This window comes from Danio aesculapii, chromosome 21 (assembly GCF_903798145.1).
Source record: "Danio aesculapii chromosome 21, fDanAes4.1, whole genome shotgun sequence".
Lineage (NCBI taxonomy): Eukaryota > Metazoa > Chordata > Actinopteri > Cypriniformes > Danionidae > Danio > Danio aesculapii.
The window spans coordinates 28,272,036-28,324,792 of NC_079455.1; the positions used below are offsets into that span (position 1 = coordinate 28,272,036).

At 35.2% G+C, this 52,757-nt stretch overlaps 5 protein-coding genes across 5 annotated transcripts; 2 read left to right on the forward strand and 3 right to left on the reverse strand.

Moving 5' to 3' along the window:
• The first annotated feature begins 5,512 nt into the window (after positions 1-5,512).
• On the forward strand, positions 5,513-13,039 carry ube2g1b (ubiquitin-conjugating enzyme E2G 1b (UBC7 homolog, yeast)). Its single transcript, XM_056446132.1, has 5 exons — positions 5,513-5,684; positions 8,600-8,702; positions 8,846-8,943; positions 9,025-9,203; positions 11,984-13,039. The coding sequence occupies exons 1-5, from the start codon at positions 5,642-5,644 to the stop codon at positions 12,068-12,070; spliced, it is 510 nt and encodes a 169-aa protein (XP_056302107.1). The 5' UTR covers positions 5,513-5,641; the 3' UTR covers positions 12,071-13,039.
• Positions 13,040-14,349: 1,310 nt separating this feature from the next.
• Positions 14,350-18,310, reverse strand: arpc3 (actin related protein 2/3 complex, subunit 3). Its single transcript, XM_056446131.1, has 7 exons — positions 18,206-18,310; positions 17,676-17,775; positions 17,469-17,545; positions 16,117-16,185; positions 15,905-16,031; positions 15,727-15,821; positions 14,350-14,612 (listed from the first exon to the last, which is right to left on the reverse strand). Exons 1-7 carry the CDS (start codon positions 18,209-18,211, stop codon positions 14,550-14,552), a joined length of 537 nt encoding a protein of 178 aa, XP_056302106.1. The 5' UTR covers positions 18,212-18,310; the 3' UTR covers positions 14,350-14,549.
• A 1,588-nt stretch (positions 18,311-19,898) lies between these two features.
• Positions 19,899-26,662, reverse strand: gpn3 (GPN-loop GTPase 3). Its single transcript, XM_056446172.1, has 8 exons — positions 26,461-26,662; positions 26,141-26,249; positions 24,107-24,274; positions 23,900-24,024; positions 22,551-22,666; positions 22,370-22,466; positions 20,442-20,570; positions 19,899-20,121 (listed from the first exon to the last, which is right to left on the reverse strand). The coding sequence occupies exons 1-8, from the start codon at positions 26,506-26,508 to the stop codon at positions 20,056-20,058; spliced, it is 858 nt and encodes a 285-aa protein (XP_056302147.1). The 5' UTR covers positions 26,509-26,662; the 3' UTR covers positions 19,899-20,055.
• LOC130214463 (uncharacterized) lies at positions 26,568-31,108 on the forward strand. The gene is made up of 7 exons (XM_056446175.1): positions 26,568-26,850; positions 26,958-26,983; positions 27,638-27,762; positions 27,868-27,994; positions 29,350-29,518; positions 29,588-29,670; positions 30,882-31,108. The coding sequence occupies exons 1-7, from the start codon at positions 26,771-26,773 to the stop codon at positions 31,004-31,006; spliced, it is 735 nt and encodes a 244-aa protein (XP_056302150.1). The 5' UTR covers positions 26,568-26,770; the 3' UTR covers positions 31,007-31,108.
• A 47-nt stretch (positions 31,109-31,155) lies between these two features.
• On the reverse strand, positions 31,156-38,538 carry vps29 (VPS29 retromer complex component). Its single transcript, XM_056446173.1, has 4 exons — positions 38,452-38,538; positions 34,539-34,730; positions 34,218-34,453; positions 31,156-31,571 (listed from the first exon to the last, which is right to left on the reverse strand). The coding sequence occupies exons 1-4, from the start codon at positions 38,452-38,454 to the stop codon at positions 31,454-31,456; spliced, it is 549 nt and encodes a 182-aa protein (XP_056302148.1). The 5' UTR covers positions 38,455-38,538; the 3' UTR covers positions 31,156-31,453.
• Between the last annotated feature and the right edge of the window lie 14,219 nt (positions 38,539-52,757).

Consider the following 52,757-nt stretch of genomic DNA (forward strand, 5'->3'; position numbering starts at 1 on the left):
GACCGTGCTCAGTCAATGTACTCCATCTTCTCTCTTGCTGTAATACAGCGAAGTGACAATTGCATATTAACAAAAGATAAGGCACATGACCAATATCTGGCAACCATGGAGCAAAATGACTGATTAAAGGGGTCATGAGATGGATTTTTGTTCTTTTAGGTTTACTTATAATGTTAATTAAATTAGTTTTTTACGCTAAAAAAGAAATAAAGCAATTATTTTCAATCCTTTTTTCTCACCGTCTTGGTGAAAAGGCCCGATTTTAAGGGCTAGAGCTTTTAAAGTCCGTCAGTAAATTGCCAATGTTTTGATTCGCTGATTTCATTGCATAGGAAACAGCATCAGTTTTGTATTACTGTAAGGGTTTTGACAACATTTTCCATTAATCAGCATTTACAGACAAAGCATTATAAAATTACATACATATCCAATGCTGCTGCTGTCAGATCCAGTACATCTGACTGCTTTGTCATCTAACAAAAAATTCTTCATTATATCTTGAGCCACAGAGAGAAAGAGAGAATTGTTACAACTCCATTGACTACAATGGAGTGTTTAATCAATAGCAATGGCGGCTCATGGAGCCTCTCACTAGTTCCTGGAAGTTAACGCTTACAGCGCCATTCATGCTAAAGACAGCTGGTTTTGCACTTTTAAAGGTACAAAGTTTATAAAAATAAGATTGTGTATGTTGTGTATGTAATGTTATCTAACATTATTTGAATTAACCACAAAGCACTTCCTGGAACCATTTGAGTCTACATGAATCGAGAGAGGTCTGGATGCAGACTTGGTGCAGTTGCAATCTGAGCTGCATGCAATGCTTTTTAATGCTCACACCTAACCCCACCCCTCATAGTGACATCACTAGCTCCATTGAGTGCATGTCTGATATTGCATCTCTGGAAATTTATGTTTTTATTATAACTCTTAGATTGGTTATTAACAAGGAAAGTGATAGATTCTTTGATTATTATGATAATTATTTTGGAAATATCACGTATACATAAGTCTTTCTTTCCTCTTACTGCATTTGTGTTATTTATGTATCTCTGTTTAATTTTTTATATTTTCTTTCTTTTGTTTCTCTTTTTTACTCTTTTATTTGTGTTTATAATATTATTTAACCTGATCTGTTAAGTTATTATTATTGTTACTATTATTGTCTTTCTTGTGTAAGACCGAATTTTGTATGTTGGTTATTGAAGTCAATAAAAAAAAAAGATATTGCATCTCTGAGATATGCAGTCTCAGCTTGCAAATCCAAGTCTGCATCCAGTTGCTATTGCATGAATCACATGACGATAGCATTTTGGACTTTAGTTGACACAACTCTTAAAAAGAAACCATTCATTTGTTACTGATAGATTATTTTAAAGTTGTACAGAGACAGTCGTGTAAGACGTGTTGAGAGTTTATTTCAGTATGTTGATGTACCTCCAACTGAAAAAGGATATTGAGTAGGAGGTGTGGCTAATGGTAAGAGGGGTGTGGTTAAGACTATTGTGGCTGAAGCCATCAAACGGACAGTAACACAACAGAGTAGAACCGCCACTCCAAATATGAAGGCAAATGGTCAGACTTTGAAGATTACCAAAACAAAAACAAAAATTCAGTGTATTAACTTGCACAGATTAACTGTTCACATAAAGAATAACAATGCGCACTAGCAATATAAATATTGTACATTTTGATTTCACTCTGTCGTTTCACAGGGATTTTCACACTGGAAAAATTCTAGAACTACTAGAATGGCTATATTGGTCATTCTGACAAGACCGAATGGTCCTGCATGGGCAGCCTACACTGGGCCTGGATGAGCAGGCCCCAGTTTAAGAACTGAAAATGTAAGATTTCTTTTTAAAAAAATTCACATGGCTATGTCCTTAGTACTTAAGAGTATTTTCTGAAAATACTCATTTTGTAAGCCATCAACATTATGGAGAATAACATTTCCTTTACTTGAGCACTTTGACTTTTTTTTTTCTTTTCTTTTGCTAGTTTAGAAATAACAAAATTTGAATTAAATATACACACATTTAAGAAAAATTTATCAAAGGAGTTAACTTTTGACAATTTTTTTTAATCACAAAACACAAAAACTGTCATAATTGCTGCCTTGGTAGTTCTAGTGTAAAACCAGAGGTGTCAAAGTGAAAGTTATTTTAGTGACAACACATCTATTCAGTATCCACTGAGAACTGCAATGATTATAATCACTTCATGAAGCAAAGCTACATGATGCTTGCATTGATTCATTCATTCATTCATTTTCCTTCAGCTTTGTCCCTTATTACCGGCATATGTTTTACGCAGCGGATGCCCTTCCAGCAGCAACCCAGTATGAAGAAACACCCAAACACTATGTCCAATTCAGCTGTACTAAATGTCCTTGGACTGTGAGGAAACTGGACCTGGAGAAAACCCACACAAACACGGGGAGGACATGCAAACTCCTCACAGAAATGCCGGGACTTGAACCAGCTACCTTCTTGCTGTGAGGCGACAAAGCTAACCACTGAGCCACCAAGCCACCTGCTTGCATTCCATGTTGTCTAGAACGTTAATGACAAACTGAATGCTGGTGGGCGTGGCCTCTGAAGGTGGTGTATCAATTTGACGTCACATGCCACCTTGTTGGCAAATAAGTGTTTTTTTTTTACAGCTACATTAGATTGAATAAAGACATGTTAAGAATTTTAACTCGCAAAGATGTTTCATGGTAATAAAACCTCTTATTATTTGTCAAAAGATCAATTCAACTTTGGTTTCTCGTCATGACCCCTTTAGGGTACTATGTTCCTCGCTTGTTTGCTCCTTTTGTCACCTGAGGGCTGCTGTTTATTCAGAAAACCATCCCCTTGTTTGAGTTTCACGGATGTGGAATGTAGTTGCTAACAACTCTTTCCCATATTCAGTCTATGTTTGGTATCAGTCTCTAGGCTGCGAGCCAGATGTGTGCCTTTTATGGCTCTGTAAAAAAGCAAATGTAAGATTCTGGCATGTCAGGCGGACTGTAAAGCTCTCAAGATAAAGAACAGCTAAGCACAGCCAGGCTTTATGAATCCAACCAGATTCACGGATTTAGGCTGATCTGAAGGCACGGTTAAACCTCATGTTTTGTCATTTTATCATATTTGATCAAATGAATGAGCATAATATGATTTTGTTGTACTTATTTATTAGTAAGTCTAAAAACTAACGAAAGGAAGTGTTTTTCTAAGTGCTACTTGCCTATGGAAGCAGACAAGTAAGCAGTGACTGCCATCTAGTGTACTCTATTTCTTACTGCTTTAAACGTACTCATAGCTAGTGTAAAAAAACATTTATATATGTACATATTCAACATCTATATAATACAAAATATAATATAATATAATATAATATAATATAATATAATATAATATAATATAATATAATATAATATAATATAATATAATATAGGGCTGCACGGTGGCGCAGTGGGTAGCACGTTTGCCTCACAGCAAGAAGGTCACTGGTTGGATCAGTTGGCGTTTCTGTGTGGAGTTTGCATGTTCTCCCTGTGTTCGCGTGGGTTTCCTCCGGGTGCTCCGATTTCCCCCACAAGTCCAAAGACATGTGGTACAGGTGAATTGGGTAGACTAAATTGCCCGTAGGTTATGTGTGTTTGTGTATGTGTATGAATGTTTCCCAGTGATGGGTTGCAGATGGAAGGGCATCCACTGCTTAAAACATATATTGGATAAGTTGGCGATTCATTCTGCTGTGGAGACACCAGATTAATAAAGGGACTAAGCCAAAAAGAAAAAGAATGAATAATATAATATAATATAATATAATATAATATAATATAATATAATATAATATAATATAATATAATATAATATAATATAATGTAATATAATATAATATAATATAAAATAATATAATATAATATAAAATAATATAATATAGGCTGCACGGGTGTGCAGTGGGTAGCACAGTGTCTTTATACTCTTGTGTCTTTGTTATTTTAGCATTTATATAATATTAAACTATTACTACATTATATTTTATTCTATGTTTTAGTAACTTTATTATCTGTTTTTGTAATTTAAATGGGGGTTTTCAAATATTTTTATATCCATAAAAACATACCTTGGGGAAACATGGAAAAAAATGAAAACACAAAGGATACATAACAATATAGCAAACAAAATAATGCCAAGGTGGTAGAAGGTAAATAATAATAACAGCAAAAAAAGGAATAAAAAAAAAACACAAAAAAACAAACGGCCTTTCTATTAGTACTATGCTGAATAGTACAAAAGTAATTTTTCAGTTCCCTATAAAACAAAGTAAAATAAAGGTTTTTTTGTTGGAAACTACACGTATGAATATGAAACTTAATCAACAAAATAAATAGATTAATAACTAAACTTTGTTATTCATATTATCATAATTAAAATATCCAAAAATTACGTTTTTAAAATGCAAATTAAAATTAAAGAGTACTTTTTTTTGTAAAGACAGCGGCATCATACCAAAGCTTTTTAACATAACCACAGTGCCAAAAGATGTGGGGTAGAGTTACCAGATGCAAAGAACAAAAAGTGCAGTAAATATCAGTATCCTTTTTAAATTTACTGAGAAAATGTTTAACTGGATTGATGAATTAGTTTAGAAAATATTTCCTTTATCTTGTAACAAAAATTTTATGAGGTAATGACCAAATACTTAGAAATTTAGAAATTCCCAACAAATTCTTTCCAATAGGTCAGGGGTCACCAATCTCGTTCCTGGAGGTCTGGTGCCTGCATGGTTTAGCTCCAACTTGCCTCAACACACCTGTCTGGGTGATTCAAGTATACCAAGTAAGACCTTGATTAGCTTGTTTAGGTGTGTTTGATTAGGGTTGGAGCTAAAATCTGCATGACACCGGACTTCCAGGAACAAGTTTGGTGATCCCTGCAATAGGAAATAAAACTAGGCTTGGAAACAACTTGGTTTTAAAAAAGAGAGCAAATAGATCTGTTATTTTTAGACTGTGAAAAAAAAACTATTTTACAACACATTGTATCACTAGACTGATAATGGGCTTATGAATCCAAGTTACATCTCTACGTAAGGAAACAATATTAGATTTTATTGCAAAGAAAACAAGAGAAAATTCCTTGGGAGTCACAGGAAAACACTAAGGATATTTACTTCATGTAGGCTACTGCTAATACGACAAAAAATTCATAATTTACCAAAAAAATCTATATTTTATTATTGAAAATAAAACGTGACATAAGTAACTGAACGTATATTATACATTTTCAGCAGAATTATCAACAAAAGTGTAGCTGTCTGTTCTTGGCTGTGCTTCAAAACCTAATGAGCGACCTACATAGACAGCAGTGTTCAGCGTCATAACCGGGAATGCGCCCAATAAGAAGTCCAAAACTGCTGTAGTAGGTATCTCTACCTAGTGACACACAGCCTTGAGGTCAGTGCCAGTATCACATGTATATCCGTTCTCGGCGCATGTGAAGTAGATCTCAAACACACACACACACACACACACACTGTCCAAATCTGCGTGCCCAACAACTCTGACTTCCCAGCATTTAATTCTGTGACTTCATCTAGTAATTAATAAGATATTATTTATTTAGTTAACATTAGTTGAAATAAAATGACTGAGCAATCGGCCCTGCTTCTGCGAAAACAGCTAGCAGGTAAGTGGCTAACTGTTAGCGTGAATAGCACGATTTATTTTTATTATGTCTTACAAATTATGTTTATCGGTTCTGTTTGTACTTTTTAACAAGATAACATTGTGTGTAATGAAACTTACAGGGTTAGTGTTTGTGTAACAGCCTACAGGCTTCGTATTTCCACTTGTCAAGGAATAAGGTCAGAAGGCTTTGCTAGCATGCTATAGTTGAATAAGTTGGTTAGGTATAAACATGTTGATCATTAGACTTAGAAAATTTATGTAAGATAGTAATAAAAAATTAAAACACATTTTTTATGTATTTAAACAGTGGTGATGAATGATGAAAGCTAATCTGGTTTTAGCTTTAGTTGACACGTGTTAGTATGTAATGGAGACATCATTAACCTTATGAAAAAAATAAGGATATTTACTATAATTTTATGTATATTAGTACATATCTCATATAAAAGTTGTATAATTTTTTGTTTATGCACGTGATCACTAAAATTTTCAGATTTACTGAATTATGTTTTTAAGTGAGATGCTAATAGTTGTTTTATTCTATGAAGGGCTGATAACATCTCTAATAAATATATTGCCATTTAGAGGTTTTGTTTTTAGAGAAATTGACAATTGGTCAAAATGACAAATTACTGTGATTGGAAATAAGGGATAATCCACCAAATATCTCATAAGTAAAGCCAATGAGATTTTGTCTAAAAATGAATATAAACGGCAGTTTATTTGTTATATTATGAAAAAAAAATAATCCAGAGAAACTGAGATTTAAGTGATCTATTTTTTTAATATTTATTTCATCACAGTTCTTTAAACCACTAAATTTGACCTAATTATCAGTGAGTCGTTTTTTTATTCATGTCAATTAAAAAAGAAAAACAATTACATATTTGTACACGTCAAAATGTTGTTTAATTCAATTAAATATGTTACAAGTAATATTAATTATTCACCTTCAAAATCATGTTCAACCCCTGTCTCTATCCTATTATATAATTAGTAATTTTCAGTGTTTTAATGCCAGTGGCCAGTCCACTGGATCACAGGGCCTATTGACCACCTCTGTACACTCTGCTCTCTGGTTTAGGAAAGGCTTTCCTCTCCACACCAGCCATCTCAGTCCCCAGTGAAAGAGTTTTCTCATCAGCAGGGACCATTGTAAATGTGCAAAGACCTCAGCTTATGCCAGAAAACATAGATATGCTGATATTTCGTTTTAAAAATGTAAAATCCCAGCACAGTCACAGTTTTAGTTTATTTATTTAATTGAGTCTTCTTTAGTTTGTATTATTGATTTTTTTTTTATTTGTTTTAAAATAACAATTTAACAATATATTATTTAGCTAAAAAAGTAAAGGGCTCTTCACCTTAAATTTGTTTCAAATAATTTTGTTAAAAAATCGTGACTAAGTCTTATCATGAGTTAGTGTGGTGACTTGTGAATCATTACATCCCTGTTACATTGATGAAAACAGAACACTGTTTCATCCATTTAACAATTAATTTTTTTTAAAGTCCTCAAAAGTTTGAAGTAGGCAGTTTATTTGCATTTAATGTTTTTTTTTATTTAGTAAATTATCTATGGAAAGCAACTTTATTTTCATGCAGACATACTCTGACCCACGAACATGTTTTTTTATTTAAAAACTGGGCTGGGTGATATTGCAAAAAAATTATCACAATATCATGTTTCATATCATTCAATATCAATAATTGTTGATTATTTTTTAACAATACATTTAGGAATATTAGGATTTTTTTTTTTTTATAAAACCACTTTAATTTACCAACATTAACAAGGCAAATTGTTTTAATAGTCAACAAAATATCTAATCTCTTTATAATAAAATAAAATTACGTGTAAAAGAGACTCTTAAACTTGATAAATAAAATGTTACAAAGTGTGTGCAATGATGAGGCGTAAATACCGAACATTCAAAGCAAACTTTAAGGTAGATCAACATCTGTAAGGTGTGAATAATAATGATACAATAAACAAAATTATAATCAAATTTGAGCTTATAAGTAAAGGAACCAGCCATCTTTATTCTAATACATACTGCAACATTACAAATTGTAAAGTTGCATGACCAAATTTCCCACTATGCTAAAAAAATCTTTCATATGGGGAGCTAGTGGCTGGGATGCACAAGAAAAGAAACCAAAAAGCCACTCGGGCGACATCCTTAAATCCTTTTTAATTTACAATCTCCTCACTGCTGTTAGCCACCGCACTCATTTTCGCTTGTGTTGTTATTCTGACCTGAAGTGACAACTACGTGCGCTCGGATTCCTTCACCATTTACAATGGACTTTGTGTTCGCGTTCCCCTGGCATCTCTCGTAATTAGGCAACCATCAAGCGTTTCAAGTTTATGGAGAAGTTCTCCGAAACGAGTTTATGTAGAAATGTAAAAAGCGCTGCAGTGTTTGGATGCACTGTGTTTGTCTGAGGTAATTAGTCTGCCGTTATTACTGAAATGGGTATATTCCATACAAAGTGTGAAGCAGATTGTTTAGTCTACTTGCATGAATCGCAGTGCGCTTGTGGCATACGGAAAAGTTCAGATGTTTTCAAGTGGGAGTGACTGGAAAATGCACGTGATTCATGTGCGCGCCGCTTGCACATGTGTGCGTCGCTCCCATATGTGCATCGTGCAAGTCGTGCCTCTCCATTGTAGATCATACATACACCTTAAGGTTATTGGCATTGCTTCCAAGGTCTGCGCTCAGAAGCCACATTTTAATAAAACTATAGCCTTCATACCGAAACTACATACAGATTGTTTTTTTTTTTTATCGTTATTGACAATGGTGTTCGGTCAAAAAATATCAATACCTTTTACCGCCCAGCCCTGTTTATTTATTAGTCATAATGCTATAAAATAATACTAAATGTTTTATTTACATCTTTCAGAGCTCAACAAAAACCCAGTGGAAGGATTTTCTGCTGGTCTGATTGATGACGACGATATCTATCAGTGGGAGGTTGTAGTAATCGGCCCTCAAGACACATTGTTGTGAGTAACCAATCCTGTTAGCGTCCATGTGTTGTTTGGGTTGAGCTATTCGAGTGGCTTGTTGACTAATCTAGTCTTCTGCAAAGCTCAAAATCTCCGCCAACAAAAGCTTTGACTTAAGTTTTTCTGCTTTCGATTTATAGTGAAGGTGGATTTTTTAAGGCACATCTCATTTTCCCTCATGATTATCCACTCCGGCCTCCCAAGATGAAGTTCATTACAGAGATTTGGCATCCTAATGGTGAGTGCATGTCAGTTTATGGTGACAACATGGACTTCTCTTAAGACTGCCACTGATATTGTTCTTCATCTTGATAAACAGTGGCGAAGAACGGAGATGTGTGCATTTCCATCCTACATGAGCCAGGAGAGGACAAATTTGGCTACGAGAAACCTGAGGAGCGTTGGCTGCCCATCCACACTGTAGAGACCATCATGATTAGTGTGATCTCCATGTTAGCCGATCCCAACGGCGACTCGCCAGCCAACGTGGACGCAGCTGTAAGTTCAGTCAGTTCTCACATTGTTTAATTGCAGTTAAGTCAAATTGGACTTTAAGTTTACCAAAAAATTTACTTTTACACACTATTTACTCTCCCTCATTTCAAAACCTTTATCAGTTTCTTTTTTCTGTCGAACACAAAAGCACATCTATTTAAAGCGCACCTTTGATGAAAATAGAACTGTGTAGTGTATTGTGTGTCCACTGTCATATTGGAGTGATATAAACCCAACAAGTCTTTTTTTTTAAATTTACTGACATAAAATAATAAAATGTCCCAAATCCCAGTGATTTTGAGGCCCACCGCAACGTGACGTAAGAGTGCAGTTTTCGATTTCTTTTTGCAAATAAACTGGGATTAAAATATTTGTTACAACTCTGTGATTTTTATTTTTTATAAGTTTAAAAAGTTTTTAAAAGGGCATGTTTGTAATTAAGAATGTAAAATCTCTATGTAATTCTTAACCACTACAATCACCATGGCTGCATGGTGTCAGTAAATGCTAATATGTGTGTGTTTGTGTTTGTGTGTGTGTACTGCAAACAGCATTTGTGTGTGACTCATCATTTCAGAAAGGCTTATATAAACTCCACCACAAATACATCAAATAAACTTACTTGGTATTTTTGACTAATGAGATGTATTTCAGCTTCATCTGTGTCTGTCTCTGCTGTTTATCTGACATAATGCATGACGAAAAGCTAACACACAGATGGGAACGGTGGGCGAGGAGAAGAAGCTAATTTGCATTTAAAGCCACGAAAACAGCTACAATGTATTCAGACACAAAAAAGGGCAGATTCTGGAGGCTATAATCAATTATCTGATTGGTATTTTGTACTACAACTTCACAGACACATTCTGGAGACACCAAAGTCTTACATCTTGTAAAAGGGGTAAAATAGGTGCCCTTTAAAGAATGTTAGAATCCAGTAACCATTGACTTCCATAGTAGGAAAAACAAATGGTACGAAATCAATGGTTACAGTCAACCAGCTTTCTTCAATATATCTTGTATTTTTGTTTAACAGAAGAAAGAAACTCATTAAGCTTTGAAACAAGTTGTGAAAGTGAGTTTTTGGGGAAACTATCCTTTGAATTATTGGGAAATATTTTTTTTTTTTGAGAATTTAATATTTGTGTCTGTGATTACAAGGCTGCATGAATTTGGGGAAACGATATATATATACACACTGCAATTTTCCAAAAAATAATGAAATGAAATGGTGCTTTAATGCAAATTAATAATGGAGTAATTGTGTTCTGGCATTAATAAAAAAATAATCATGAATTTTATGAAGAAGAAGCATTACCACTCCACATCCCCATTCAGTTGTTTCAGGAGCAAGAAAGTAATCATGTCTCCAACATTGAGTGAAAGGAAGCAATAGGGTATATGCTGAAGCATGCTAAAAAGGCTTTTAATTTGCCAGTAAACTGGGTTAAGCGCTTCCGGTGAACTGTATGCCATTGCAAATTGGGCACGTTTAAGGTCTGTTTTCTTAAAAAATCTGCGATTGATAGCTTGGCATATACCCTATTAAGCTGGCTTACTGAAATTTAAAGGCCCTTGTACATATACCCCATATGTGCTCTGCTTCTTGAAACCATAAATGCCGCCTACTTTAATCTGATTGGTCAGTGGTCGTCTAAATCTTTTTGACATTAATGAACGCTGACAGACATATGAATCAAACCAGCATAAAAATGTGACCTTTTAATCACTTTTTTGACATTTAACAGTGCACCCTTTATTGCTTTAGCGGTTATAGACCTTCTCAGAAAGTGAAATTAGATTATCATGGATGCAATTTCTAATTAAATCATGATACACTCAGTATAGTTCCCCACTCTTCCACTTGATTTAAAGTGTTGTTTCATCCAAAAATTAAAATAGTTATTAATTACTCAGTCATGCCCTTATAAACCTTTGAGACATTGTTTTGTCTTCAATGCACAAATTAAGACATTTTAAGCAAAATCTGAGAGCTCCCTCATCTTCCATACTCAGCAAGGTTCCTGACTCATTCAACATCCAGAAAAATGGCAGAAACACCCATAACCCTTGTGTACTGTTTAAATTTAGTACCTCTTTGTGATGTTAGTGGCTGTTTTATACATGTTTTATACATGTTATGTGGATGTTAGTGACTTCCATTATAATTACATTTCTTTTATTCCCAAGACACCATATAATTATGCATTGTTGATTGTTAGTGGTTTTCCCTGTTGAGATGAGTTAAAATGTCATTTTTTACTGTTAATCATTGTGCAAAAAAATGGCCAATTTAAGACTCAATCTCCCCAGAGTGGATGACAACATCCCTAACAGCACACAAGGCGTAAAACACACCACATTGCTTCTGTGGTTCAATCAGAATATCATGAAAGCTACAAGAACACTTTTGTGTGCGCATAAAACAAAGACTTTTTATTTGTTTTTTCCAGAACAGTTTCTTCTCAGTGTCAGTATAAGGCAAGTGAGTGTGTCTGATGTAGTCTGATTAGATGTGCATTGCTTTAAACAATGGGCATAGGCATCCGGGGTATACATCAGTGCACAGCACACCTTTTGAAAGTGAGCTCTATACTGACACTGAAGAGAAGAAACTGGTAAACAAAGTCATTTTTTAAAAGTTTTATGTTATTTATAGTAATTAATAACTTCATTTTCATTTTTGAATAAACTATCCCTTTAAGTAAAATGGAATCCCAATTCATATTTTAGTCCAATTAAACTAATGACTAAAATTCTCTCTTTTGTGTTTGGGTTTGCAGAAGGAATGGAGAGAAGACCCCAATGGCGAGTTCAAGAGGAAAGTCGCCCGCTGTGTGAGGAAAAGCCAGGAGATGGCATTCGACTAGTGTTACATTTGGTACCGCATACACAATCAGTTCCCATCTCCATATCTTGAGGTCAAAGACAGATTTCAGTTTCAGGATTTATTTCTGTATTCATTTGAAAACCCATTAGAGGTTCATATCAATCTTACTGATGGTCGATCGCAGCGTGGCTATGCTTGATCATGTAAAAATCCAATCCAAACTCTTAGCAGCCCTGGTCTCCTAGATAAATCAAATGTTAATAGGGTTTCACCTTTGTTTTCTTCACCGGTTATTTGGAGTTGCACCAGAGCAAAGCCACCATAGGATGATTATTATTATCATTTGTTTTCTATCTGAATGCTTGAGTTCCAGCACGTTTTCTTTAATGTCGGTTTCTCCCCACCCTCTAGTGTGTCTGAATTATTTATTATCTTAATTATGATGAAATGTACTGCATGACTCGCTTTTTTTATCTGCCACTGAGCCATCGATTTTGAACAAAGTCTTTTATGCAATTCTGGTGTGTTTTCGTGCGTTTCTGGTACTAGTAGAGGCTGACGGTCAAAATCTATGCTGATTTCCCTCATGCTCCCTTATTAAACAAAACCATATTACAGATGAGCCAATCAAAAGGCCATCTATTTCTCTGCTGCCTTAAGTTGTTCTCCTATCTGAAAGGAAAATTGTATTCAGTGATGTCAAGTCCGTCTCGATGTCTGTTCAGTTTTTGAGCTGGAATCCTCCTTTTTGGACAAACCAAAAAAAAAAAGTTCGATATTTGCATGAGAGACAGAGAATATTTTTTGTATAAATGGTAAGCTCAGAAGCTGTATTTTTTGTGTATGTAAATATGATGTATTGTACCATAGCTCTATCGTCGTTTGTTTTGTGACGTTTCCCTTCCACGTGTAGTTTATATAGCCTCATTTTTTGACCGTTCCGTTCACTCTTGTGTTTCTGAAAGCCCCATCATGTAATTTGCTCATTAAAATGTAGCATTTGTCTTAATGTTTGTCCCTTTGTTTTATTTCGCAGTCTTTGTCCTGTTGTTTTTGTCTTTTTTCAGTCACACGAAAAAGCATTTACCTCAGTGACTTCTAAGGTGCGTATAAGATTCTTGGCAAAACGTCTTTTAAGACAGTGTTTCTCAACCACTTTCCTGGAGGACCACCAGCTCTGCACATTATCCTTGTCTCCTCAGCCAAACACACCTGATTCTGATCATCAGCGCATTAGCAGAGACTAAAAAACCTGTAATGGGTGTGACAGACATCTAAAACATAGTGTTGGTGGTCCTCCAGGAACGTGGTTGAGAAACACTGGCTTAAGAGATGGTCTGATTGAGGTTTATTTGGTGTTGTTTATTAATGCAAATGTCATTTTATTGTTGGAAAGAAAACAACAGCATACAAGCAATAAGCTGTACATACTAAGTCAAAGCCATGTTTTGATTCAGTGGTGTAATTCTCCAGTTTGTATGGGATCCATGGCATATTGATTTTTGAGTGTCACATAATGTGGAAGAATGTCATTTATGTTCTTTTTAGTAAGTTTGGATGAATAAAACTATTATTACGAACTTACTTTACACCAAACAGTGTGGTTATTGCAAATGTTTTATTAAATGGAATAAAGGTTAATATTGTTTTGTCATAAACTGAAATCATTGCATTTGGGAACAGAGATGAGGTTCTCAAGGTGAATGCTTGGCTTTAGGAGGGTCAAACAAAAAAAAGAATCTAGACTCTGATCTAAGTTTTGGTAGACAACTAAATCAGCATACCATCATCTCAAAAACTTTGCAAGAATTAGATGCTTTGTTTCCACTAAGGACTCATTCTCGTTCATTCTTTTATCACCAGCAGATTGGATTACTGTAAAGGACTCTTCACTGGCCTTCCCAAAAACACAGTCAGACAGTTGCAGCTCATCCTGAACGCTGTTGTCAGGTTTTTGACCAGAAAATCAGAGCACATCACACATGTCCCAAGGTCTTTGCACTGGCTCCCAGTTACATTCAGAATAGATTTTAAAGTATTAATTGTCTATAAATCGATAAATGACCTAGGACCTCAATACATTACAGATATGCTCACTAAATACAAGCCTAACAGATCATTAGGATCAAGTAAATTAGAAATTCATTCAAAGCAGGGTGAATCTGTCTTCAGCTACTACTGAAATATAAAGGCTTAAAAACCCCTTTCATCTTTGACCCACATACTGTACAGCTACATTAAGACTGAAAATATAACATTAAAGGCTAATTCAAAATGCTGACGTCTGTAGATGCTAATAATAATAATAATGCTAAAAGATTTTTTCTCTTCAATAGACTTTTATTTGATCATCTGCTGTTTTACATGACAGGCCAGATATCAAATACACTAGATATAACCAGTACAAAATCTGAATCAGGGTAAACACGTTTGCATAAACATTAAAGAAAACAGACAGACAAAAAAAAAATCCATCCACATCCCGCACAGAAGTACCAACTGAGATCCTGAGTGGGTTCTTACTGGCCCGGTGCAGACAGACTTTTGTTCATGAACTGTTTCTTCACAAAACACACCCACCACTGCAGATACACAACAAAAAAAAAGAAGTGTTAATAAATAATAATCAGAGTTTGTCACACACAATGTTTTTGTGAATTTTGGTGGTAATATTTTAGGGAACATGTATACTACGATGTAGTACAATTAAAAATGTTTTCATATCATTTGTCATTGTGTGACCTCATGGATATACTGCAAAAATTAGTTAAACAACATTATAAAAATGACTTTAGAAATGTGATTGGGAAAATAATATCTCAATACAAATATAAATCTTCTTCAGTTCTAAAAGAAAAAGTTCTATTTAACAGTATAATCTGAAAAAGAAAAATTGGTTTAATTTAATTTAAAAAACACTTGTAAACACTTGTTAAATGTTTTAACTATCATCAAAATCAATTATTTTTTAGGAATGTGACCTTTAAAAGTAAAAAAATGTCCCATAAGAAATCTTTTCTTGACTTTTTTTCCTCGGTTCTTTTTTTTTTTTGTATCACAGTAACTACTTGAAGCACATTTTTCCTTCACTGTCATTTAAATAATGTCCCAATGCAAAATAACAACAACAAAAATTGTTTAGTCAGATAAATTGATTAATTAATATTAAATTCAGGGTTTCTGCAGGCTTCACTGAGTAAACTTTAAGACTCAAGTTAATTTTTAGACCACTATGAGTAAGATTTTAGACTTATACAGAGCTAAATGTTAAGGTTTTTTCCCCCGAATATCCCAGTTAGAAAAGTCTTTTACTTGCCTGATAAAAGTTATTTTAATTAAAAAATTTTAGTAATACAATAATAATAATTTAATTAAAAAAATATAGGTCAAGGTCTGTATCCTCAACAGTAAATAAATGGAGAACGTTTAAACAAATGTTACTGTAAGTAATTAAATGCTATTTTTAAACAAAAAGTTGAAAGGTTTATTGAAATTAGGATTGTTGGTGATTGTATGGGTGGTAATGGCTAGATTTTGTAGCTATACATGAACAAAAGAAAATTAAAGCCTGTTAAAAATATTCAAGACCTACAACACAATATTTCAGTAGATTTAAGACTTTTTAAGGCCTAAAATGTAGCTTTTGACATTTAAGACTTTTTAAGAGCCTGCGGACACCCTGTTAATTGAATTCACCTTGCTTGGTTTGTCTGTCTGGGGGTCGAACACTCGATCACACAATCTCAGTCCTGTCTCCTGGCGGATTTGTTGCAGGTAAGCTCTCATATTTTCTGTCAAGAGGAAAAATACAGCATCAAATAAGTCCATAAATAACACTTTTTGATTAAACCCATCATCCTTCATTGCTCTATACCTTCCTCCTGCTTGCTGGAGGGTTTAGCATACATAGCGTTGAGAGGGAAACCAGGCTCTCCGGGAATGGGGAAGTTGGTAATGCCCAGCGTGTACATCTCCTTCTCTCCTTGGCCCCGTGAACTGCACTGTAAAGAATTCATATGACTGAAGGTTAGATATGTATGAACCATTATCTATTAGAGTATGAATCTTCTATTTATCTGGATTTACCTTTTGGAGCTTCTTGAGGCATTCAGAGATGTAAAGAGTGATGTAGATCAAGGTTCGATCAGCCTCGTTCTATAGCAAGTTAAAAAATCATATTTTAATACAATACCTCAAACATTTAAGGGATAGTTCACACAAAAATGTACGTTTCTCAGGCATAATTTATTCATTACAGTTCACTGCAAATCTGTTTGCATTTCTTCTGCAGAGCAAAGGAGATTTTTTTAACTGACCTCCGCTGTATTTTTTGGGTTAGCAAAATTATTAAAAAATCTTCTTTTATGTTTAATAGGAGATAAGCAGGGCTTTAATGTTATTGCTTGCATGGAAAGGTTTTTGTGAAAGTGAAATAAAGTTTTACTTGCATAACCAGTAAAGCAGCTGTTTGAAAACAATAATTATTAAGAGCTAATTTCATGTCATGTTAATTACCTAAAACATGTATGTGTCAGTGTGTGTGTGAATACACATATGTGCTTAACAATTAAGCACATATTTTCCTTTAATGTAGGTACTGTGATGCAAATGACAAAAACGAGTCAAGAAAATTTTGTTTATGGCACATTTTTTACTCCAAGGTCACGTTACTTTTTTCTCTCGTTACATTACACAGTGCTTTTTTCAATGAAAATTCAACACATTTCTCTTTTTCAGATTATACTTAAATAAAACTTCTGAAACTTCTGCAACAAAAAAAATGACCGTTTCATTTTTTACTATTCTAAGGGCCAAATTCTGACTGAGGAAAGTTGAATGTACAGGTAAGTTAGTTACATGCCTAACAAATGTCAATAGACTACTGTTTTTAATGTAAAACTTTAACAGATTCCTATTTTTTTTCTAATGTAATAAATTTGTATTTTAAAAATAATTATTATTCAGTATTTATTTCATTATAGCAAATCTTTAGGAAATATTTTGGTACATTAATAAGTGTGGTTATAATGACCACCCGACAAGCTAATCCACCTAAAACTATCGCTTAAAATGTCACTAAATTAAATAGAAAATGAGGCGAAAAACTTCAAAAAGGTCCACATTTGGAGAAAAAAGAACCACCCCTTTCACCAGGCTGGCTACAGGTCTGTTGACCTTTTTTTGTGTCTCCTATTGAAGTCAATGGTTACATTGTTCTTCAAAATATCTTCTCACATGCAAAAGAAAATCATTAAGTTTTGGAAACACTTGAGGGTGAGTAAATTTTCCTTTTCGAGAGAACTATGCCTTTAAATCCAAATACAAAGTGAATATTTATTCTTCTCTAGTCTGAGCACAGAACTATGAATGCATGTTAAGGCACGCAAGTACATTTTTCAGGCACCTTCACACTTCCAGCACGGTCATTCGCTCCTTACCTTTATTTCGTAGTTCTTGAAGAAAACATTGGCTTTGAAGTAGTAAATGGCCTCATCAATGATGTCTGTGTCTTTAGCTGGTTATAAAAACAGGAAGGAAATCTGGTTTGTCAGACACTCTTTCCTAATGACCATTTAAGGTAGAATCAAACACATCTCAGATGTTGAAGTAGACCCTAAATAGTATGAAAGTAAATCCGGTCTTACTTTCTCTAGCAGCAGGCCCCTTAAACTGTGTTTTGAGGGGCAGTAATGCCATATTGCCCACCAGTTTGGTGTCTGCATCCATCAGGGCTGAGTGGTAAGCCTGAAAAGAATGGAAGATTACATGCAACGCAAGACTAATATGCTTTTTATCTATATGACTGAGTAAGCATTTGTTTTTAAAATTAGTAATATTTACAGAGAAAAAAAATCACTTAATGCAAATGAGGAAATCCAGTTGTTCGCAACATTGTCTCATTCACCAATTCTATTTTAAACAACGCATTTTTCTGACATGTTTATATTTGGGAACATTGGATACATTCAAACATATAAGAAATAAATATATTCGTAAAACTGTCAAATATGTGGAAAAACGATGAGAGTGTTATGATTTATAGATTAGCTCTTCGGCTAATGGTGCTAAAATATTTTCTAGTTCGCCGCTGCTCTAACGTAAAACGTGGCACAACCGCCTATAAAGTAAACAATGGCGCTCGAGGAATAAATCGTTATGTGTAATGATTTCTTACCGGCATTTTGGTACAATATGTCCCAAATCTAGCAGGCAGAAGTGAATATGTCAGCGCTGCAAGCCGTCGCTTCCGCCTGTCCCACCCTTGACCGATACAGGAAGTTTCCAGTACAGTATCCCACCAAAACCATTGGAGGGCGCCAAAGGTAACGGTTACGCTCTCTCGTTTCCCCAAAGATGAAAAATATCAAATTAATATTCTAAAAACGTTCCGTGTGCAAAGTATTTTCATCTTACAACAGTCGAAAAGACAACATAGTTTTAGTCTTTAAGATTTAAAGGGTTAGTTCACCCAAAAATGAATATTTACTCTCCCTCAAGTGGTTCCAAACCTTTGAGTTTCATTCTGTTAAATACGAAAGAAGAAATTTTGAAGAAAACTGAAAACATTTAGATTAATAGCGAAGAAAAACACTACGAAAGTCAATGGTTACAGGTTTTCAAACATTTTTCAAAGTATCTTGTGTTGTATTCTTTTGTTTAGGCGGCGCGGTGGCTTAGTGTCACCTCACAGCAAGGTCAGTGGTTCGAGTCCCGGCTGGGCCAGTTGGCATTTCTGTGTGGTTTGCATGTTCTCCCCGTGCTGGCGTTGGTTTCCTCCAGGTGCTCCAGTTCCCCTCATAGTCTAAACACTAAGTGAATTGAATAAACTAAAATGGCCGTAGTGTATGTGTGTATGGGTATTTCCCAGTACTGGGTTGCAGCTCTAATGGCATTCGTTATGTAAAACATATGCTGGATAAGTTGGCTTAATTCTGCTGTGACACTCCCTGATGAATAAAGGGACTAAGTCGAAGGAAAATAAATGAATCAACACAAAAACACAATCAATGTTCAACACAAGAAGAAACTCAAAAGGTTTGAATCAAGTAAATGGTGAGTAAATGACGACAGACTGTGCATTTTTGAGTGAACTATCAATTGAAAACAAATTCACCCAAAATTGAAGTGGTCACTGGTTTCCAACATTCTTTAAAATATCTTTTTATTTTCAACAGAAGAAAGAATCTCAAACAGGTTTGCAACAAAAGGAGGATGAGTAAATGATGGGTGAACTATTCCTACCTTCTATTAACAAGGCCGAAATCAAATATTCAAGACTGGAAGGTTCAATATAAAAGTTTAACAGCCACTGAATAAATAACCAAGATCAACCACTATTCTGGAAATTTAAGGAACGTCACTATCAATGTCTTCGATTACCAAAACAAACCATGGCTTTACTTCCTGTAAAAGTTTAGAAACCAAGGTTTTTTTATTACCATTTAGTTTTACTTATGTGGTTTTAACCACAAATACTATAGTTAAAATATTGTTAGTATACTGTGACAATACCATGTTTTTTTTCTTATTTATTATTTTTTTCTGTGTTTTCACCTTCAATAGATAGGAAAATCTAGAGTATTGACAGGAAGGCATGGGGAGCAGAGAGAGGGGAAGGATCAGCATAGGACCACGAGGCAGGAATTGAACTGTGAGCACCGGCGTGCATGTGTCAATGCACTAACCACTACACCACTGGCATTGACAAAACCATGGTTGATTGGTTGAATTGTTACTATAGTGTAAGCAAAAATAACTTATTTTTCTGTATTTATAGTAAAAACTATGGTTCATTTTTGAAAAGATGTTACACCTACTTACACTTTAAAGACAATTGTAACAAGAAGATTTCTAGCAAAATAAACACATTTGAAATTTCCATATTTTTATTGCAAAAATAAATATACAGTTCTAAAAATGAATAATATTTGATAAAACTCTGCATGGCACAGGTTATTGTTTCATCCTTCAAATAATGACATCATGACAAAATATATAGAAACTAAGTGTGAACTTGCTCTTCGCTCAAGAATCTGCTGTGTCTTGGAAGAACGCATCAAAATTTGAGTTGCTGGGTTCCTCGTCAACTTCCTAGGAAAAAAAAGAAAATAACTGAGCATTTTATGACTATTTTGGTTGAGATTTGATCTAAACAATTGTTTTTACAATAACAAGTGTCCGTGTTATTCTGTAAAACACTTCCATTTTCTAATAACATACAAATAACCAGCTCATTTCTCAAACTATTTTAAAATTGGTTCTTTCTAAACTCCTCCTTTCTGAGAGTCTACTCAGCTCTGAATGGTCAGACAAACCAGCCTGTTGCGATTGGTCTACCACTTACAGTATTCAATTATCTCTTCAAACCAAACATCCTTTTTCAACAATTGGCAATAAAGTTATGCACAAACCTTGGGCTCTTTGACCTCCAGGTCTTCCCCATACTGTATGGAGAAATCAATGTGCTGCAAGACGATGTTGATGCCCTCCTCATCAGTGCGATCAAAGGGCAGGAAGCGAACCATACTGTAGTCATCAATCTACAGAAAACAGTGCAATTTTAACTATTTATTTTGTATGCTTGTAAATCTTGTACAGAACTTGAAAGTGTGATGATGCTAGGGCGGAAAGACTAATTAAATAAATTCATAATTGTATTTATCCACCCCAAACCCACATCACACCACATGACAACTTTAAAATATAAAGCTATTCTGAGTGTCCCTCACATAGGTGAGTGGGCTTGACAAACCCCTGTAGAAAAAACACACTCTTCTTCTTTCTGACACTTTAACAGACACTTGCACCAGTTTTGCACCAGACACTTTCTTACAACCACTCCACATTTAAAAAAACAAACAAAAAACAGTTCCTGTGTATAATTATCCCTTCTTGTGTGTATTGCCTCTTCTTGTTGAATTGCTGAATGTCTCCTCAATTGTAAGTCACTTTGGACAAAGACTAAATGTTATATGGTTATGTAATCATCAAACTGCATGAAGGCAGCGACTGAACAAAACCAAACGCTGTTTTTCAGTGAAGCATTTCATCATTTATAATCCTGTAGTGTTGTAATTTTACAGTAGTGCTACACTAGTAATAATAATGGTAATAAACACTAATTAAAAATAATAATATTTTAAATATTCAGTTACACATTCTGTATATAACGTAATTGAACCCACTGTTTGGATACTGAGGCCCCTTTACACTAATACATTTTCATTTTAAAATGCATACGTTTTGCTATGGTTACTCCTTCCGTCCACACTAGCCTGGAGCCCTGAAAATGGAGTGTTTTGGAAATGAGAAAGAGGCCGTTCTCCATGTCAGTGTGGATGGGGGAAAATGGAGACATCTGAAAATGGAAGCATGGCTGCAGACATCTGATTGGGGCTTTTTCTCAATATTAAGTACACAAAGTGCAGTCTTGCAAGTTCAGACTTTGCAAGTTTGATATGGAAAACAAACTCCCGAGAACACGTAGAGTAAATCTTCAAAGGGAACAGTGTACTTCATAACGTTACTCACCCTTTCTATGTCGTTTCACTATAATCTCAACAATAAAAATCAAAACATGATACAAGGAACTGCCTGTTTTTATTTTGATATTAGCAACTTAACAGACACCAAAAATGTTTGTGTAGCTACATATTTATATGACCGTCATCTTTACTGTATGCATTTTATAACAAAACAGAGCCTATAACGGTCTCCTTTCATTTTCACTGAAAAATATGAAACATTCCCTGTCTCTTTTGCTAAATATTAGTTTTAATAATCAATAATGGCAATCAATAATACAATAAGTTTGTACAATATAGGTAATAAAGGCAAACGATTGCTCAATGTGCAGAATCAGTTTACGTGGATACATAAATTAATATATTAAATTATCTTTGGACTTTTACCTGAGAACAATTAAAAGATTAAATAACAGAAGAGTCATTAGATAGAGACAAGATGAATTAAATATCATGTTTAACAACTATAGTGAGATGAGGGTCCAGCTGTAAATCCTTGATGATCTGTCTGACGTGCGCTTCTCTCACCTGGGGAGGTGTGCTCACGTAATGTGCGTTTTCAGCAGTATAGTGTGGACGGAGATCTTTTCAGAAACGCTAGGTGAAACAAGTGTAGACGTGGATCGTTTTCATTCTAAAACGCTGTTTTAAAAATAAAATGTATTAGTGTAAACAGGGCTCAAGCGAGTAGCCTCATATGATGTGTGTATTTACTGTATTTTGTTTTTTCACTTGTTCACACCTAAAAGATGTACTTGATTTTACATATACCGTTATTAATCCATGGCTCAACTCAAAGCAAAATTGTAACCTACCAAACCACATATGGCCTTGGTTAACTTGCTGAATTTCTTGCTTCTCAAAGCAACAGAATTGTCCTCCATCATTGAGTACATATCTGGGTCCAGATACCTTAAACACACACGCACAGTGATGACATTGTCAATGAATCTAAATTTGAGTTAAAGCTAATGATATGCATTACTTCAAACATACTTTTCTATTTCCTTCTTGGCCTTTGGACTGAGTAGATCCATTTTCGTCATTATGTTGACTTGTGGGATTTCTAGCATCACCATCGCACTCAAAGCAGCCATAACTCCAGAGATAAACTTGAAATTACAACAATTATCAAATATAAGTTCAGAATTTTAGTAGGTTTCTCTTATCACTGTAAAAATCCAAGCCACACTTGACGACAGACTTTCTCACCACTTTACAAAAATAGAATGCTTAAAGGGATAGTCTACCCAAAAAGTGAATATTTCCTCACCGTTTACCGACACTCAAGTGGTTGTAAACTTTTATGAATGCTTCTTTTGGACACAAAACAAGATATTCTGAACAATGTTGGAAAAACACAGCCAATAACATAAATAGTTGTTGCTTTTTTCCAATGTTAGTCGGAATATCTTTCTTTGCATTCAACAGAAGAACAAGTGAAGGATGAGTAATGCCGTGTTCAGACTGCATGATTTTAGCCCCGTGGACAGGTTTTGAGAAATCGCAAACAAATCGGCGCTCGTTCACGTGAGTAACAGTCACAACAGAGTAACAGAGTGAAATCAAAGACGAGATCTGAGAGAATCACAGATGAGTCGCAGATACCTGTGAGATATTTGGTATGCTAAATATCTGGAGCTGCCGGGCGATTCAAAATCATGCCGTGTGAAATGTGTTCTGATTGAAAATAACATCAGCGATTACTGACAGCCAATTAGAGAGCAGCTTCCACTAGTAGGGGTATCTGCAGGCCAGTGCGAAGTTAGGGGAGAAGTTAAAAGGGCTTCTTTTCAGTCTGGACCCTAGAAATAATTGTGAAAAAATTGTGGAAATTTGGCAAAAGCACCCTGCCAGAAGTCTGTTTGCTGTGTCATATAAGCAAAACCACAACCAGGTCGAAAAAGAAAAAAGTTGAAGAGAAATAGCTAATTCCTTTCAAAGGCCAGGTGAGCAAAATAAGCACATTTTCTACCGCACTAAAGGCTTTTTTCTCATTATGTAGTAAATAACAAAATATATACTACATGACCTTGTGTTGTTTCCATGTCACTTCTCGCATGTGTTTAGTTGTGAGATGTAGTTGTCGGCGATTCTTCCTATTGTAAAGTCATGCAATGTAAAACCCCCTATCGCCAATCCATCTTGCAGTGTATACAAAGCAGCGACGAAATGCTACCCCTGATAATCATGCAGTGAGAAAACATCTGTGAAAATTGTGCAGTATAAACTCAGTATAAATAATCACAGACTTTTCATTTTTGGATAACCTACCCCTTTAAATATGTGTTTTTAATAGTAAAACAAGACATCAATTGTTATTATTGCTGTGTTCCAAGCAGTACCTTAAAAGTCTCGACCATAAACTGCGAGTCAACCAGAAAGACGCCGCACACACGAAACTCCCACTGCTGCAGTTGCTCCACCAGCTGCTTCATAACAGGCAGATGAGTGTACAGCTCAATCTGACCTGCCGTCATGAGGACACAATGATCTGCATCGCACCATCATAATCATCAACAGTACCATACATCATGTTTATCACTACTTACCAGGGCAATCAAACAGTATATAGTCATCCTCCACGTGACCGAGACTCTCCTCCAGCCAGTCAAAGTTGTTGGCGAAGTACTCCATACAGAAGATCAGTCCTCCATTGGGGCCGAATCTTAGTGAGTCATCCTCCATAACGTCATCTACCTGGATCAGTTCTCGGATATCTGTATATGGGGAGATTGTAACAAAATACTGAATGTCTTTAAAAATGTAAAACTTACCAAGAAGGTACTAGTAGACTTCATTTTCTGGCTGAGAGGGGAATCTTTAGGGGAAGAAAACGTGCTTTTGAATGTAAACTTTTATGCAGTTTTAAGTCTAGGTTGTTCTTTTGAAGTTAAAGTCTGCATGAACTGGAAGTAGCAGAGATTTTCTTTCGGTATGTTGATGAACTTTTAATTTAAATGGAATATTGAGTAGAAGGAAGGGCTCTCTTTTTGCGCATCATTCCCTCAAAGGAAACTAATGATAAGAGGGATGTGGTTAGGATATTGTGGCTCAAGCTGTCAAACTGAAACGCAGCTGTCAAATGCAGAAGAAAATGGACAGGCCTGTAGCCAGGGGGGTTCGGGTGGTTCTGAAGACCCATCCCTCACTGACTAAGGTCCAGAATTTGTCCCACACATAAACTCATTTGTCCTATTTTGACTGCTATGCTATAATAGATAATAATAATAACCTATTGAAAAAGGCTTTAAGACCAAGCGAAATGCTGGTGCGAATTCATGAGTTCATGAATTCACAATTATTTTTCATGAGTCTAACATCCAGCTGTGCAAGAAAACATCTGACAGAGGTGAAGTCATCTTTCGCTACTGTATTGTTTTTAAATAGAGAAACAATTTGACAAGTAAGTTTTATTCTAAATCTTGGACCTAATACTTGAAACTAAAAAATGACCAATAAAAAAAGTGTTAAGCACTTTTACAGGAGAGGCTAGAAAAACTGTGAAGCTCTAAATTATTATTATTATTATTATTTTTATGTTCTAATTTTTTATTATTCAAATGGCCAATGAGGAATGAGCTGGCTAGTTTGTTATTTGCCTAATAAATTATAATAGGCTAAAGTTTTTTATTGAAAACTTTTTTCTAATGATATTTAATGTAATAAATTGGTATTTAAAAAAAAAATTTGTCATCTTTAGTAAATATTTTTGGTACATCAAAAAGTGTGGTTATGATGACCATCCGACAAGCTAATTCAGCTAAAAATGATGCTTAAAATGTCACTGAATGGAGCATTTAAATAATTAAATGGAAAATGAGGAGAATAACTGCAAAAAGGTTTACTTTTTTGAGAGAGAAAAAAACAACCCCTTTACAGACTTTAACTGAAGATTACCAAAATGATATTTGCAGTGGATTAACATTCATGCATAATTGTTATATTTAAAGAATTATAATGAGCGATAGCAAGATAAACATTGTAAATGTCGAGTTCAAAAGGACTTTAACATAAATGTCAAATACTATATCCATAAATAGTAGTTTATCTAGACTTTGTGGAAAAGTCAATTGAAACAACAGTTATGAAAAAGGGTAGACTTTAACTCTTTAAATCATTCAATAAATAATTTGATGAAATTGTTCATCAAATTACGGTTCATTCATTTTCGGTAAATAAAACCATAATATGGATGAAACCACTGTCATTCAGTGAAAAAGATTTATCTAGAAATTAAACTAAATTTTAATTACACATTTATTTTAAAAATGACAAAACTTAGCATTATAACATTTATATGATACTTATTGAAGAAATTGTATGATATACTTACAGAAAAATAAGTGATCATACTATGTATATATTTTTAAATGTTTAAAAATTATGGTAAAAAATGTACAGGCCATAATTGCACAGGAAGCATTCCTATGTACATTGAAAGATTAAAAAAAGAAACAAAAAGCTAACTTAAATGGCTTCTTATGATCCTAAAACTGTTTAATATAAATATTTGCTCAAACAGAACTGCACTGTACCCTACTGGAATACATAATAACCAGTTTGTTCATCTACTGATTCCTCACCTGCCATGACAGGATAATCGAAATGCTCTGCGGCTGGATCCAGATTCACCACCTGTACAGATCGGTTGAGGGCCTGACAATGCTCTACCATTGTGGCACAGTATGTACTCTTGAAAAAAAAGACACATTATATGTACCAAGAAGAAAACAACGACGTGTTATTTGTTGAAACATTGTACTTTATCGCGAGCAATACAGACCAGACCAATGTTAAGCATTTAATACTTGAACACGCATATAAAGTCGATAACACAGTGAAACTACAATTATAGGAATCTATTAGTAGTAGCTTAACCAATCTGCGTAATGTGATTAATTACCTTTCCACTTCCGGCAGGACCCATCACGAGCTGCGCATAGCGAGGCATTGTCAGTACTCCAGCTCCAGCTGTACTTCAATTATTATTATTTCGTTTTGAGTTATTTCACAGAAAAAACGGTTACTTGCCACTGTAATGTGTACAAAACGCAAGCTCCAGGGCTGCCATGCTGTTTTTCAGTCACCTACGGAAACCCGCTGAGGTCAAAACACTGGAAACCACGCACGCGCAGTTTCGGATGGGATTACAGGTTGTCTAATTTCACTTGAGAATATTCTACAGGTCTCGCAGTTCAGGTAACGCGCCGGGCATGCAAAAGCACGTGAAATTCACTGAAAATAACAGCGACAAAAATCGTCTGTACCACAAAAGATCGTCTTTGCCTTTAAGGTAAGAAATGTAATTTCACTAGGCTATACCAATTACTTTGTGTTGTTTTTTTTAATAATATGTATTTTAAATAAATTACGTGTTTTTATTATAAAATGTCCTGACAGGCCATCTGGTCTCAATGTGCAAGATGGTAAGTTTTATTACTGTTATTATAAATCATCCATCCATGTAAACTATTTAATTCCAATTATCATTTTAGTTTTGTATCAGAAGATTTGGAAATGAGAAATCTTTTTGGGAACATTTCTAAAAATGTTTTTAAACCAGATTTGTGAAGTTATATTTATAAAATAATAATAATAATAATGCCCCCCCCCCCCCCCTTATTTAAAACAAAATACTTAAGCATATAAACCCACATGCTTTAATTTAGCATACTTTACATCACTTTCGTGTGTGATTTTGCATGCTGTGCTACACTAAAATTGTTGGTTTTATAGCCCCTTTCCGCTCTTGTTCCATACATAGCCCATGTAGCCTACATCTGTAGTACCGTGTACAGTGAATGTAAACTCAAAGAACAGCCATTAATCTTTCTAGTAACCCGAGTTTCCCTTCAAACGACTATAGCACGCTTAATCTCTGTGAACGTTACACCTGTATAATTTGGTCAGAGTAACCAGAGTCCCTGACGTGCAGTAATTGAGCTAGACTGAAGAGTGTAAACCACTACCTCGTGTTATTACTATATTAGGTATTGTCATATAAACTGTAACATTCAATTAAAGCATTAGCACTACTTTCATTCTCATTTTATTCTCTATTTGTTGCTTTCGCTGTCCAGGCAAAGGAAACCCAGTGTTTGGACATAAAACACAGAGACCTGCGACTGCTCATGTGTCAGGACAAGATCAGACTACTAAAACTATTCATATTCCAAAGACGATGACTGCTGCGCCGTTTTTACAGGCATTTCATTCAAATAAATGCATAAATATCAAATTTTGCGATGTTAAATATCTGATTCAGCAACTGTAATAAACTCAAATTCAAGTTCAAATGTCTTGTTTTCAGCATCCAATCCTGACACCCGGACAGAAGCGTTTTCTGTACCGTATGGAAGAGGCCTACAGCACTGAGCACATGCGCCAGCTAATATGTCAACACTACATGAATGTTCTACACCGGTGTATAAAGACAGGTAAACTTTACCTCATAAAACGAGCATGCTATTTATTTAGCCTGTATTAGCAAGGAAGTTATAGTACTAAATTCAGATTGAAGTCAAATTTACCCCTCAATCTCATAAGAATTTATGGTTTTGAAAATGGAACTTAAGCTATGGTTTTATCTTGTTTTTTGTTTAGTTTATGAGTAAAAGAATGTCTGTGGTGAACATATCTTGATATTTCGTCCACAATGTAAGTTACATAGGCTACACTTATATTATAAACATGACTTTTGTAGCTGATATGTTTATTAGGTAACTATTAGGTGTTGTCTTCAGGTACAAATGGTGCAAAGTGTGTTTAAAACTTAAAAACAACCCCTTAAAGTTCATACACTACACTAGTTTTTGTCATAGATTTGTTACAGTTGAGCATAGTGTACAAATACATAGTAAGTGCATAGTACAATATATAATGTATAATCTGGGACACTAGTAATTGTTTCGTGATTTCAAAATTGGAGTAATTACGACATGGTGTGAACACAGCTCTAGCAATGCCACTGTAAGGCTAGCTAGCCTGTAACATTAGGCAAATAAGGGCACACTAAAGCAAATGCAGTTTTGGAGTAAGTCATTAGTAAAGATCGACAGAATCTGCTGACATTTTTTTGCCATTTCTGCGTAAAATTTTGTAAAAATCGTTGAATTTATGCAGATTAATTTTGGGAGTGTCGTAACTAAAAACTTAATATGTGAAATAAAAAAAATACAATTTTATCCTTTAATGTTTACAATGCAAATCCAATTAGATCAACTTATTTGGTAAACAAAGCAAATCTCTCATATATCTAATATAAGAGAAAATATTACTTATTACTACAGTTATTACAAACTGTATTTAAAATAAATCAAATTAACATTTTCATATTAGACAACATTACCGAAATTAATTTAGATATAAATATACATTTACACACATTTACACAAGTAAATCAATAGACTCAATGATGGACAAAAGATCTGTGGAAATCTGTGGATTTCTGCACATCCAGATTCCGTGTGGGTCTAGCCATTAGTTGCAATTTAGTTAGCCACTAGTTACAATTAGTTACCCTTCCACCTTCAGCTTATCTTTGGCTATAGCGGCAAAAAATCTGCAAATGTCACTCTCATGTTGTAATATGAGTCCTATGACTTATATATGAATATGATGTTACGTGAATAAGAGTTCTAGGAGCATGTGAATGCTTTTTACTGATGGAATTTCATAATTATGACATGGAATGAATGCACCTTTAGTCTTCTGGTTATTCCTATAGCATACAAAAACAATTAAATATTAAAACGTCTATATTATAACTTTAATTTCTTTACTCCATATTTAGTGCCGGAAGTGAATACAAATCTAAATGTGAAGGTGCAGACATCAACATACGCCCCAGAAATAGAACACATGGAACACTTTGAAAGTACATCGACAATCAAGACAAAAGAAAGTGGAAAAAAATCTAAAGTAAAGAAAACTATTTTACCTGAAATCATCAATCATCAGAGGTAAGAAAATCATTCTCCCAGCTATACTGTGGAAATGCTTAGTTGTAATCCTACTTCACTATTACACAGAAGGTCTTCTGAAATTGTGAAATCAAAGACAGTGCAGTCCAAAAAGAGAAGGGCGACCATTCCAAACCACACTACTTTACGAGGTAAGTTTGTCCTTATAGTTCAAAATACAGTATTCTTGGTAACACTATACAATAAGGTTGTATTAAAGGTGCAGTATATAAGTTTGACACCCAGTGGTTGAACTAGGTATTGTATGCCTTGATCAAAACAGTCAAGCACTGGTTACCAGATTGACAACATTAACTAAAGCGAGTCCGACTATGGGGCCTAAAGGCTGATTTAAGTCATGTTCTAAACAAAACTAACAGCACGCAACAGATGGATTATTTTCCATAATAAAAGGAGTTTTTGTTCTAACCAACACCAGAAATTAATATTTTAGAAACGGCTTCTATTTCTTGCAGCTGAACACCAGGATGAACTGACAATGATCACCTCCGCTACACCTCATGTAATTTATTCAGTGTTAAATGCAAGTTTGAATGCCATTTTACGTAACATTTATTGCCATCTACTGAAAGCAGCAGCAGATAGTTTACCTCAGATCTTGAAAATAAAATAAACCAATAGAATTTTAGAACTGACTCAGTGCAAGCCAACACATATCAGTGATTCAACATGTACATTTAATAATGTTAAAGTGGTTTAATATGTATTAATTAGATTTTAAACCTTACCATTTTGTTTAGTGCAGTATGTGCACTATTCTGTGCCTCTGAATGGATGTATTTAAATTTCTGTTGTCTTTCATCTGGTGCCCAATTGCTTATCACTGCATTGGGCGGGTTAAAGGGACCAAAACAGTGTTCTAGCACAAAAAACACATTTTCAAAGCAGAATAACTGACTTCAGCATTGTTTTTCAGATAAACAAGAATGTTCACTTAGCATGTTTCTTAAATATCTGCAAACATTTTATTCCATTTTCATGCTTTAGAACAGTCAAACACTTATATACAGCACCTTGAATGTGATTAAAATGAACAATGATCAGTCTATTTATTACAGTCTTTATTCATGTTTGTTAATGTTAGTTGATGAAAATACAGTAATTTGAGCAAGATAGAGTGCTGATTTTAATCATGAATCAGTAAATGTTGAACTGTGTTAATAAATGCTGCACTAGTATTGCTCAATCTAAGTTCATGTTAGTAAATACATTAACTAACATTAATTAATGAAACCTTATTGTAAAGTGTGACCAGATTCTTTATTATCCTGATATATTGAACACATCAGGTTAGAGCATGCAGCTGTATTAGCTGTTATTCAAAATGGTCCTAAATTTCCAGGATCACAGCAATTGGACGCTGACTTTGAATGGAAGGCAACTGAAATGGATTCTTATCTAGCTTGTCACATGAGTGGCTTGTCTTTCAATGAATTGTCGGATGAAGACGAGGACTTCCTATTATAACAGATATGTGAAAATGAAAAACATACCAAAGATAACACCAATCCAGTTTCAAGTAAAAAGCTGTTCCAGACATTTCAAAACAGTCATTTTAATAACGTGTCAAAAGTGTTTGTTTTTTCTTAAATAAAAATAAAACAAAATTACACTGCTCATGTGATGTGGGGTTTTATTTTATGAAAGATGACTTAGGCCTTGAAAAATTAATAGGGCATGTAACATATTTATAAGACTAATTCTCTCTAATATGCGAATAATGCAGCATTATTGCATTTAAACAACCATCTGCTGAAACCACAAGCGATGACATCCTGGTGACATATAAACAGTATTATATATTACATTAAAATATAGCATAACGTTATGGTACAGCATTTGTATGGTGGTGACATGAGAGGGAATGACAAGATTAGCATCCTGAAGGAAGGCAGCAGACAGTATCTTCGCCCTTTAAGACTTTTTGTATTCGATTCTCTCGACTTTGACGTCGTCTCCAATGAGTTGATAGACATACGTTACCACTGTGGAGGCTTGAATGTCCATCAAAACAAATGATGGTGTGATGTTGCTGTGAAGAGAAAAAAATCACACATTATACATACAGTGTAAATACTTAAATATGATGTGGAGAAGATAAACCTGTTTACACCTGGTATTAAAAGTTTAGTTCACCCAAAAATGAAAATTCTGTTATTAATTACTTTTATTCATACTAATATACTAATTATTCATCTTCAGAACACAAATAAGGATATTTTAAATGAAATCTGAGAGCTTTCTGACCCTCTATAGACAGCAACAATGCCACGACTTTCAAAGTCCAGAAAAGGAACCTAAAACTTTGGAGGTTTAACGCTAATCATGTAAAGCTCCAACACTCTTTTTTCCAACACTATTGGCCCGTTACCACTAAGTGGTACGGTACGGGTCACCTTTATCAGGATTGTGTTTCCACTGCCAAAAGGGTACCTTTTAGCGTGGTGTATGACAAAGTTTCAGGCGACGTCATTCTCGCTCGAGGAAATGTCAAAGTAAAGCTGTTTTTTATTCCTTATTTCGGTTCAAAAACAACACGCAACATATAGCCTACAGTCAGTGCAAACCTCTCGCCTATATATTATTCTTCATCAGCACATGTAACCTCTTAGAAAGTAATTTGGGCATTCAGAGTTTTTCCGGCTTCTCCATTGTTTTATCGCGCTTCAGTCTCGCATTTGCCCATTTCTGAAAGGTTGTCAGAAGCACTTCAATAATCACGGTGCACGTCATTATCATCAGCTCAAGAAGTTCGAATATAGAAGCACGGTGAGTGATCACGAGCTCTCTGGAGAAAGTGAAACCGCTCGCACTTTTAAACTGCCTCATAAAACAACAACAGGACACGGCAGATTTTGTTTTTCTTGGCTTTGTGGTTGTTCATCAAGATGATGACAAGGTTTGTTCGAGCTCGAGTCGACCATGGCTTGTTATTATATGTTTATATTATTACGGTGTAATGTCTCAGCTGTGTATTTAAAAATGGTGCTTCCTGTTTTCATTCGTCTGGCTTGTGTATGCGCTAGTGGCGCTTTTCTGTAAACCAATAGCGTTCAGCTGTGGTCTAGCTCCGCCTTTTGGTACCCCTGTCATGCTAGGTACCCTTTGGAACGGGTACTCAAAAAGTGGTACTGTACAGTTCGCTTTTTGGTACCTTTTGACAGTGGAAATGGCCATAAAAACTTACCAACCTGTACCGTACCATTCAGTGGAAACGGGCCTTATGTGTGGCAAAAAAATGTAGAAAGGTCAGGGTGTGCGATTAATATGGGCAATACGATTAGGTTTGTCAAAATTGTTTCTTTGGTGCACCGTGATGCAGACCTGGACAATTTGGTATTGGTTCAGTAATAGATCTTAACTGTTTATTACGTACTGACGTCCTTTATCTCATATGCACTATATTGCGATAACTATGGCGAGGGAGGTGAGTGCAAGTAATTAAGATGTTCCAACTACAAAAAAAAAAAAAAACAATTCACTGTGTGTGAGTTTGCTGGACAGTCTTACATTGACACTGAAGTTACAGCAGAAAACTCACAGTGGACCTTTAAACTGCTGGCATGAGGTATCTTTTCCTCTCCTCTCGGCTGTGGATCCAGACAAGAGCATGTCTGCAGAGAGAGTTTTCTCCAGCGCTTCACCGCTGCCGTTTATTAGTGTCACTCATCTGTGAAAAGCGCCAGAGTGTATGAGCCAATCGCAGCCCCTTATGTTGAGTGCATGACCAATCATAGGGGTGTAAGAACTCGCTCGACAGGGCTCAAAAAGCAATAATATTTATGTTTGTTTACTTGCTTTAAATGCTCATGTTGATCTGTGCATATACTTGAGTTTTGATACATGCAAAAAGAGTGTTTTCTTTGAGCAGGTAAAATTAAAGGTACAGTTCATATATCTGACTGCTTGTTTTAAAGGACAAAATTGTATTACAAATACAGATAAAATGTATTTTTAAATTACACATTTTAATACAAGATTTTTTTGTGCTGTGAAGTAAAATATAAAATTATGTATGGAAAGGATCGTCAATGCACCGTGATATCGAACTGAACCAAATCGATGGCATGATAATCAGGACTGAACCGTGAGAGCAGTGTAGGTTCACACATCTAAATATGATGCTTGTTTGTGCTTCTGACTCTAATGGCAAATATGTCATACTAACCCTAGTAAATGCACACTGATGTCTTTTTTCCCCCGTTTTTGTGGCACATGAAAAATTTCTTTAAGTTTTGTATAATTTCAGTTGAACCACTGAAGTCTCATGGACAATTTTGACAATGTTTTTGGTTCCTTTTCTGGACTTTGAATGTCTCTGGACCATTGCTGTCTGTGGAGGGTCAGAGAGCGCTCGGATTTCATCTAAGATATCTTAATTTGTGTTGAAGACTGAAGGTCTCAGGAGATTGTAATGACATAAGGCTGAGTAATTAATAACAACATTTTCATTTTTGGGTGAACTAACACATGAAGATGTGTTTTCATCAATCTGAACATTAGTGGATGCCACTAAATATGAGTGTAATAATGCCTAAAAGGTTTTGAGCTTGTCCACTTTTCTTTACCTCCAGAGGTAGTGCAAAAGTGCATTTGATCTGATTGCTTTCCTAGTGTATATGCTCATATCAATCGCACGGTAATAATACGAGATGCAGAAAGAGCCAAAATGTCATACCTTTCCAGTGCACTATAGGCCCCTGTTGCAGATCCAGGATTAATGTAAAATTTATTCTCATTTTCGAAAGCCTCAAATTTGTGTGTGTGGCCAGAAATGAGGATATCCACATCCAGCTGCCTTTGAAGCAGTGCCAAGCTCGCCATGTCTCCCCATGGGATCACTTGGTGTCCGTGGATCAAACCGATTTTAAACTGCCCCACTGTCACAACCTTCTGCTCCGGGTAATTCAAGTTCTGTTATTACGAAGAATGTAGAGGATTAAAAGAGTGCATCAACAACTTTATTAAAAAAAAATTAAAATAGGAACTAAAAGTCAACCTCGTCAAAGTCTCCTCTGACGATGTGGACGTCTCCGGCGAGTGTTTTCAGGTAGTCGTAGCTCTCCTTAGTACAGAGGTTTCCTGTGCATAGGATGTGCTGAATCTTGCCAGGCACCAACAATTTTTTGAATTTGGCAGGCAGGGTGTTGCATCGGTGGGGAATGTGCAGGTCACCTAACACGAGGACCAGCTAATGGCGAAATACATTTTGTTAGAGTTCAAAGTTAGTTGTTGGACACATAGACAAAGGACAAATGGAGCTGCAAGCAATGCATTGCTGTCTGAATAAAATCTGATTCTGGAATCTGTTTGGAAGCAGTAATAGAATGCAATACTTTCAAATGAGAGGGAATTTTTAATCAGACAGCAATCAAATCAAAGCTGAGCAAGAGAGCTGCTTCTAAAACTGTTAGCTCTACTGAACTTGCCGAAATAGTAAAAAAGACTAAATAAAAATGTTCTGACAAATCATATCTGTCATAATCTGCTAAACACAGCTTAACATTGAAAACAATATGTTTGGAATAGCATACTATCATCTTACACTTCGACTGCATGCCTACTCATAATAGGTTTTATGCAGAAGGACTTTTAATTTGTCAGTAAACTGGGTCAAACGCTTCTGGTGAACTGTATGCACTTACAAAATCAGCACGTTTAAGGTCTGTTATTCTTTAAATCCACAATCTTCACTGCCTAAATGATATACGCCAAAAAGTGGGTCTCAGAATGTACAAGAAGCACTGCATTAAATTTTAATTTTTTCAGTGACATATCTTTAAAGTATTTAGTCATTTATTTTACTTCAGTATTTCCAATGGTGTTTCTGCGCTAGCCTGCTGATCCTGACGGGCATGTGTGAGTAAACGGCTTTTCATCTCACTTTACACTTCAACTAAATAAATGCTGAAGTCTGTTTAGCTGATTATATTTTAATTACTACATAGATGCTGTAAAAGCAACTGTATAAAATAAAAAAAAAAAAGATACATTAACTGTTTACCAGGAGTATATCGGTATGGGAAGAAACACTAGCTCTGCATTTACCCTATATTCTACTTTGGACACAGCCGTATTATTTCTGCAGGGTATAAGAGACTTTTCTCTGTCTTCTATGTATTATGCAGTATTCTACTTCTATTTGTTCAAACCACCCACAGTCAAGACATTTATTCACAAATTTGGACTGAAATGCAAAATGTTCATTTTTATTTCTACACTCAGAAATGACTTTTGCTTCTTGTTCAAACTACTTATTTTAAATGAGTTGAAGCGGCACAATTCTTTTGTGCATTTTTTGGGACAACTTAAATGTTTTATGTTGAATCCACTTGAATTTGTAAAAAGAATTAAGTTTAGCAATTTGTGTTGAGACAAGATGAATAAATTGTGTGTTGGACAGAGCATTTTTTACAGTGTAATACCTTAATTATAAAACAGCTAACTCGTTACTGCATAAACATACTGCAGTTTTTTAAAAGGTGAAGTATGTACAATTTTTAAGAAATTAATTTGCAACCCAGTAACGCTCATCGATTACTACAAGTATGCCATTCATGGGTTTTTCTGTGTAAATATTAAGCACCTCTGCAACCACTGAATCCATTAAGACTGGGCTGCTCAAATCCACCAATCACTTTCCAGCTTGACCAATAGGTACATTTTGGGGCGTGGCTACTGTGACAGGCAGGCAGAGCCACAGGGTATCTTGGTATTTCTTCAGCTGGAGGTTGATTGCTGATGGGTTGCACTTGAAAAGATTCGCATACGGAGGTGTATGGTAAAATTGTAACCCTTAAATTAAATATTGTAAAGTTAAAAAGGTCTGGTGAGTGTAAGGGGATGTTTGTAAAGTTTGTTTGCAAATAAGCTTTTTTTTCAGTAATCCTGCCACAGCACAGGACGTAAAAATACAAAAGTATAAGCAACAGTAGTTTATACCAGTGTTTCCCAACCCTGTTCCTGAAGGCACACCAACAGTTCACATTTTCAACCTCTCCCTAATCAAACACACCTGAATCATCTTATCATAACATCAGAAGAGACTCCAAAACCTGAAGTTAATGGGTCAGAAAAGGGAGACATCCAAAATATGTACTGTTGGTGTGCCTCCAGGAACAGGGTTGGGAAACGCTGGTTTATACTATGCAATATTTTTGAGTTTTGAGCTGACATTTTGCATTTATGATTTTTTTCCCTCAATTCTGACTCTGAGTTTATATCTTGAGAAATACAATGCAATTATGACCTTTTCTTGAAGTTACAGAATTTCCTCAGAGTTTAAATCTGGGAAATCTCACAATCACAGGTTTATACATCACAATTGTTAGATACAAACTTTCTGAGAGGAAAAAAGTTCAAACTTTTATTATACTTTTAATTAATTAATAATTTTATTCTTTGACCTGATCACGTTTGAGAAGTACACAAACTATATCACCTTTATTCAGCATGTTCTATGCATTACACTAGTATTCAGTTCCAAACAAAACATTTTATATCTCTACAAGTGATATGTTTACCTCAGCTACCCGAAGGTTGCGGTAACAGCTAAAACAGGATGACATTTTCAACAAGGGGTCTCATTTATAAACATTGAGTATGCACAAAATGGGGGTATGCCACTTCCCACACAAAAGGTTGTCATCTATTAATAAAACTAACTTAACAGGACAATGCCAGCAGTTGTAAGTAAACACTATTTGAAATAACATTGACTTAATTGAACTTTGAATCATGATACGAGCCATAATCATTAATAAATATATTAAAAAGAGGAATTCCTCTACGCAAAGTTTTATAAATGAGACCCCAGGTATACAGCGGTCTCTGCAAATCTTATTTCTTAAGTTTTTATTTACATTATGATCATGGACAACTCATTTCACCTTTATTCTTCATTGCAAAAAAGTAAACATAAACCCAAAGCAGTCTAAAGAGAAAGCAAGTCTCGGAGTGAGAGGAATCCTTATAGATCCAGCAGCCCAGAGGAAAAAGCAGCTCTACTCTATAATTCAGAAAAGCATGAGCACGAGAGGCACTTACTCTGTGACCAGCCTGAATACGGTGCAGAGGTCGGGATGGGGGAACAGTGGGTGAGGAAGGGTGTGAGGGAAGGATGCATGATCACAACAACAACAAAAAACAACAACATTCAAAAGATGAAAGATGGTGTGAGACAGGAGGGAAAATGAAACAAAGTGGATAAATAATATCAACAGGAAAACTCAACGTAAATTAGGTTAAATGTTAGCTTATTGTGGTTGAATGGGTGGCACTTGGAGTTAGTGTGAAGCTTGGGGTAAAAGCTGCTGAGGTATCCCACAAGAACATAGTATCACTTTAATATGACAACGGAGCGAAGATAATATCTATTTAACGTTATATTATATGCGTTGCAACTATATTTTTGTTTCTCTTCATATAAAAATAACATACTGTAAACCGTTTACAAAGTAAATAAAAAGTAAATGCTTACCAATTTATCTTGTTTTATATTCTGCTACACTGACTTTACTTTCATTATTATCATCTATAATACGCTGCAATAACAGTTTTATGTTAGCCACTGTAAGCTAGCATTCTGATACTGAACTCTGCGTTCGCTATTAACACAATATAAGCACTACAACACCAAAATGCATTTTTAATTCATATAGCAAGTCATACACTTTTATCGTCATTGATTTCAATCGGTTAAAAGACAAATAACTTGCTACATCCTGATTCGACAGTGTTGTGAACGGGTTGAATCACTGAGACAGCGCTAGCTCGCCGCTGTCATGTGACTCCCTGCCTTAAAATGCAGCTTTTTGGGAAAGCGGCACAAATATATAGTCGACGTGGGGGTTTAAAATGAAGCTAACATGTACTAGTGTCAGGTGTTAAAGAAACTTGTTTTGTACACGTACCATTTTTGTCCAGCTGCGTGTTTGAAACGGACCTCAGGAAGCTGATGTTGATTCGTAAGGCCAGAAACTCGATGTTGCCAGGTCCCGTAAGAAGAATAAGCAAACTGTACAGATTTGCTTATAAAAAGGAGACCTGGCAACACATTTCAGCAAGGAAAGCACCACAGCGCCATCCGGCGAATTTTAGAGAAGAGAGAATTATAGATGTTTCTAATAGTATTTTTTATGTTAAAAAATGCTTTCTATTATTAATCTCCAATTCATTATGTTCATATAAGTTAAAGTTTTCTTTTAAAGCAACAATAGGCCTACTTCATATGCCCATTCGCACAATCTATCTATTTTGTTTTACTTTTTGAAACAATGTTTCTACTAAATAAAAGGTAAAAAGCACAAAAACTATAAACAATTTGAAAGTGGTAATAATGTAACAATGACAGTTAGCATCAATGTGGCAACAGATGCCTGACTTTTATGATATTTAGCCGCCCCACTTTAAAATGTGCCAGTGTTTTTTTTATGTTTTAAACTGTAATTTATTCCTATTTTCATTCATTTTCTTTTCGGCTTAGCCCCTTTATTAATCTGGGGTCACCACAGCAGATTGAACTACCAACTTATCCCGCATATGTTTTACACAGCGGATGCCCTTCCAGCTGCAACTGATCACTGGGAAACACCCATCCACTTCTAGGCATAAGATTCTGACGGTATGATAACCTTGGATAAAAATATCACGGTTTCACTGTATTGTGATAACTGCTCTAAAATATATTGTTTTTAAATGTCTGGGTAAAAAACGAAAACTTTTTTTCCCTGTTGAACACAATATATTTTATTTTGAGAAACATTTAAGATATTTTGGAGCAGTAAACATGTCAGGCTAAATAATTAAATCTTTCATTGACTTCTGCTGTCTTCATTAGTTTATAAAAAATATAAATAAAAAATCGTACACATACCTTAGGAACGGTATAGCAGAAAATTCTGACGATTTTAAAACCTTGACTTTTCCAAAACGCGGTATACCTTGAAAACGGTTATCGTCCCATGCCTATACACTTCCATTCACACACATACACTACGGACAATTTTAGCATACCCAATTTACCTATAACGTATGTCTTGGGATTGTGTGGGGAAACCGGAGCACCTAGAGGAAACCCATGCCAACACCCGGAGAACATGCAAACTCCACACAGAAATGTCAACGGACCCAGATGAGGCTCCAACCAGCGACCTTCTTCCTGTGAGATGAGAGCACTACCCATTGCGCCACCGTACTGCCCTATTCCTATTTTTAATATGCTGATTTGCTGATTATGAGAAATTGTTCCTATTTAATTGGTCAGTCATTAAAAATCATTTTTATTAGTAGGCTATCGATGTCACTTAAAGTTATTGTGGAAACCAGCAACACATTTTAGTATACTTTGATGAACAGAAAATACAGAATAACAGCATTCATTTAAACTCAAACATTAAAAAAAAAATCACTGTCATTCATTCATTTTCCTTTGGCTTAGTCCCTTTATTCATCAGGGGTGGCTACAGCGGAATGAACCGCCAACTTATCCAGCATATGTTTTACACAGCAGATGCCCTTCAGTGCTAACAGTGCTAACCACTGAGCCACTGTGTCGCTCCTAATTCACTGTCAGTGTAATAATTTTGAACAGTAATATATCATGGTAAATGGTATCATACCACAAAATAATACTACTACTAATACTAATAATGACACAAGCTTGATTATAATCAGAGATGTTTCCCTGCAATGTCTTGGAAAGGTTAGATTTAGCTTGCCAAAAAGAACATACAGAGAACATTTAACTTTCTTATTTGGTTATGAGGTGGCTCAGTGATTAGCACTGTTGCCTCACAGCAAGAAGGTCGCTGGTTCGAGTTCCAGCTGGGTCAGTTGGTAATTCTGTGTGGAGTTTGCATGTTCTCCATGTGTTTGTGTGGGTTTTCATGTTTGTGTAGGGATGTTTCCCAGTGTTGGGTTGCGGCTGGAAGGGTATCCGCTGCGTAAAACATATGCTGGATAAGTTGGCGGTTCATTCTGCTGTGGCGACCCCTGATTAATAAAGGGACTAAGCCGAAAAGAAAATGAATGAATGAATGAAATTGGCCATAGTGTGTGTGAATGAGTGTGTATGGATGTTTCCCAGGACTGGGTTGTGGCTGGAAGGGTATCCGCTGTGTAAAACATATGCTGAATAAGTTGGCAGTTCATTCCGTTGTGGCGACTGCTGATGAATAAAAGGATTAAGCTGAAGGAAAATGAATAAATGAATTTGGTTATGAAAAAATAGGCAAATGGAACCATACTGGAACCATATGGGAACATCAAGGGAATGATCTGTTTTGGCTTAAAAAAAATCTATATATAAAATCTTACTGTTCTAAAAAGTAAAAACAATATGGTGTTAAATATTTGGTTTAAATGTGTGCTTTGGTGTTTCGTCCCTAGATGTCAGTGTAACATAAGCCTGTCTAGCTTCACTGAAAATACATTTAATCCTTTGAGTTGTCGGATTCTGTGTCAAACCCTGACTAATAGGCTATCTAATGCTCCATTTGTAATCGAATTGTATTTTTATATTGCGCTACATTAGGCACAGAACTGTAAATTCACTTTATTAATGATAACATGTCTTCTTAATGTGTCACTTTTATTTATCCACACAATACGTTATGCCAGATATAAGTTACATGGTATCTAAAGTGTAATCATCTGAACAAGAGCCTCATATAACAATGAAAAACTTTTACGAGACATTAATTTAACTCACACACAATCTCCCTGAACCAGTCGATACCCTTCTCAGTTTAGTGGGCACGAAATAACCCTGAATGTCTTTTCCTGATTAAAGAAAAGGGAGATGATCCAGAACATGAAGTCTTTTGGCAAGAGATCCGACCTCTGCCTTGTGCTATTGATTGTCTGGTGATTTATCCTTATGAACATGCAATGTCTAGATTTATACGACATCTAAAACAGTCAAAATGTTACTACTCACTGATGGGTTCATAATGTCTGAACAGAACTTCACCTTTAAGAAGCAAAGTGATGCTACCGAGTTATTCAAAAGACCCAATAAAAGCCTGACTTCATCAAAACCCTCAACACGTGAGCAAAGCAACTCAAAACTTCTCTAAGGGCATTATTGCATCTATTGCTTGCCAAGCCCCTTTAGCCTTAATTCCCCTATGAGCTGAAGAAAGAGATTCATTTGGGCCTTTCAGCCTCAAAACACTGACTCATCAACTGCAGTTTAGGCCTGTGCTAAGGAAACACAGACCCCATGAGACCCCAAAACTTTTGGACTAAGCCTGTAGGCCACAGGTGAAAATTGCGAACCAAGGCTGGCATTAAAACAATAATTAAATATTAATTAACTGTTGTTTACTAAAACTAATAGTAATTTGTAAAACTGTTAAATAAAAAAGGATTTGTAATTATTTTAGTATATATATTTATTCAACAGTGCTGTCTGGTTCTTGAATCTGATTGGCTGATAGCTGTGTGAGATTCTGCAATATCCGTACAACCTCTTCACCCTTGTGTATTACTCCGCCCACATAGAGTGACAGCAGATCAATAAACTCACTACAGTTTGGCAAAAATTACAGCTGTTAGACAGCATAATGTACTTTCAAGGTTTTTTAGGTGAGAAGGTAGTTGTTTGAATTGCAATGATGCAGTTTATTTATAAGGATAGTGCCTATTTTAAATATGAATAATTACTGAGATTCAGCACGTCGGCGGCCATTAGTCCGTTTGAGCAGATCAGAGACCGGTGACGTTCCATCATAAGATGGCGACAGAGACCGCATAATACTGTAAGTGTTTAGGGGAAGAAAACAGCTACAATTTCAAACTACAACTGATCAAATCATTATAAAACTGGTAAGTGACACTCCAAGTTGATCTCTCTCTTTTGTATGTTGTAGTGTTGTATTTATACCATAGCAATTTGCTATTGTTTGCCTTGATTTGGCTTTTTGGGGTTAATTAGCCCATTGTGATCATTGCTACTCCTGTGATATTATATGAATATAAATTATTTAGTACTTATTTAACCCTGTAATGATTTAAAACCACTTTGTTTGACCCTAAACATTTCAAGCTTATTACACAAAAAAGATCACAAAACTGCTTTTGTTTAATAACATCTTTTAACATCATAGTTTGGTTTTTCTTCTTTTGATTTGAAGCTCTTAGATTTTGCTTGAACACACCATACACTGCTGTTGATTGACATGTGACCCCTATTTGCCTCAGAATACATATTTATGAATATTTACTTTTATAAATCACTGTCAACCTCCTCCTGCCTTTTTGCAGGAAAAAATAGGCAGTTTTATAAATGTAAAACATTTCTGTTTTTCAAACCTGTTTCCCAAACACAAAACACTTTTTGTACTATCTATGCATTCAGTTAGTGCATTTGTATTAAATAGAAGTGAAATGTGTTTGAAAAGAACCAATATTTGCATACTGTTTGGTGCATACCAAATTATTATCTAGGTTGGTTATTTAAAGACTGAAAGGATTAAAGTGACTCATTATATTTTTGCAAATATTCCCTTATGTAGTGTGTAGCTTGTGAATTAAATTTTTTAATGATGATTTTTTTTGCTCAACAAATAAAGATACTGTGTCTCTAGGAACCAAATTTGAAATTAAACTAGATTAGATTTTTTGTAATGAGACTTTTATTATTATAATCTATACACAGATCACCTGATAGTTCAATATGGTGTCTTCCATGTGCTCTGGTTGATATGTTTAGGTAGACAATGAAGATGCAAGAGGCTAGGTTTCATACCACTTTCGTTTTTATTTTATTCTATCTAGTACTTTCATCTGCTGGTATGATTGACATGATATGAAGTTGAAGAATATTAGAACCAGTAAATCTTTTGAGATTTAGAGAAATTTGAATAATTTCATGTGAACCTGCCGCCTGCTTGCCTGCCTGCAATATTCACATCACATTGGACACAGGTATGACTCATAACCAGCAAAGTGTTTGTTAAAAGAAGTGTGTTATAACTAGACAGAATTTTAATGATGCTTTGACCACTATACGTGATCTTAAAATAATCGATTATGAACTGCCAAAAAGAGCTTTTAATTCAGTTTCACTACTTTTAGCTACAGTATGTTGATCAATAAGAAACCTGCAAAATACCTGCGTAACACTGTAGCTGGTTCATGATTATTGTCAAAAAAAAATACATTTATTCTAATATAATTATCTAAAATCTTGCAGTTTCTTTCACAAAAACTAGTTGTTATGGCTTTAGTTGTGAAATTAATCTTTTACATCCTATTTACAAGTGTAATATAAAAAGTATTGTGATTAAGAGAGATCCATACTGCAGTTTTTGTTATAGTTGTCATATCTTGTTCTTAGTGTGAAACAGTAGTGTTGAAAGTAGTCCATGTGACTCTTTAAGATTCGGTCAGTTACCACTGCGGCCGTATTGGTGAAAGACACATATGAGAGGAATTAGGATATTAGCCTGACATTTCACTTGCTTCCCTGGAAATTATAAGACAGGTTGTCAAGATTCATGCCTTGGAAATCCTGGTTCAGTTTGGCTAACCACAAACACTCTCTCACTTCTGCTTGACTTGCTAGCCTATAACATTTGGCAGTCCATAGTATTCCAAAAGTTTTTTTTTGTCAGTCCAAATGATTAGTACAGCAAAAATGAGTCAATAATTGATTGTTTACAGCAGTTTATACAAGTTTTGTTCGGTTCAGTGGCATTGTTTACATTCTGTGCCTGATAAATGGCCGACTGATGATGCGCTCCACACAATCACACAATAACTTTGTGACCAATGCTGCCACTGCTGGACCAGTTTCATTTATTAATTATGCTGAATCAGATCCCGAACAAATTATTTACACTATATAAACTGAATCAGTTAAATCTTTCAGGTTTGTTATGACATAATGATGACAAAGTGTGTGTTTTTGGCTAAAGCACTCCTTTACAAATATTATAAGGAACTGATATATTCAGTTTATTTTCCAATTCATAGTTTTTCATTGTTATGTTTAACTCTTATGTTATGTCTAGGATGCTTTCATCTGGTATGGGCTGCTCTTGAGTCTTAATTTGGCCACAACTTTCTTTGTGTTTTAGCAAATTAAATGATTTTTGCAGGCAAATCATATTTTGTCACATATTTTGGGAATATGCTTTGAGAATTTTGAACAATACACTCTGTGCAAAATGTACTACCCATTTGATATTTTGATGGCTGTTTTTGCCGAATTGACTTCCATTATAACCACTTTTTATTTTAAAACCAAGACACCATATACTCATGCATTCTTGATTGTTGGTGGTTTTCCCTGTTGGGAAGAGGTAAAATTTATAATGTTTACTCTTGATCATCAGTTGGCACCTTTAGATACACCTTAGTTTCTGGCTTTTATATGTGGTTATATCTTGCATGTGCTGGTTCAGATATGACTTTTATTAGTCTGTTTATCAGCAGATCTCTTTCTTTGCTACTGAAATGCAGGTCAAAGGTTTTAAAATCAAAAAATTAAAAATTGTGGATTTACTCAGTTACAAACTATGATTTAAAAGTAGAGAGAGTACAATACTTAGCTTAATAAAGTGTATGTAAGTGTAAGTAAAAGAACAGATTTAGAAACACTCAAATTACTTAGAAAAGCTATGGATGAATGGGGACGAAAATACCATTTTTCATAACCTAAATTTACTAACTGGTTACTAACTCAAGTGTGGTCTCAATATCGGGTAGTATTTAGAAAAAATCTAGAACAACTTCAAAATAATTTCACTTAAAACATACTGCAAGTTGCACATTGTTGACCCTGTCAGTAGGGACATGTGGGTGGGTCAATAACACAGCAATATTTGCCAGATTTACTTGCTCAATCTTGTTTATTTCAAATATATCAGACTATGACCTAGTTAATGTTAACTGCAAGCATATATTTTCCTTTATTTTTGCAAAAAGTGTTAAACTGCATTTTCATTTTAAATTTCAGTTCCATCAAATGTTTCAATAGCAGTCAAACAATGCAATATGTTAACATTTCTTATACATTTTATGAATATTTATTATTAATATTATTATCGGGAATATGCATTAATTTGATGAAATATGTAAATCAAAATGTGAAGTGAAAAATAAGGTTTGGCTATTAGCGACATAAATACCACTGAGTACTTTTACATAATAATACAACAATAATCCAATTTTAAAACAATTAAGACAATACTCTGATTAAGAGTCTGATTTTTGATACATTTAATCAAATTAAGGTTATAATTGAATTAAACAGAAATTGAATTAAGACAAGTAGAGTATGCCGATATTAGTTGCATTATTGAAGTGCAGGGCAGACATGTCAATGCAATCAAATTATTATCGATATGTAGAATTTTCGCCGAATATTGCGACAGGATAGTCTATACACATGGCTGTTTGAAACTATTCTCATTGCCTACAGAGTCATTGAAGGACCACAAACACCTGCATTGCCAAATGCGGAGGTTTTTCCCCATACGGTGTGCGATATCAAAGTTCATTAAAACAACACTCCTCCAGCAGTTCATACTCGCATCCAATATCTCATTTGTCACAGTTAGCTTGAAGGAAATGTTCCTGAATGAAAGTGAAAGTACCAAACTGGAGTTAAAGTCAACAAATTAAAAATGAAACATCTAAAATTACATGAAACTCTGGAGGAAATGCGGATAGTGTGGTGACACAATTACGTTAATCGAATTATGTGCTATAACATGTAAAAAGAGATCATGAAAGAAACATTCAAAAAGGAACTCATATAAACACCTTAATATTATTGTCTTATTCAGATTAGGCAAATAATTCGATTACTGATGTCTAGGCCCACACGGAATCTGCGCGCGCAGAATTTATATTTATTCAGTTTTTAAATGAATTTCAGTATAATTATTGATTAATATTAAAATGTTAATATAATTTATTCATAATACAGTTTGTAAAGTAATAGTTTCAGTCTTTTAGTAGATAATTTATATATAAGACTTCCTTTGTTTACCAAATAAAGTGGATCTAATTGAATTTGCATGTAAACAATAAATACAACTTAAAAAGGTATTTCTTTTTAGTTCATATATTAAGGTTTTAGTTATCATACTCCCAAAATCATTCCACATAAATCTGCAGATTTTGTACAAAATTCTGCGCAGAAATAGCAAAAAACTTCCGCAGATTCCATCGGGCCCTACTGATGTCCATGTAAACGTAATTAAACCAATTTCAAACCTGATTTACTTTTACTGTAAAACTCAGAGATTGCAAACTTAAGGATGTGTTATTGCACCAAATAACCTGTAGATTGATCATTACTGTGATGCATGAAAAGAGAAACACAACTTGAAATTGTAATTTGTTACTTCCCACCTCAGCATTTTGGTTCATAATATATTATGTTCATAAATATGATCCAGAGAGTTTTTTTACAGGAAAAAAATTGAAAATCACTGACGGACTTTAAGGTGTAAAACTGACTTTACTATCAAGAAAGCTGTTTAATTCAGTGGATATTTTCATCCCAAACATAACAAAATGATAGGAAATTTGAACAACACACAAGGGTTAATTTCAAATGAACCCCCATTTAGGATACATGTGAGTATATTCACAAATTTACAGGTCACTGGTTTCTATTGATTAGCAGTTATTTTGATAACGTCTGCCTTTATTGACAGACTGCATCCATGCCGTCTCAGTAGGCATATACCCTTTCAGAATGCCATTGTTGGGGGTTTGGGATGCTGGGTGTTTGATTGACATTAGATCTGTTTGGGAATCCGCACTGCTGAAAGGCCATGTCGTTTAGGAATTCCAAATGTCAAGCGCCTCTCTGAAGTTTGAGCAGTGGGTGGGGACCAGAAAAGCAGTTTCTCATCGACAATTTATGTCACCACCGACATTTAGTTCAAATCTTTTTTTTTTTCTCCCACAGCTGTTTGTGGTGAAGGAATAGGAACGATTCAGACAAATGGCGGTTGTGCTGGATTTATAATATGGATTGAACAGTAGATTGATATATTTTTAAATTTGTGGTTTCAGTTTTATTCGCTGTCGTCAGAGCGAAGCACCCACAAGAAGTTTCCAGATTGCTTAAATGAACAACATAAAACCGTTTGTCAAGCACGGGATCTTCTGAAATGCTGTGTGTGCATGAGAGGCAGTGATATTTTCTAATGTGATCAGAATGTTCTTGGATTTCACATCTAAAACACATTGTTGTGTGTGCAGTTGCAGGAAGAGTTCGTTTGAGATGATGTTCTTGTGCTTTTTGACTCGTAAATACAATCTGTGCGACACTTTACTGCACAATTAGTACACCTTGTAACATTTTACAACAGTAATATTACTTTAATATGAGCTAATCATAAGTTAAGGTATGCATTAATCAAGAATTAATCATAACTTTTTACGTGAGCTATATGAATTTGTGTGTTGGTGTCAGGTAATGTATTAAAGCAGGGGTGTCCAAACTCGGTCTTGGAGTGCTGGTGTCCTGCAGATTTTAGCTCCAACTTGCCTCAACACCCCTACAAGGATGTTTCTAGAAATCCTAGGCTGTTTCTCAATTCCAAGAACACAGAGAATGGACTTGCGTACTTGTGGAGACCGGTCTTGCCAAGTTACCTTGGAAGAACGAACTCTGGAGACCACAAGAACAGAACGCATCGTGTGAGAAGTGAGATGCTGCGTTCTTCCTAATGGACACATGATCTTCACGCATTTTAAACGGAAAATTATTTAAACATTACAGCATTCATATTAGGGATGTCCAGATCAGATCACGTGATTGGAAATCGGGGCCGATCACGTGGTTTCAGAATCGATGTTAGTCAGATGTTACCTCCTGATCAGGACGCTATTGGTTAAATGCCAGCAAAGTAGAACACGGAAGCAGCTTGAAGTGGAAGCCAGAGTAAATCTGCAGTCTGGAGGTATTATAAAGCTGATATTGACAACATTGCCATAGCAAACTGTAAGATATGGAAACTTGGGATTGCCTGCCGAGTTTTAGAGTTAAGAATTTTAAGTTAAGGTGCTATTTGTTTTTATATTAGATTTTTTAATATTTACTGTTGCATTTAAGTCCCAAAGTGAAGAATTTATGTTATTTATTACTTAATTGTTCAAGCTACCTCACAGAAGTGCTCTGTTTGTTAATAGAGTTGTTAAATGTTAAAATAAGGTGAATTAATAAAAAAGGAACAGGATCTGTTTCTTCACTCTTCTTTATTCTATTTTTATGTATTATAGAAGTATCATATCGGGTTTCGGTATCGTTAGATACTCAAAATCAAATAACTCAGATTCGAGAGGCAAAATCTGAACCTGATCGGGACATCCCGATTTATTGTTTCCCCCTTTTCTATATATATACTATGCATAACGACATTATAAATATACATTGCACAATACAAATAAAACAAATTTTAATACGAATTTCAGCAAATAAACTCCCTTAATGTGTTCATGCTTTTATAAAGATTTTCATAGTAATGTTTACTTTCATCGTTTTATTTTGGGAAACTCCTGAAACAAATAAGTTATATCTCTGAACTTTATTAATAAACCTATATTAAATGCTGCGCTTTCCACCTCCTTTATTCAGTTGCAATGACTTCTGGGACTTCTAGAGCGAGTTCGGTGCTCAAGTCTGCATCAGTGCATCCTTGGTATTTCGTTCTTGCGTTCTTGAATATTGGAACTGAACTTTAGTGGTTGATGATGACGTTACACGAGAACACGAGGACACAAGATCGCTGAAGAACGCATATTTAGAGACAGCCTATAGTTTGCAGAACACCGGCCCTCCAGGATCGAGTTTGGACACCCCTGTGTTACAGGCATAGCTCACCCAAAACTAAAAATTACCTCATTATTTATTCTCTCATTATTTATTCTCCCTCCATTTTAAACCTTTCAGTTTTTTCTGTTGAACACAAAAGAAGATATTTTGCAGATTTTGAAGCTAGTCAAAGAGTTCCAGCAACCAACATTTTTCAAAATATCTTTTTTTGTGCTCAACATAAGTGAGAATCTCAAATGAACAAATGAAAAGTGAGTAAACAATAAAAGAATTTTATCCCTTATCTCTTTTTTCACGCATGAATAAATGTGAACTCATCATGTAGTTCATATCAAAAGATTCTTTAATTTAGGTATTACATGATTATTTATTAGTGTTACCCTCATACCTCATTGTTTTTACAATCAATTACAAACTCACATAGTGTGAAGCTGTTAAAGAGGCTCCCAATTTTTTTTTGCACTAATCATCAATACATTTTTATGCTCTGTAATATGGAAAGACATGATGTAACATGATTTTCTACAAAGACATGCTGTTATAAAGTTAGCCAAGAACAGGGGTAAAATCCCTAGAGCTTTTGTGCTTGTCTAATAGTTGACACAAAATGCCAGACTAAGCTTATATTGGTTGGCTTTTGTTTAAAGGGGTGGTCCAGAGTGTATATTTAAGGCTTGGTTGTGTTTATAAGATGCAGAGCAATCGGTGCTCATGCTTAATTTGTAGAAAATCATGTTATTTTTTCATATATCTACTTATATACAGCTACTCAGCTAACACGAAAACAACAATCATATTTTTTAGTTCCTCTAAAAGGCCCGCCCTCTAAATGGTCAGCTAAAATAATGTGCTGTGATTCGCGGATCAGCTCCACGTCACCAGGCAAAGCGTCACTCGGTTTACTCTGCTGTGAAAATACTCTCAATCAGAGTAGCTGTTAGCTGTATCAGGTTAAGCCTGAATCAGACAGAAAATAACACAGAGGACGCAGCTGAACCTCACGTCTGCTCTCTGAAATAAAATCTGACTAGTGCAGTGTTTCCTCTAGGATTTTTTCCAGCTGTGGCGGCAGGCCTTTTTTTCACACAGATCTACCAACTACCTGTGGCGTTATTTTAATGACAAATGTCATGAGTGCAGTATTAGAAGTTGAGATCACATTTATTTAATAGCCTACAACCATGCAGATCTCTTTGCTTGCGCTCCGATTCCCTCTGCCCCTGCACAACTTCTGGCACGCCCCCTCAAATATAAGCCGCTTCAAGAGCGCGCAGATCTTCCTGTGCGCTCTCAAATAAACGCTGCTGAAGTGCAATTTAGTGCGTTTATGTCTCCAGCATTTATTAGATTTGCTAGGAATATTTATGAATGTCTCTAATAGACCTACAGAGCGATATTAATGCGTCCTGAAGTAAAGTGAAACGGCTATACGTTGTGTTTGCTGGCCTCATGCATCATGCACCTGTCAGTTAGTCAGTATGTCACCTTAAAGGGTTAAACAAATGACGCACAGCACTACTGCGGTTACAGAAAAGTTTGCTCTGTTATAATTCATTTACTTTTTAATACGTTTTGGTGCGATTATCACCCGCTATTAAAAAATAAAATGTTTTGAATGAGAAGCTGTAATGTAGCCGTGGCGGGATGAATTTTGGCGTGGCGCCCTGCCATGGAAGAATGAATGTAGCAGAAACCATGTAGTGTCTTTCACATATATTCGGAATAAGCATGTGTAGGTACTATGAAGTGTTCACATATCTTTTGCGAGTTTGTTATTTGAGATATATAACGCAGGGAAAGTGGCTGCATGGAGAGACAGTGCAGCGCTGGTGAAGATTGTGGGTATTTACAGGGGTTTGATGGATAAATATAATTTGCAACTTAATTGTTAGCGGTGCCAAGCAACATTTTCTGTTGTATACATCCTTGTTTACGTCCTTGCTACAACATCCTGTTAACAATAACACTATGCATGTATTTGATTATTTTAACAAATAAAAAATGCTTGCAGGTTGTGGCACACAACACAGCTTTGTCTATTATGGTTGGAGCTGCTCCTTTGAGGAGTTTTTAGCCGAATCCAGCACTGAACTGGGAGAGATTCTGGAAGCTGTTCTTTGTCAAATGCTAGCTATATATTTTTTTATAATTCTCTGAAACATAATTATAATTGAATTGTAAGCACTTCTCATTTTAGCGTTCTCTGCTATAACATTACAGCGCCTCCGGCCACGCCCCTTTGCTGGGCAGGGTGAATGCAGGAAATCTGAAGTGCTTTTGATCTCACTAGCCCAGATATATTTTTTTGTAGTCCCCAATCTTCATTCGTTGTTGGCTTTGCTAAGCTAACTGTAAAAGCCAATGTCTCACTTTGCATTGAACTTTGAGCGTGTTACATTTAGAGATGTTGTGTATGTTCACACAGCTACATAAGTTTAAAATATCATATCGTAGTAGACCTCATCTTTTTATTAATTTTAAGGAGTGAGCCTTTATAGACAAGTACTTTTAACAGAATAGTACTTTGTACTTATTGTAACCAAGTTTCTTCTGTCAGTCATTTTCCATTTCTGAAGGTACAATGAGCAATTTTATATCCATTTCTTTTTATGATGCTGACACTTGTCTGATGTACATGACGTGGATTAGTAATATAATAAGCAGTTGTTGTAGGAACCCTAGTTGAACTCAAGAAAGATAATAGTCAAATAGGTTTAATGTGTTTTGATATACCGCTTACAATAGATAAAAAACAGCAAGGACTTGTGAATGTTTGTCATTTATTAAATTCTCACACTGTGAGGTGAAAACATGCGTGGTAAATAACTTGCATTTTAAATCGTGCTTTGACAAATCCTGAATAAACCTCAGGAATTTTGTCTATTTGCAGATGGAGCCTATAGCCATTCAGAAATCCAAAGAGGACAAGAAAATTGTTTTAATGGTTTCAAAAAGCCTCAGTTAGCTTGCCTCAAGTCTCATCCCAAATTCCCGTACTCAATTCCACAAACATTCCTCATAACGTCTGCATTCATTTTCTCCAAAGCTACGAAGCGACTCTGTCGAGTGCTCATTGATTTAAGATTCACGGTCTGGTTTATCTCCGTCCATCTCGTTCCAATAAACACATCTCTTATTTTCATTCTCTATTTTCCCCTTCACTGAGCTAAACAGGCACTGCAATCTTTCCTTTCCATTTGGAAGATTTACATGAGAGCGAGTTGCGATCAATGCATAGAAGGTTTTAATTTGCATTCTTTTACGTGATATACCTGAGAATGTACAGCTTAACTTTTACTTGTGTTAGAAATTAGGTACACTTTACACCAGTGAGGTCATAACTTGCACAAATGCTTAAATTGACTCCAAATTTGATGTAATTTAGGGATATGGAAGAGGGAAATGGAACTATCC

Excerpts from the sequence above, each read along its gene's own strand:
- ube2g1b (XM_056446132.1), top strand. The coding sequence starts at position 5,642 with ATGACTGAGCAATCGGCCCTGCTTCTGCGAAAACAGCTAGCAG. Across the intron at positions 5,685-8,599 it reads TCTGCGAAAACAGCTAGCAG|AGCTCAACAAAAACCCAGTG; the intron begins GTAAGTGGCTAA and ends TACATCTTTCAG. Across the intron at positions 8,703-8,845 it reads GGCCCTCAAGACACATTGTT|TGAAGGTGGATTTTTTAAGG; the intron begins GTGAGTAACCAA and ends TTCGATTTATAG.
- vps29 (XM_056446173.1), bottom strand. Across the intron at positions 34,454-34,538 it reads TCAGAGGAGACTTTGACGAG|AACTTGAATTACCCGGAGCA; the intron begins GTTGACTTTTAG and ends TCGTAATAACAG. Across the intron at positions 31,572-34,217 it reads GCCTATAGTGCACTGGAAAG|CAACATCACACCATCATTTG; the intron begins GTATGACATTTT and ends TTCTCTTCACAG.
- gpn3 (XM_056446172.1), bottom strand. The coding sequence starts at position 26,508 with ATGCCTCGCTATGCGCAGCTCGTGATGGGTCCTGCCGGAAGTGGAAAG. Across the intron at positions 24,275-26,140 it reads CGATTATCCTGTCATGGCAG|ATATCCGAGAACTGATCCAG; the intron begins GTGAGGAATCAG and ends CCCCATATACAG. Across the intron at positions 24,025-24,106 it reads TATACTGTTTGATTGCCCTG|GTCAGATTGAGCTGTACACT; the intron begins GTAAGTAGTGAT and ends TCATGACGGCAG.
- arpc3 (XM_056446131.1), bottom strand. Across the intron at positions 16,032-16,116 it reads GCCTCAAGAAGCTCCAAAAG|TGCAGTTCACGGGGCCAAGG; the intron begins GTAAATCCAGAT and ends AATTCTTTACAG. Across the intron at positions 15,822-15,904 it reads CTCCAGCAAGCAGGAGGAAG|AAAATATGAGAGCTTACCTG; the intron begins GTATAGAGCAAT and ends TCCTCTTGACAG.
- LOC130214463 (XM_056446175.1), top strand. The coding sequence starts at position 26,771 with ATGCAAAAGCACGTGAAATTCACTGAAAATAACAGCGACAAAAATCGT. Across the intron at positions 27,763-27,867 it reads CTGCTGCGCCGTTTTTACAG|CATCCAATCCTGACACCCGG; the intron begins GCATTTCATTCA and ends TCTTGTTTTCAG. Across the intron at positions 29,519-29,587 it reads GAAATCATCAATCATCAGAG|AAGGTCTTCTGAAATTGTGA; the intron begins GTAAGAAAATCA and ends ACTATTACACAG.